The sequence below is a fragment of the Kogia breviceps genome, chromosome 17 (genome assembly GCF_026419965.1).
Source record: "Kogia breviceps isolate mKogBre1 chromosome 17, mKogBre1 haplotype 1, whole genome shotgun sequence".
Taxonomy (NCBI): Eukaryota; Metazoa; Chordata; class Mammalia; order Artiodactyla; family Physeteridae; genus Kogia; species Kogia breviceps.
Genome location: NC_081326.1, coordinates 38,992,908 through 39,064,996, shown reverse-complemented (window position 1 = coordinate 39,064,996; position 72,089 = coordinate 38,992,908). Strand labels below are relative to the sequence as shown.

The following is a 72,089-nucleotide window of genomic DNA, read 5'->3' as shown; positions in this document are numbered from 1 at the left end:
GCCCGTAGGGCCTGCTGTTATTCTTTCATACCACAGATGTTTATTGAACAGCTACTATGTGCCAGGCACTGTTTTAGGTGATGGAGATAAAACAGTAAAAATAAACAAAATGCCCTGACCTGAAGAAGCTGACTTCCAGCAGGAGAGACAATAAACAAAATGTGTAAACAAAAGAGAGTGTTGGTTGGTAGTTAAGTGCTAAGGAAGGAAAAATAAACCAGGGAAGGGGCAGGAAGGATTGGATTGAGGGCGCCACTCTAGGTGTTAATATTTAACATTTTACAGCCATTTACTGCAATAGTGAAGAACAGAGAAAATACCACAGGAGAGAGCTGAGAGCGATGATGGAGAGACGGCAGGCGCTGTCAGTGGGAAGGTGGAAAGCTCTTCTGAGGGACTGGGTTCTGCTCATGCGGGACTCCTCTCCCCCAACCTTAGGCAGGACACCTGCACAGGATGCTTCCTGTCTCTTCCAGCCAAGCTGGTCTAGTCTGTGCAAATGTGAAATGAGGTTCATTAAAAGAGAGTTTCCCTGAATGTAAGGTCTGGACAAAATGATGAGTTCCCGTAACCTCAGGAAAGTTCAGAAGCCCACATTTAAACCAGGTTTTCGGTCAAAGCTTTCACATTTATAGTTAAATAAGCCAGTTTGATTAGGGGCAGTAACTTAAGCCAAAAGTGGTGGGGATCCCCCTCACCCACCAGCCTGTAAATCAGACGTCCAATTTGCCTAAGTGAAAGCCAGAGGGTGAAGTGTACTCCCCCAGGGTTTTACTCTACCAGCGGAACGCAGACCAACACCAAACCTTCCAGAACACTGTACTTCCCAGTCTATCTTTTGAAACGTCTCCAGAAACCATTCAGCTTACTCTCCAAGAGAATTGCTTACTAACTTCTGATCACTTTTTTTTTTTTTTTTTTGTGGTATGCGGGCCTCTCACTGTTGTGGCCTCTCCCGTTGCGGAGCACAGGCTCCGGACGCGCAGGCTCAGCGGCCGTGGCTCACGGGCTTAGTTGCTCCGCGGCATGTGGGATCTTCCCGGACCAGGGCACGAACCCGTGTCTCCTGCATCGGCAGGCGGATTCTCAACCACTGCGCCACCAGGGAAGCCCCTGATCACTTTTTTAAAATGAATTTATAATGCATTTCTTGACAACTATAGTATTCGACAATAGACGTTAAGATGGAAAGGTTTGGAAAAAAATGAAGACTTTCTCTTTATCCCTTGCTTGTATGATATTTGTCTCCCTCTTTTAGTAAATCAATAGAAAAAGATTATCAGGAGGCTCTAGGGACCTTTTTCTTGAGTCATTTCCATATCCCAGCTTCAAATTCCACTTCTATTAATTTTTAAGACGTCCACTGGTTTGGGAAGAAGAAATTATATCATCACTTCTGCAACTAGACCGTGGTGACCTTGCAAAGAAGAAATCAGCATCAAATATTCTAGCCATCCAGACACAGGGCCACGTGTCCCCTCTTTAATTTGGACGGAGCTTAATCTGAAAGTTAACGTTTAGCCAGATCTTCCCGCTTGGTTCTCCAAGTGTGTCACCACGGGTTGGCAAGAGTAGTGGGACGGGGTAGCCTGGATGAGGAGACAGTAACTGGAGGCTGGGGTGCTTGCCACCCCAGCCCGGCTTCTTCTGTGCTCTCACGCAGAGCAAAGAGGGCTGGTGGGGATGCCTGTTCCCCATTCACCTCTCCCACTCGGAACTCGGTATGAATGGACTCTGGTGTTGTTATTTGTTGGAGGATTCTGTCCACATCTCTTCAGCGTTAAACACTGGCATCTCTGAAGCTGGCTTTGTCTCCCACCCATTGTTGGGTCTGGGCATTCTGAGGCCTTTAAAGAACGTCACAAAGTAGAAGAGAAAAGAAAAGGGGCAGTCAGACAGGATACACTGGTTGTACTATTCTTACCAGTCCATCCAATTCCAAGGAGCTCCTACATCTTGAATAGTTAATAAAAGGTTAATGTGCAGCTGGGCCCCATGGACCCACTACCTTTCCCTTAAATGCCTGGTAAAGGGAGTCTTTAGGATGGCTCACAGACCCAGAAATGACCGCCTTAAGAAACAATTTCTACTTGCAAGTACTGTAGTTAAAAAAATAAAAGGTAAATGTGGGTTCATCAACTGTAACAAAGGTACCACTTTGGAGCCAAATGTTGATGGTGAGAGAGGATGTGTAAGGTGGGGAGAATGCGGCACATAGGAACTCACCATACTTTCCCTCAGTGTCTCTGTGAACCCCAAACATTCCAAAGAATAAAGTCCATTAAAAACTAAAAAAATAAAAAGCTATGAGGAGATCTCCCTATTCAAAATAGTTTTCACAGCCCACCTTATTCACATATACTGGGGGAGTGAAACAAAGTGAAATTTAAATGAACAATAAAAATATTCTTTATCCTTAGGCAGCAGGTATTTGCATGCTATTTAAAATACAAGTATTAAATTAAAAAACTGATAATCTTAGTGCTTACTATTAATTAAACATTTGCTGTACCCTGAACGAAGCACTTTATCTCATGAACTTAAAATAACTCTGTCCGGAAAGTGCTATTATTATACTTACTTCTCAGAAGAGGAGACAGGCTTAAGCAGGTTAAGAAAATTGTGTCCAGTCACACAGCCAATAAGTGACCAGCTAGGAAATTAGAATTAACTGAAGAGTAGAAAATAAAGGAGAGGGAAGTCATCCAATATTTTTTTGCCTAAAAAGGAACAAATTAAACACATAAAAGAATTTTAATTTAAAAAAACCTTACCCTTACATCTAAAAGATAAACAAGCTGTAATTAACAAGTTTGGAGGAGAGAAGAGATAAGAGAGGAAAAAGAGGGACATAGAAAGTGGGTACCATTTTGGAGGTAGAGAGGAGTAAAAGAATTCTGCCTGGGGGTTAAGCTTGGAGAAAAAAAGTGAAGTGGGGGGGGGGGAAGGGAGAACATAAGAAAAGAGAGGAAGAAATAAATTAAAGAGTGGGACAATTTAATTTACATGACTTTCATTTTGGAATGAATTGGTTTCAACAAAATGATAGTCTATGGTGGCATCAAATGTGCAAATATACTTTTAAATTACTTAAATTCAATTGTATGGTTAAGTAAAAAACCTTTAGTTTTTCGTCTTTGTTCAGTGTAGATGCTGCTGTGTGGCCTCCCTCCCTAGGACCTGAAGCTGCTGTACCTTATCCCTCAAGCTCGGACCCCCGGGCCTCTTGTGTGGGAGCATCTCACTGCTCAACATCTAAAGATATGTGTTTGGGGTACACCATGGCCCCAAGTGCAAGCCAGTGGCTTCATCTGGTGCTTAAATGAAGAAACAGCCAATGCTGGAGGAAACTCGAACTATGTCTGTCTTACTGAGAGCCTGTGTACCAGTCTCTTCCTTCAGGATTTTCAGAAGCCTTAACTTTGCTGGATGTTTACTTCATGTGCTAGTGTAGAAAGTAACCCCCATGGACGGACACACTTGATGTGCCACTGTCCTTCTACTCCCCACCCAACCGCATCCAAACCCTAGAACCATCCAGAACTGTGAGATGAGCCATTAAGAGACGCCACCCCCAATATCAACAAAGGGCTCTCCTGCTCTCTGTTCTCTTCATTAAAACATCAGTTTAGAGGCTTCCCTGGTGGCGCAGTGGATGAGAGTCCGCCTGCCGATGCAGGGGACACGGGTTCGTGCCCCGGTCCGGGAGGATCCCACATGCCGCGGAGCAGCTGGGCCCGTGAGCCATAGCTGCTGAGCCTGCGCGCCGCAATGAGAGAGGCCACAGCGGTGAGGGGCCCAAAACACATCATTTTAAATGAATGACACATCTTCATTTCAGCATTTTTGAAATCAAAATTACACTGGTGCCTCAATCATCCCAACCAGCAAATGGCCACCACGGAACTAGGAAATTGGGTTCTCCACAGGCCTCCGTCTCACTGCTCTACATGACCTCGGGCAAGCCACCACCCTGGGGCCCAGATTCCTCAGCTGGACAGATGGAGTGAGTCAGATGAGCTGAACCCCTCCAGCTACAAACTTCCATCATCCTGCTCACCTACCACTTCACAGCAGGTAGAAACTGGAGTTAAAAAGAATAAATCTCAAATTCTGACCAACGTATGAACCCACCCAAGACTGACCAGTTCACTCTCACGCATAGGAACACACACTTGCCCACACATGTACACAGCCTCTATCCCATACACCATATGCAGGCTGAGGAAGTCATATCTCACAAGAGAGAGCAAGAAAAACACTCTCTATCACTGCATGGGACTCCCAGGGAACATCTTAGGACAAGCTGATGATAAGGAAGTCAGACAACAATCTGTCCTTTTCCTAAAATATGACTGAACTTCCCAATCTCTGTAGACTCTCTGTTGTTATTATTTCAAAAGAGCAAAAAGAATAAAGTAGTGATGAGTTAATGTTTAATTGTTGAGCAGTCACAAAGAAACCCAGAGGAAATTCAGAGTGTTTAAACATCCAAATGGTGGGCAACTCTGAGACTCTCATCTAATAATCACCACATAATGCATCAATCTCTGTAGCACTTCAGAGCCCCAAATCCTGCCTTGGGTCCCTACTTAGATTTTTGTTTCAGTTACCTTTTATTTCTCTACTCTGTCCTTGTGTTTCTGAACTCCTTATCACCAGGATTTTTTTAATATATATAAATGTATTTGTATTTATTTATTTATTTGGGGCTGCGTTGGGTCTTTTTTGCTGCGCGCGGGCTTTCTTTAGCTGCGGTAAGCAGGGGCTACTCCTCGTCGCGGTGAACAGTCTTCTCATTGCAGGGGCTTCTCTTGTTGCGCAGCACGGGCTCTAGGCACGCGGGCTTCAGTAGCTGTGGCTCGCGGGCTCTAGGCGCGCGGGCTTCAGTAGCTGTGGTGCACGGGCTTCAGTAGTTGTGGTGCACGGGTTTAGTTATCCGGCGGCACGTGGGATCTTCCTGGACCAGGGCCCGAACCCGTATCCCCTGCACTGGCAGGCAGATTCTAAACCTCTATGCCACCAGGGAAGGCCATCACCAGGATTTTTAATTAAAGAAGTCCAGGCATGAATACGTTTATTAATCAAAAACAACAGGGCTTCCCTGGTGGCGCAGTGGTTGAGAATCCGCCTGCCGATGCAGGAGACACAGGTTCGTGCCCTGGCCCGGGAAGATCCCACATGCTGCGGAGCAACTAAGCCCGTGAGCCATGGCCGCTAGGCCTGTGCGTCCGGAGCCTGTGCCCCGCAACGGGAGAGGCCACAACAGTGAGAGGCCCGCATACCGCAAAAAAAAAAAAAAAAAAAAAAAAAAAAAAAAAAAAAAAATGTCTCATTTGAGGACTGTCAGGTGGTGAGGTCACGGGAACACCAATGATGTGCATATTTTGGGTGTCTAAGTGAGTTCGGGGTCATAGATTCAATCACAAGAGGTTTATCAAAGTTGATGATCACCATTTATAAGAAGGAAGGATAACAAACAGCGACTACCTCTAATGTTCACATTAGTTCCTAAAAAAGCAAAACGTACAAAAAGAAGACCTGTTCCTCTGTGTTTACGTTAATATTTACATGTTCCTGTTGGGGGTGGGAATCAGTGCAGCAAGGGTCAGAACCTCGATGTTCTGAAAGTCTCAGCTCTCTCCCCCTCCCTCTGCGTTCGGCCCACTCTCCTCTCTGCTCACTGGCACCACGTACCAGATTGTGGAACAGCCCTGCTTACAAACGCTTGAGCTGGTGCTGCAAGGCTCCTCGCAGTCTGACACCACCAGATACTCAGTCACTCTTCACCAAATACTGTGTCCCAGCCCCTCCCAACTACTTAACCACAGTCCCTGGTAGCATGAAACTCCCTCTTCTCTGGACCTCTGACCATGCCCTTCCCTCTGTGGGAAAGTCTTCCTTCCCCCGGCCAAGGAAGGCTGTGTCCTTCCAGAAAGACCTAAGCCCTCATGCCCCTCCCATCTACTAGACGACTTCTGGATTCATTCTTTGGAACACTTGCAGCCAGCCAAGCACCAGGTTTTTCTTATCTTTGGCCAGTGGCCAAAATGGGAGCCCCTTGTCATCTTCTTGCTACACTCTAACCCCCAAAGAGCTCTGAGCTTCGCTGCCTTTCACCACCTCCTACCCCTGCTCCCCTCTCTCTGTAACCTTTCCCTGAGCTCTCTAGAGCTTCATTCCATGATAAAGTTGCTGTCACCCACAGTCATGTCGCAATGGTTCTTCCCCTCCACCTCTTCGGGTTAAATGGATCCCAGCTCATTCCTGCAAGGACACCACTCCTCCCCTGTAACCTTCCCAAGGAGATGCCATTCATCCAGACTGGATCCAAGAGGTGGGAGGAGAACACCAATGTCAGCTCCAAACGACAATTCCCCTCCCCATGCAGACTGATGCGAAACTAGCCTTATACTCCCCTCTGTCAATGTCAAATGCCAACCCCCAGTCATTCTTCTTCCTCATTCAAGGAGCCTTTGGCACCTTGCTCAATCTTCCTTTCCACCCCTAGTCCTACCATTATCCTGGGTAGCTTCAATATCTTAGTTTTTTGATTTCAAAAGAGCATCCACTCAATGCCACTAAAGCCACCCTTCCCTTGGCCATCCGCTGGACCTTGTCATCACCCCGAATTGCTCTACCTATGAAACCTTAAATCCGATAGCTTACTCTGATCACAAGATACCATTTTCATTCCAGTTACCATCACCACATCTGTATTTTATTTCAGCAAGACCTTCAGTTTCTTGATTCCTCTTTTTCCTTCTCTATCAACCCCCTCCTGTTTTTACTTCCTTCCCTAGCAAACCCAGACTCCATGACACATCATATCTGTTACCGTCTTAGAAATATCCTCACTCTCTCCTCCATAGGGTACTCTCCTCCCTTGGCTTCAGGAACACTCTATTTTCCTTCCCCTAAATCTCTTTTCCAGAATGTCTTTCACCTTTCCCTTAAGCATCAGTGTTTTGAGTGCCTGCTGGATTCTTCCCACCCTCCCTTGATAATCTCATGTACACTGCTTGGCTATTTCTGGCAATTAATTTCTTTTTCTACCTAAGATGCCAAGTCATTTGCTTTGCAATTTCTATTTACAAGGAGACTATACAAAATTAAATCTAATATTTAATTTTTGGAACTAGATAATTCTCTTGACACAAATATAAGTATAAAATCTAGTCCAAAGACCAAAACAAAATTTGCTCCTGATGCATATTAACAGCATTTTTATAAATGAGATGTTTCTAAAATCATGATAGCCACAATATTTCAAACAGTTATTGTGTGTCAAGCACAGGTGGAAAATCTGTGGACTCTCATTGAACCTACCCAACAATTCGGCAAGGTATTATTGTCTCCAACTCTCAAAAGAAGACTAGAGAGATTATATAACCTACATAACCCACAAGGTCCTATGAGGCAATGGGCTGGAATGTAATCCTGGCTCTGATGGAAACTAAAGCCCATCTCCTTTCCACCCACATTGCCTCTCCAATATGGGAATTTTTGTACCCATCCAGCTCAGTAATGGGCTAATGCTAAGAGAAAATATTTGTAATTTATGGCAACATTTTTTGTAATTTAGGCAACATTAATCAATAGCTAAAGCACCTGAGATTTCCCTAGAATTGACTTAACAGATGACATCCCTTACAGAGATTATTCCATGCATGTGCCATACATTTTTAAATATCATATAATTCTCTTTATTGAAATGTACTATATCCTGATTTTGTCTATGAAGTTTCTTTTAAGGAATCCTATTAAAAAGTCAGTTCTCAACTTTCTTAAATGAGAGTGACACCAAGTTTTAAAGCTCCTATTTTTCAAACTCTGATCACCTCAACGTTTTGTGAAAAATGTCTAATCTTGAATTTTTCTTCAGCCATAGAGCCTACAAATGGAACACTCACTAAAATTTTAGTTGCCCCTGGAAGAAGATGGCATTTCTCACCATACATCCCTATAATGTGCCATATTTTTTAAAGTTATCCATTGATCACCATCTTGGCCTCTGCTGACCTAAATCCAGCCATAGGCTTCAATAAGGAGGGAGATTTGGGCCTCTCATTTCCCAGGAAAATATAGCAGTGAATCCTCTAAATTTCAATAAACAGATTCAAATTGTTCCCAAAGAAAAGTGACTAGAAAGGCTTTTCCTCCCGAGAGGCAGTGGAAGTCCATTGGAAGTCTGCCTGAAGCTTAGTATTTATTCTTAGACTGGTCTGAGAAAGGATTTGAGTAACCTAAATAAGAGATTAGGAAAGAGGTGATGATGAGAAGAAACATTCTTCACCTTTGCTACAGCAGATTCCATTTCCGAGGCTCACTTGCAAAAGGAAAAACCTATGGAACCTTCTTTGGCAGAAATGTGAAAATCAGGAAGAGGCCCTTGCTCAGCAGAGGCGGAGCACCGACTGTGAAGCGACGCAGACGCCTTTCCAAGGGCAGTACCACGTGTGCCCGCCCTTCCGGCACTGGGAACACGCGCTGGGCCAGCCACCTCCGCCGTCATGCCCGCAGAGCCAGCCTGTTGGGCAGGAACAGCCTCGTGTTCCCTGGCACACTCAGGAGACATCTACCTTTCTCCTAAGAGAGGACCCTCCAGGGGACACTGGATGAATTAAACGGTCAACAGGCAGCAGTGCTTCTTAAGCTTCTACCACTTGCTTAAAGAAAACGATGTCTGTGTGCAGCCTCAGGAGACATTTACTTTCTCTTTAGAGAGGATGCTCCGGGGTAGACTTGTATCGCATTGAATTCAACAAGCAATTATTGCGCACTTACTGTATTTCAGGTATGGTGTGAGACACTGGGGACAAAAGGATGAACAAGGTGCCCTCCTGCCCCAAACGGTCCCCAAACAAGCCCAAGAAACAGGCACAAATAAAGCAACTTCAAGACAACAGGAGCAGAATAGACTGGCGGATGAAAACAGTTTCGGATGGGAGGTGTGGAGAAGGCGGAGGGTGAAGAGGACAGAGAAGTGGTCACACTTGAGCTGGGTTTCCTCCACTTCCAGCACCAGGAAGCAAATCCCAATCTTTCTTTCCAAAGCTCGGTGTTCTAAGAACTGGCAAAGGCTTGGAAAGAGCTACATTCTTTAAATACATAACGTCCTAATTAGTGGCTATCCTCCAAAGCCAAACAAAGCAGCCGGAGAGCAGACTTCAAAGCCACTCATCTGATGACAGACTAGGACACAGAATGGCTTGAAATAAGCCCTGACTGCGCTACATTTTGCTAGCATTCCAATTATCACCGCTGCTGGCATGCCTAATTTATTCACTCAAAAGAGCCTTTTTCTCCTTGTCATCCCACAGCAAGAGAAATCTTTCTCCGGTAGTCCCCAAAGGGAAATATTAACAAATTCAATAATTAAAAGATGCTTGTAAACTTGGCCCTGAAAACTGTCATTCTGTTCTAAATTCAGTAAGAGGGCAAGTTCTTGCATCTAAGTGAAATATTTCCTAGCAGGGCCTAGCTTCCTCTAGGTCTAGAGGCCAACTTTATTTTTAAGCATGAGTTACTTAAACAAACATTCATCCCTCAGAATGGAGTTGTAACCTAATAGTTGATTCTAGTCTAGGACAGTAAACTAAATTTCTATCCTGAGCTTTAATTTTCATTCATTCCAGCACTTAGGAAGCATCCATTATGTACACAGTAGAGATTCAAAAAGCTCCTTCCACCACTTTCAAGCCCTCTCATCTAACCCCATTTTCATCACAGCACTTACCCTACCTGCCACTGTATTATACACTAGAACATAAGCTTCATGAGGACAGGAGCTTCAGACTGCTTTGATCACTGCTATAATCCCAGAGCCTAAAACTGCCTGGTGGAAAGTGTATTTGCTCAGTGAGACACTCGCTAGTTGACTCGGGCGAATGAATGAGCCAGGCATTGTGCAGTGCAGGGCAGTCAACTAAACTTACAGAATGTAGTGCTAGCTCCATCATTTCTGTATGGAAGGAGTTGATAGGGCTCAGTCTAGGGTTGGAAGGAATGGTTGTGCCTTAAAGCTGGTCTACACAGCAAGCACACTGTCTCTACTTAGATCATGTTGACTCGGAGTGATTTGGTGTGGAAAATAATGGAGATTTTGGAGGAGTAGCTAAATTCCTGCCACTAAATGGATAAATGAATAAAAGAATAAATGTGTCTGACTGAATGAATATCACAGTTTCTAAGATAACAATATGAGATCCTTTCCCTCAGAAAGTCACATTTAGTAGGGTAAACATGGTGGATGCAAAAGGGTTACAGAAGCCCCAGAAAATCAACAATGAAAGGAGGAAGACAGATGAGGATGTCTGAACCGAGGCTTATATAAGAGTGGGAATTTGCCAGTGTTGCCCATGTGCAAAATTCACCAGTCGTTCCCTCAGATGCACACAGAGACCACCTCAACTTTGGGTAGCCTCTTTAGGTGAGACACAGGAACATGAACTCCGGGCCAGGCCACCTGGGTTCACATCCTGGGCCTGCCACTTATTAAATGTGTGACCCACCTCTCTACCCCTCTAGATTAAGGCTAATAATACTCTTCCTACTTCAGAGGATTGACGTGAGAATTAACTGACTTAATAGGTGTACTTAGAACAGGGCCTGTCATAGAGTAAATCAAATGATAGTTGTTTATTATTATTAATGGGATAACTATCATTATTGTTGGTGTTATGAATAGAATAGTACGCCTAAGGATGAAATAAATTACCAGTTATGATTTAAAGGCAGTTCTAGTTTCCACCCTAGGCAATGAGGTCAACGGGGCCTCCAAATGAGGGCCCACAACCAGAGAGGGCCAATTTTAACAGTCCAGGTAAACCTTGCCTAAAACACACATAGCACAGCTTTTTATTTTTATTTTTTAATTTTTTAAATTTTTATTCTATTCTTTTCAATTGAGATACAGTTGATTTAACATAGCTGTTAATGTAAAGGGAAATCAAATTGAATTATTCATACATATACCTCATGAGCTTAGAAAAAAAGAGACATTACATAGAAGGGAGGCTCCCAAAGAAAATAAGGAATTTTATTAATTTATACCTTTCAGGCAAGACTCTACAACATGCTTTGGTTGGAATTAAGATAATTTGGCACCTAAGCAACTGGCCAAGCAAAAGCTACTTTTAACGTTTTGTCATTCTTTCTGCATTTAAGACCTTAAACGCTACTGTGAACTATTTGAAAATCACAGAAACTGTCAAACTATCACTGTAAGCTTAACAGTGTTACCATTAACCACTTCCCTTTATGGAAAATAAATTTTAGGAAAGCAGTAAAACTTTATAAGGCATTTATTTGTGTTTATACATCAAACATGCTTTTCACTCTTTTATTCACATAAAGCAACAAGTAAAAACTTGACCTTCATTAGTGCAGGTTTCAGTTTCTATGCTCAGAGATTTAGTTAAAATATCCCCAAGAAACGCTTTTAAAAGATAGAAGCCTATGAAATTGAGAGTCATTACAAACCAAAATATGCTTTACTATACCAAGTTAAGAGTAAACTGGTTTCAAAAAAGCCAGGTATTCAAAAAATATAATCTCTTTTAAACTCAATAACCTTGCTCTGGCAGTTTGCTCTGCTTTTTCTATTTCTCAATGATATATTACTCTGTATAATTATTTTCATTTAATTAGTAACATTACGTTTGTTCGTGTGAATCTTACATATTTTTCTGAAATATATCATGGTTTACCATACTGGCTCACATATAAATGTAGAATTGTATATAATAGTGGCCACTTATTTTTTATATCACAGAAATACATTTTCAAATAATTTCTGGAGAATTGTGCACTTCAAACCCATTCCTCTCGTTCCTTTCACTAAAACTCTCTTAAAATTCAATAAATTCGGGACTTCCCTGGTGGTGCAGTGGTTAAGAATCTGCCTGCCAATGCAAGGGACATGGATTCGAGCCCTGGTCCGGGAAGATCTCACATGCTGCAGGGCAGCTAAGCCCATGCGCCACACTACTGAGCCTGCGCTCTAGAGCCCGTGAGCCACAACTGCAGAGCCCGTGAGCCACAACTACTGAAGCCCATGCACCTAGAGACTGTGCCCTGCAACAAGAGAAGCCACCACAATGAGAGGCCCGTGCACCGCAACGAAGAGTAGCCCCCGCTCGCCACAACTAGAGAGCCCGTGCACAGCAATGAAGACACAATGCAGCCAAAAGTAAATAAATAAATTTATATTTTTTTAAAATTCAATAAATTCCATTCATGGATTTCTCATTGAAATTGAGTTCCTAGGTCTCCTCCCTCAAGCATACTCTGTGTTAGGGTCACACCACTGTTAAAACAGGTTGATTTGTGATTTATTTATAAGTTAAACTAAAGCCCTGAAAATAACTTTACACCTTTACTTTTCAATCATCATTAAATAAAAACAACTGGAAACCACTTGGGTTATCTTGGGCAACCTGCATATGTCAGCTGACTTGGTTTAAAGCTGTGGTTTTCAAATCCCCTGGGGTCTTAGGAAGGTGGAGAGAGGACAAGCCAAGGTCTGTCCTGCTTCTTGGCTCTCCAAACCTTCCTTCAGCCAGAGCAGCTCACAGCTCCAGTTTTCTCTCTCTTATTTGTACATGCCATCAGGTGAGTTTGTTTTAAAGATATTCCCCTGCTCGCTTGCTTGCTTTCTTTCTCTTTCTTTTTGTTTCTCCACCACCCCACCTTTCTTCTTTTTCTAGGAGTTATATCATGCGAATAAGCCTGTGCCTTCTCCTTCTGAGCTACTCAGTCCTAAGTCATCAGGTGCACCAGAGCAAGGGAGGGGTCTGTGCAGAGGAGCAGCCTGGTGGAGGGTGGAGGGGTCCGAGCCGGAGAGGAGAGTGTGTTGGGGAGGGTGGTGATGGGGTGAGGAGGGTAGGCAGCCTGGTGCAGTGAGTCAAGAGCCCGAAGAGGGCAAGGTGTCCACATGAGGGGAGCAGCTTGGCATGGGTGGTCTGTCAGAGCCCAAGCGGAGAAGAAAGGTTCATAGTCCATATACCAAGCACAGGGAGGAGGGAGGACATTGACACAGGGGTGAGGCTTGGGGCCTGGTGTCAAAGCAGGATAGGAAGAGCGCTCAGGTCAGAAATGGGAATGACCCAGTGAGGAGAGTCAGAGACCACACAGGGTAAAGTGTCCTTGTCTGTGGGTGGCTCAGAGTGGGATGTCAGCACTAGGCAGGGTGAGGAGGGCAGCCCCGCAGAGAAGTGGTCCACTGTTGAATGCTGGAGCCCAGGTGTGGAGGGTATCCATATGTGAGGGCAGCCCAGAACGAGTTGTGAGAGACAAAACAGGGTGGGAAGGATGTCCACACTTGGGGTAAGGCTCAGCACTGGCTGTTGGAGTGGGATAAGGGGGCCATCGATGATACAAGCAGCCTGGTATGAAGTATCAGAGCCTGAGTGGGGTTACAGGGTATCCAGGTGGGAGAGAGGCAGCTGTGATGATGAGACAGGTGACATACTGGGAGACTGATCAAATAATTTAAATATATTAAAGTTAATGAGACCCAGTCTTTCACTGTCCGAGAAGAGAGGATACTCAGTGTTAGAATTGGAGGTATCAGTTCAGTATGAAGTCAGGGATTTCCACATAGAGACAGATGTGGAAGTTTAGATATAAGAGTGTGTGTGTATACACACACTAGATTTGTCCACTGAAAGGGCCTGGAACTGGTATATTCCCCAAAGCAACAAGTACAACTCATGCCCAAATCTTGGCTTCTAAGTATCACTCTCCACTAAAAGGGCTCTTTGGAGAAATGGCCAATTCCTGGGTTGGGGAAGGGAAAGTTCAAGATGAGCCTAGAACATCCTGTAGCAAAAAAGTAAAAAGGGCTCAAATAGTGAAGATATGTCAATAGGCCACAGAAGCCAGCTTGCCACTGGACAAATTAGGGACTATCTTAGCATCAGAATAACTTATGATAATAATGTTTAATAAAGTATGGTCCCTGGGCCAGTAACAACAGCATCGCCTGGAAACTTGTTAGAAATGCAAATTCTTGAGTCCGACTCCAGACCTACAGAATCAGGAACTCTGGAGACAGGGCCCAGCAGTCTATGTTTTAATAAGCCCTCCATAGGATTCTCATGCACACTCAAGTTTGAGAACCGCTTAAGTAGGAAACCATGAGTCCATAAAAGAAATAAATGAAAGTTTGATGAGGAATACAGTATCTATATGATAGATCTTCAAGTACCCTGATGTGACATATTGAAATTGAGCACCACCTGATAAGATGTGATGTTTATGGAGTAAAAAGTTTGCCAAAGTAACTCTGCAATTTTCGTTTCTTCAAGTCATTAGGATATTCCTGTAAGAAAACATGATCTAGGGACTTCCCTGTTCATCCAATGGGTAGGATGCCGCACTCCCAATGCACGGGGCCCGGGTTCGATCCCTGGTCGGGGAACTAGATCCCGCATGCATGCCACAACTAAAAAGGATCCCACATCCTGCTATGGTCCCGCGTGCCACAACTAAGACCCGGCACAGCCTAAATAAATAAATAAATAAAGCATGATCTATATACAAAAATCTAGACTTTACAATTTTACCCTATTACTTTTGTAACAGTTTATCTTAAGTCAGAATAGTTTTGAGTCATTCTTTCTGATAGTAACTTGGACTTCAAAGCAAAATTATATGAAGTCAGCTGCCAGCAACAATAAACCATGTCTTCAGCATATGAAAGAATGTTTGTTTTCTGAGCCTGCCTGCAGTATATCCAATAGTTTTATTACCCTACTGAGTTGAAAGAAAAGGCTAATGCAAACATATTTGCTGTTTTACTTGACTGGAAATTCGCTAAAGAATTCTAATGGGGCTTCCCTGGTGGCGCAGTGGTTGAGAATCCGCCTGCCGATGCAGGGGTCACGGGTTCGTGCCCCGGTCCGGGAAGATCCCACATGCTGTGGAGCGGCTGGGCCCGTGAGCCATGGCCGCTGAGCCTGCGCGTCCGGAGCCTGTGCTCCGCAACGGGAAAGGCCACAACAGTGAGAGGCCCGTGTACCACCAAAAAAAAAAAAAAATAAAAGAATTCTAATGAATTATCTAATTCATTAGGAAATAGCTCCCAACTCTAATTCTGGAGGAAATATTAAGGATATGTTCTGTGTATCAATAACCAAGAGTCCTCATCACACTCAAGAGTTAGAAGGAAACATAGGAGTAAATCTTCATGATTTTGAGTTGGGCATTATCTAGTGTCTTAGATATGACACTAAAAGCACCATCAACAAAAGAAAAACTTGATAAATTGGACTTCGTCAAAATTAAACTTTTGTGCTTCAAACAATACCATCAAGATAATGAAGAAGACTCACAGAATGAGGGAAAGTATTTGCAAATCAATTATCTGATAAAGTCTTATATCCAGATTATATAAAGAACTCTTCCAACTCAATGACAAAAAACCTAATTTAAAAGTCAGCAAAGGATCATTAACAGACACATCGGCAAAAAAGACATGCAAATGACCAATAAGCACATGAAAAGGTCATCAACATCATTAGCCATTAGGAGAATACAAATCAAAACCATGGGATACTTCACAAGCTATAATCAAAGACAATTAAGTGTTGGGAAGATGTGGAGAAATTGGCTACATTGATGGTGGAAAGTAAAATGGTACAGCCACTTCGGAAAACAGTTTGGCATTTCCTCAAAAGGTTAAACATTGAGGTAACATATAAGCCACTGCTCCATTTCTAAGTATGTACTCAAAAGAAATAAGAACATGTCTACACAAAAACCTGTACACAAATGTTTGTCACAAGATTCACAATAGCCCCAAAGTGGAAACAACCCAAATGTCAACTGATAAATCAATAAAATGTAGGTCATCCATACAATATTAATTGGCAACAAAAAGGAGTTAAGTACTCATGCCTGATACAACATGAATCTTAATAACATACTAAGTGAAAAAAAGTAGGTCACCAAAGACCACCAAATGACTTCATTTGTCCAATGTCCAGATAAGGCAAATCTATAGACAGAAAGTACATTAGTGGTTGCCTAGGGCTAGGGGATTGGGGAGTGACTGCTAATGAGTGCAGTTAGGGCTACTTCTGAAGTGATGAAAATGTTTTGGAAACAGTGGTGATGGTTTCAAGAATATACCAAAGCCACTGTATAACTTTATCTTATTTTCTTAATTGTACATCTTAAATGGGTGAACTGTATGATAAGTGAATTATATCTCAATAAAGCTAAAAATAAAGAAGAGTAAAGCATGTTATTTCCTCTAAACATTAAGCTGACAGGAGCAAAATCTGTACTGACTACTCCTTTTTTCTTGATAAACTGTTAGATAATACCATCAAAGCTTTACAGCAATCATTTTAACTAACGTAATTAAATATAACAATGGTTTGGATGGTGAAGATAATGTTAGCAATATTATCAACCAACTTCCTCAACCTTTTCTATTACTGATCAATTAAAAAGATAGGATTATCAAGCCAAGCAATTCTACCTCTGCCAATTTCTGTTTTTGCCAAATACTACATTTAGAGTGGATACAGAGAGCAATACCGTTGGTTAAACGGCTTAAAATTCTACTTTCTAGAGTTGAAATTTGGTATACTAAGTGTACTGTTACAAAAAAATTTTTCAATTGCTTCAGATGCCAAATACAAAGTAATTTTTAAGAAATTTACTTTAAGAGAATGCCATTAATAATAACCTTTATAGAAATGACCCTTAAAAAGTTTAAAACAACCAACACCAATATTATGGAGCCTAACATAACAGATACTTAATAAATGCTGAATAAACTGAAAATAATTTAGCTTTTGAATTAAAACTTTAAAGTTACTATCAATAAAGTTTCATGTATTTTCATCCTAGACTTTACTATTCAATTTTATTTATCTTCTAAAATGTATAGCAATCATGTGGATTTGTAGATAATTGCTACTATACTGTATAAAGCTACAACATGTATTTGACAAGTTAGCACATCCAAGAGAAAGATTACAGCTCAAGTACATTTTTGAATATTTAAAAAATCATAGGTATACAATTCAATACTACCCATCTGTAAGAATTTCAGGGACTTCCCAGTACAGTGGTTAAGACTCTGTGCTTCCACTGCAGGGGGCACAGGTTTGATCACTGGTTGTGGAACTAAGATTTCACATGCTGCATGCACTGCGGCCAAAAAAAGAAAAAACTTTCAGCATAAAAGTGACAAAGATATATAAACAAATGACTTTATATAAAACTGGCCATTGTATGCACTTGACCCAAAGGCATGAATTCCTGTGTTAAGGTGTATGTATTCAATTTAATATTTTCCCTGGCATCTACAAATTTTTGCTTCCTTTATGCCAATAGTTATCAATCTGATTAATGTACTGGGGATCCAGTACAGTCCAAGTAAATTTCATTCAAGAGAACAGCATGAGAAATTGGCACCAAAATCATTTCAGGTTTATATATAAGTAAGATTTATAAAACCTTTAAAAATTACAGAAAAAATTCTGGAAGAAAACACAGCTTGGACTCTATTTGCAGGTAAACTCCAGGAAAAGGAGGCAATTTCTGTTCACTGCTCTACTCCTAGTGTAGGAACACTGCCTTGGCACATAGAAGGCACTCACAACTGTTGAAATGAGGTAAAATATGCATAACATCTCCATTAACCTTAGCAAGGGGTAAAAAATCTTCAAGTCACAATATGCACAGAAGGTAAGTTGTAAAATATTTTTTATTGTAAAAACAGAGTCAATAGAGGTTGACAACATAAATGTTATCTCAGAACATTTCCCCTTGGTTCCTGAATTTGCTAGGTTCCTATGTACGAGCAAGTCTCCATTAGCACTTCTCAGATTTCATGGTCCTTTTTGGATATGTTTATTGATTATATGTAAATATTGCTTAGAAACAAAAGTCCATATGATATTAAAACAAAACAAAACAAAAAACCTGTTGTGCCTTTCTTTCACATTTCCTACGGGGAGATCTATATATCTCAGGTGCTTTCACAATTTAAAAGTAAAGTTAGTGCCTTAACCAAACCAAAGAATCCTCCATCACAAGTTATTAAATCAAACTTCTCATGACATTTGCAATATATCCAGATTTAAAGATTTTAAAAGAATTTAGAATTTAAAACAAACTTCAGACTGATTTTTCATATTTGAAAGACTACAGTTATTTGCAGCATACAAATGGAGAGAGTAGTGCAAAATGCATCAAGTTTTATATGATAAATATACTTTCAACCTAATGGCTGCCTCAAAAGCAAAGAGTGAAAAATTACCTCTTCTTAAAAGCAATCTAGACTGACTCAATAAAGTTCACAATTCAGAAAGATCAATTGCTACTCTACTTCCATAGATTGCAAAATGATTTCAGAAACAGATTAAACATACAACTTTTACAAAAATAGAAATATTGTTTGGGATTTTACAAAACTTTATAAAATATAACACTATATTTGTAAATTCAAGATAGTTTCACACTGAAATAGAAAATACTTCCACAGATAAGAAGTCTAGTCAAACTTAACTGGTCTCTCTTGACCATTCTCATACATTATTTCTTCCAAATCTTCAACCTAAGTAGATCTGTGCTCTAGCATGAGATTTTTTTTAAAAGAGATTGTTTCATTTCAAGAAGTTGTATAAGATTTTTCATTCTAGAAACAATGTTAAAGCAGATGAATTTATACCTAAAAATATGTCTTACTAAAAGTAGCAATAATGCAATGACGATTTGTATTTGATAAATTTCAAATCAAATTCCCCAGGATGACAATTATAATTTGGTACCTACAAAAAGTAAAAATATACAGTAATCACAACTATTTTATGGAAAAATATTATTCATACAGAATAAAGAAACTCTAAATTTAGTTATTTGTAGCTGTCAAATGAGAAGTATTTTCTAATTACACCCATTTATAACATTCATTTTACACCTCAAAGAGCACCAGTGTATTTTTAAAACAAACTAAAACGTGAGAAGGTGGGGCTTATTACACGCAACAGTGCTATTATGATAAGGCACCACCTGGTATATGAAAAAGCTAAACCAAGTATTTCTAAAGCACGTATTTCTGTTACTGGTGTCTTAGCCTTTAGATAGGATGGTTAGAAAAAAGCTAATAACATTATTAACTGACCACATCACACTCCTTTTTCCATCATTCTTTGCTTTTAGTTTTTCCATATAACAGAACATATAATAAACAACAGTACATATGTTAAATAAACATCTTTTCCCAACCATTCAAGAAAATAGTCTAGAATTAAAACAAGAATAAGAAACCAAAACTTTATCCGATATGTTCGCAACAGTCTATCCCTGTAGAAGAATAGGGAGCTGGGGGAGGTGAGGAGAGAGTGGCGGCGGCAGCTGGGGCTGGGTGTGGTGACGGGACCTATTTTCTATAGAATATATTGAGGCACATAGGTTATAAGTTTCTCAGGCAAATTCATGGCTAGAGCAAAATGGACAGAAAGCTCAGGATTTTACATTCCCCCCAGAGCTGATTTCTCAGACAGTCACATCCGATTAAATATTTCAAAATATGCCTTTAGTCACTGCTATCATCATCGTCATCGTCGTCAGATACATCATTTAAAGGAGACTTCAATGACCGACTATAAGAGTCCGATCTAGTAGGCTGGCACGTGGCCATGTCCCCAGTAGAAAGCAGGTCATAGCAGAAGTCACAAATCCTCACAGGCTTAGAGGACTGGCTGGGAAGAAGAAATCTCTTTTCAGAGCAGGGCCCACAGACAACAAAACCACATTTGCGGCAGTGGTGACGACGATTAACAGGTGTGAATTTTGCTTTCTGACAACGCATACATACAGTCGCCTCAGAGTCAGGAACCCAGACAGCAGCATGTTCATTACTGGGTGTCTTCCCACTTTTGGAGAGCAAATCAGTAACACATTTATTTATGTGATTCATCCATTCCGATTTCTCAGTGGCAGTGGCAGCATAAACTGCAAACGATTTAGTTGGTGTCTTGATCAGCCATCCATTCCTCAAGTCTCCCTCATCTTTAATAGAATCAATTGTGACATTCTCCAGGGGAATAATATGTTGTTTGTTATATTTTTTCTTCTGGATGACAATATTGCCATATACAAGAATATCATTAAATAAGAAAAACTGCCTTGCTTTAGGCTTTTTTCTGCACAACTTAGTCAATACTCCTTCTCCAATAAGAACCCGTCCAGGTATAGTTAAGGGTTGGCCAGCTGCCCCAAAACAGTTTTCTACTATATTTATACGTCTAGTATTTGCTTCACTGTTTGCCAAGCGATCCACCATCTTTTGCTAATAGCCTTAAAAAAGAGAGAGAGAGAAATTAGCACACAGAAATTATAAATTCATAAGTTAAAAAAATTATACAATCTAAACTTAATCTAACAAATCATTACTTCTACCCAAAGGCAAAATTCCCCAATTGTTTCTAAGATAATCACTAAGTATACCAAAAGAGCTAACGTCTCCCAATTTTTATAATCATCAAAAACACTTATTAACCATCTCCATATAGTATCATTAGCAGGTATTTATAAAAGTATAAACTTCTTACAGACATAAAACAACAAATAATTAGAAAATGAATATAAGCCATCAGCTTCATGAAATTTAATCTCAGAGGGATTCTGAACAAGAGGGCCAAATATTATCTAAAAGAAACAACTATGATTTTTCCAGTAGCCTCTATTACCATTGCGCTAAAAGCCTCAACCCTCTCACCTGGATTACCACAATGGTTTACCAACACATCTCACCACCTTAAGTCTTGCCCCTTAAATCAATCCTCAGGCAGTGACCTCTCAAATGCAAATCTGACCATACCATTACTAAAAATTATTCCCCTTAACCTATAAAATACAGAATCTTTAACATGGCATTTAAGGCCCTTCATTATCTGGTTCTTGCTTATCTTCCCAGACTCATCGTAAGTCACTCTTTACCTCAAATGTTATGTTCTAAGAAAACCCTACCACTTGTAGTCCATTTCAACCATACATATCTTCTCTCATGCTCTTGTATCCTTTACTATTTACTATCCTCAGCTAACTCTTATCATCCTTCAAGACTCAGTTGAGTTTATCATACCTACTCCAAGAAGTCTTCCTTAACCTCTGTTAGACTAAACACCTTCCTCTGTGTTCTTCACATTCCCTGTACCTTCTGGACTCACTCTTACCAAAGGATTGAAATCTGTCTTCTCCATAGGCTGCGATGGAACCTAAAAGGCAGAGACCATCTGATATCTATCTTTGAAACGCACATTGTCTGGCATAGTAAAAGTGCTCAAAAATGCTGACAAGAACATCTTGGCAATGTGCAAAAACCCCACATTAATCTAGTCTTAAATGATCGAAGATTTAATCTCTAGATCCAATACTGACTTCACTCAAGTCCCAGAGTTGTGCCTATTTCAGACCACTAACCTAACAATACCATACTATAACCAAATCATATTAGAAAGGAGAGGAGCATTTGAAGAGTAAGAGCATAGGTTAAGTTCCAGTATTCAGCTCACAAACTGATGATACTGGCCTCCATTATAGAAAGGATACAACAATTCTGATTATTCCTGAATTCTGTCTCTCCCCTAATCCTGGGTCCTTATAAAGTCCTCTTGCCTTCCACAAGGGTGGACTCTGCCCTGAAAGTTGTTCCCAAAAATTAATATGATAACACATGGCTCCAAAGTGTGATGGCCTCTCTTTCTAATTAGGTCAAATCTGCCAGCCAATTAAAAAGTCTACTGCCCTGTGCACAACTGCATCACAGAAGAGAAAATTTAAAAAGTAAACATGAAAAGAGGCTCAACCTCATTCATAATTAAATAAATGAATAAAACATTAGGATATGTTTTCACTCATCAGATTAACAAAAATTTTTAAAATTTCTTAAGATGCAGTAATACTGAGGATATAGGGAAACAGGTACCCTCATACACTACAGAAAATATGTGTACCCACTGATCCAGGCACTTGAAAGATATGTACAAGTATATTTAACGCAGCACTGTTTGTAACAGAAAAAAACATTGGAAAAGCTCCATATGTTCATCAACAGGAACTGGTTGAACAATTTATGATACACCCTTAATAATATGCTAGATATCTGTTAAGAATGTGATAGATCTAAATACAGTGATATGGAAAAATGCTCAAAATATTGATATCTAAGTGAGGAGAGTTGAACATAATGATCTCATTTTTGTTTCATATATATACCAAATTTCATCAAATCTAAGATGCTATTGATTTTAAGACACAGGCTCATTTTATGTGCTACTGAGAAAGAAAAATGCTGCCAATTAAATCATGGCAAACTCTTGATTATACGACATCCCAATTTTAGAGACATAAAATATAGTAAAACATGTTCCTCTTTAGACTCAATGAAATATGGTATAAGCGCATAATATTAGATACTAGTAAGTATGTAAAATTAGAAAACTATATACCATAATATCAAGAATGGTTATTTACCTCTGGGAGGTACAATTATGGATAATTTTTCATACTTTACACGATAGTCAAACATTCAACAAGTGTTTGTTAGGCACTGATCTGGGTACAGGAAAAAATAATAAACAACACAGGCAAGGTCCCTGCTCTTCAAGGCTTACATCCTAGTTGGGGAGGAGGCAAAGAGAAAAAAATCGAGACCCAAGTAATAATTAACATTGTAATTTTTTAAAGTGATTTTTAAAAAAATCCACTGGGACTACTCAGTCTACTCAGACTGGATGGTCAGGGTATCTAAAGTGGTATCTTTTCAGCTGTTAGGGCAGAACTAGATATGCATACATGAGGGACGAGGATGAGGGAGAATATTCCAGACAAAAGGAATAACTACAAAGGTCCTAAGGCAAGAAAGAGGTTGGCACCTGTGGAAAACTGAAAGTACCTATTTATTCCCACCTGACTCAATTACTGATTCTACTCATTATGCAGTTATTAATCAGCTCATATGCAATGCAAACAGGTTTCCTATTATTGCTACTACTGGAATTAATACCACCACAAATTTGTGCAGTGCTCTTCACATTTATTATCTTCTGATTTTAACTGTCTCAAACTGCTGTGAAGTTTTTATCTCCCAAAGAATCATCTAGTAATATTAGCTGAAATGTGAGCTGAAGGAGAAACTAAGGCACAAATAGAGAGATTCAGGCAAAACAGCCTGGAATTAACTCTACTCACTGGGAGCCCAAGCAAGAGCTGAGCACTTCACATATATTACTGTATCTCCTACCCAGGGCAACCTTATGATAGATATGCACTATTAGCTCCAGTTTACAGATGAGCAAACTGACATAAAGGAGTTAAGTACCATGCCCAAGGCTGTCACAGAACTGAGGCTCAAAGCTGATTCCTCCGTGCTGTTACCAGCGTATTATGGCACACTGATTATTCCTTAAGGCTCCACTGACTCTATATATAAGAACTAAGAAAGCTATTGCTAACCTCTGGACCTTCACCGCAAACCTTAAAAATACTGAAGATAAAAGAATACTAATTTGAGCAAATAACCTGAAAGAATAGGTCATCATGATTTATGTAGCCAGTCTTCTGATAATGTTTCACTGTCCAAATTTTGCAATATATTAAGCCCGAATCCCTGTTCATAAATCTTTCCCCCTTTTTAAGTATGATGCAACAAAAGTGAAGTTTGGGGCATTAACTGGTATTTGGCTGGAGCAAATAGCTTTCAAAGTTTGACAGTGATGCTGACAAGAAATATATTTCATACTGCAATGTTACAAACAATATACAATTCTACGAATGACGTATTCTAGCATCTTCATTTATTTTAATGATAGTTGCAGCCCACTGGATTGACTTCAGCAAAGGATTGTGACCTATATTTGAACATCAGTGAGCACAAAAAACTTAAGGCCTTTGGCCTTAAGCAATCCTTTCCATTATCCCTGCTGGTCCTAAAATGTTTTCAGTATGTGTCTGACAAGAAAAAGAAAGGAAGCACTGATTTTGAAACCCCAGGAATATACAAATGCCCCCCCCACCACACACACACACACACACACACACACACACACACACGAGAAAGAGATGGAGGGGGCACAACAGGGAGGGGCTGAGAGAAGGGAGATTATCAAAAATGAAATCAAAGTACCACCATTAGCTGGATTACTTCCACATACCCCAAAGCAAGGCTCTTAATAAACTGGATTTAAGGCATTACCCTTTAGCCCAGGGCCTAAAAAGGACCCTTTACCTTCCTCCAAAGCCCAAATCCAAATCTACTCCCTGTACAGTGAGGTGTCCCAAGCAGTAAGAACTCTCAAAGACTTCTGTGAGAGTATTAGAATACAAGAATACCCGGGCTAGCCAAGGGTGAGTCTCTGGCATACCTGCATGAAAAGAAGCAGAAGACAACTATAAAATGAGGCCCAACTGGACTTCTGTCTACTTTTCTTAGGAAGGAATATCAGTGAATAGAGTAAGAGTTAGAAAGAATGCTTCCCCATCTTCTGGCAGAGATGACTTCTTTAGGATAGATTCCAAGAAGTAAAATTACTGAGTCAAAAGGCACTAATGTTTAAAGCTCTTACTACCTTTTACAAAATTTCCATTCTGAAAGGTAACACCAGTTTACCAAGTAGCACAATGACTATATCCATCCCATATTGTTTCACACAGAATATTTTCCTTTAAAAATTTCAGCAAATAGAGTAGATTTTTTTTAAATGGTATCTCATTTTATTCATTTTTTACTTCTCTTTTATTCATTATGTTTATTCATTCAATAACTTTATTGAACACCTTCTAAACACCAGACATTATCCTTTTCCTCTCAGAGCTCAGAGTATAGTGGAGGAGAAAGACAATAAGTAAGTAAACCAATAGGTGATTCCAAAAGGTGAAGTGCAATGAAGGAAATCAGCAGTGTGCCAAGACATAGGGAAAAACACATCTACTGAGAAGTTCAAAAAGACTTCACTGAGGTGGTGCTACACACTGGGTCTTAAAGGATGAGGAGTCAGCCTTGCAAAGGAACTAATTCTATGGACAAAGGTCCTAAAACAGAAAAGAACAGTACTTTCAATTTAACTGAATATTGTATTTCATAGCTACCTCGTGAGACCAGCTACTTTCTAATGTGTTTACTAACTTGTATTTCTACACTCATATATTTAGGTTATTAATCTATAAGAGTATATTACACATAAAGTCTATTAATCCATTTATTTCATTGCTTTTCCTAGATATTAAGCTGTAATTTTGTTTATGGTATTTGACACAAAGGGAGTTTTATTTGTTAAGTAGTTACACTTACAGATATTTTCCTTTGTGATTTTTTTTCGCAATGACTGACTCCAAAGCTTCTCTTATCCAGATATCGGATGCACCTATTTATTATTCTCTATGGTTTATATTTTACATTTAATTCTTTTATCCACCTTAAATTTATTCTATCATAGGTAAAAACCCTTTTTCCTTTTCAAATATTTGCATTCTAAAGGAGCTAACTGCTCCAGAATCACCAAATACTGTGTGACCTCAGATTTCCTCACTTATAAATGGAAATAATAATAGCAGCTATATCAGGGGAGGATTAAATGAGATAATGCATACAAAATGTTCAGCAAGTAGTCAACATGTGGTAGCTATTATTTACTGGTATTAATAATCTAATCTACTGCTTTATGACACTATTATATTAAAGTTTTATATAGTATTATAACACTGCTTCTGGGCTGTCTGGTCTAATCCATTAACCTGTTTTATAATTCTTTTGTCAGTACCATGCACCTGGTAAAACTAGTCTAGACTATTTCCCATTACTTAACCTTCTAAATGTTTTACCTAATCTCTTCTGCTTATTTGTCCAGATAACATCTACTTAGAACAGTGGTTCCCAACCTTAGCTGCCTGGAACCACAGGAGAACTCTTAACCTTTAGTATACTATAAAAAAATAGCCATCCCAATTTACTCTCTGAGTCCAAAATACCCTTTTTATTTACTTTTAATATTTTAAGCCATTTTATAACTAATATACAGAAATAAGAATAAACGAATAGTAAAAAACAATAACTTTAAGAACAATATAAAAATTGAAACGTAGCAAATTTCATATTCTACATTTCTGTTATTGAAGGTATGTAGATACAAAAGTATAGTATCCTTTAAATGTAACTAACTGCTCATAAGTTGTCATGCATGAATCTATAATATTTCCATTTCTATTTTTAGGAATATTGTTTACTAATTAATTCTGAGTTTGAGAAACTCATCTAGAAAATCATCAACTGAAGGCTCATTGTCTGAGATTTCACTTATAATGTTTCACCATCATTATTAGTTTAAGTGTTGCTGTTTCTTTGCACTCACCCTCTGACTTGTCTAATAGTTCTGAAACGTCTAGCTTTGCTCATTTTTTTCTGTCATTAGATGAAAAATGAAAATCTAAATTCTCAAATATGCTAAATGAAAGCTTAAAATAAACAAAAAGACTAAAGATATCTCCAAACTGCTTTCGTATCTTTTTGAAAGATGATGCAATACTTTGGTTAATGTAATAATAAAACTGAAAAATGGTGCAATAGTGGTGATTTATTTTATCACTGCATCATCCTTCCAGGCAATTACATCACTTCTGTTTTCTTCTTTTTGGTTAAATAATTCCTAAGATAATAAAATAGTAAAATGCTTCAAGATATAGGAAAAACAAGATCGCTCACTAAAATCCTATAATATATCTTAGATTTACACATGTCCAATGAACCCATATGGTAATAACAAGCTATGTTTTTAATTTGTAAATTTCTTTTGTTTTGAAAATCTCTAAGAAATAATAAAATTTACAAAATATCAATCACTACAAATAATTAGAACTGCTTAAAATATCAATAGAAACTCAAAATACAAAACTGAGACCAATAGGTTGTGATGATAGATATTAACGGTTAAGAAATACTGATATCTAGATCCCTCCCCCCAGGATGTTCTGATTTTACTGGTCTGGCCTGGATACTGGGACACTTTAAAGTTCCTCAGGTAATTACACTGCGCAGCTAAGGCTTAGAACCATTTCCAATTACAATAAATAAGTGAAAAAAACAGAGACCAAATCCACTGAAATTTTGGTGAATTCATATTACACTTGTAATGTTCCTAGCAGGTTGATACACTATCTCTTCCCAAGGTTTTAAATCTTGTTTAATGGCCCAGTAATTTTGTACATTTCTTCTCACAAGTTTGTTACATTACTTAGATTCTCAAGTATCTCATACGTTTTGCTGCTATTTTGAATCTAGTCTCTTTTCCACATTATATTTTCTAATTCATTACTACTACTAAGAAAACTTCTAATATATCTGTTAGTTTCATACCACATCCAGACACTTCAGAGAACTCTACACATGCAACAGTTTTCCAACTGATTTCCTGTCTTCTTTTCCAACAAATGGTGTCTGGCAGCCTTAATTCATAGTTTAAAATGTAAGAACCACAGGAAAAGCATACCAAAAACAAAACAAAGAAACCCTCTTAACTTTTATAAAGACAGCTTTATATACCAATTTTAAAAAATTAAACCATCCAAGTTTCAAGTTATCTCCTTCACAACTGTAGACAAGAATTACATTTGCATCGTCCAAGTTCCACACTAGTCTTTTGGTAACATCTTGTTTCTAAAGTTAGTATGTTTTTCAATGGAGTGTCTACCACCTGTTAAAAATGTAATACTAGAAGAGGCAAAAACTCTTTTTTAAAAAAAGAGTCAGAATGCTATTTACAATTGAGAAGAGAGCCCAACTGTCACAGAATACTATGGCCCAGTTCTTCTTACTGAAAACCAATACTTCTATCTCATCCCTGCAGGTGAGTTTAAAACAAAAAAATCACCTAATTAATTTCTTACACGTACCCAAGACATCTGATATCAGTGAGCTTCAGTATTCAACTGTGCATTATAACGGAAAAAACAATAAACTATGAACCAAAAGACCTGGATTCTAATCTCAGCTCTGGTACTAAATAAGAGATTTCATACAAGCTACCTAACTGCTCTACACACACACAACCACACACACAACCACACACACACACACACACACACACACACACACACACACACACACACCAGCTACCACCTTGAATAAAATAATCTGCAACGTCCTTTCTTGTCTTTAAAATAAGAGATTTCATACAAGCTACCTAACTGCTCTACACACACACACACACACACACACACACACACACACACACACATGCACACCAGCTACCACCTTGAATAAAATACTCTGCAAAGCCCTTTCTTGTCTTTAAAATAATGAACTCCGATAGTAGATGGGCCACACTTCTGGTTTACTAAGACTAAAAATTTATTTTTAATCAAACTTTTGACTATATCTTAATATCAATTGAGATTTTAAAATCTGTGTTACTGCTGAATTAAGACTATAGAAACTGTAAAAGGAAAAGGAGAGACAAAGAGGAAAGTGGGGAAAGAAGAGATTTTTTTAAAAAGCAGCAAGAAACTATCAGAGGTACATCCTCCCAGGGCAAATGTGTAGGTATTAGAACAAACTACCCCTCTCTCTCCTAATGCACCTAAGTCAAATAAACAATTATTCTAGGCACCTACCATATGCGAAGGACAGAGCAGTTTTTACTTTCAAAAGTTCTATAATCTAGTAAGCATAATAATAATCAGGAAATTCTAAAGATTTTCAATAAAATACTAGGATAATAAAGCAAAGAAGAAATACTTGAACATTTAGCAAATTAAATTTGGAATTTTAGTAAATTTTACTGATTCTATCAATAAGAAGAGACAGTTTTTCCCTCCCCTTTCCACTAGCATTTCTGCCGCTATGGCAAACCAATTATACAATATGTATTGCAGAAATTGGTACTGATTAAGGAAACATTCATTTCTTAGATAAGAAAAAAGAAAGGAACAATCTTTTATATTAATTTTAAATTCATAAAGGTGGATTGATAAGAACTGAAACTTCTAAACTTTGAATCACATTTACAGAGAGCCATAGTAATTTGTTTTAAATCTCTTGTAAGCACTAAATTTGCCTATTACTGAAAAGTAGACTCAAATGCACTATACTACAGGCTTAACCAAGAAAGGAAAAAGAAAAAGCATTTACTCAACACCTACACGTGCTAGGCACGTCCACATTTTTCTATTTCATTTAATAATCTCTATTTTGTTAAAATGGATAATCATATCCATTTTACAAAAAAGTAAATTGAGTCATGGACTAGTTAAGGAATTTTCCCAGTCACACAAGCCAGTTTTTGTAAAAAATGCATGTTCTTTCCATTATACTTAGCTACCTTCAGAAATAAATATTCCAGAAATATTTCACTCATGTGGACCTTATTATTTGGAGAAAGCCATTGATGACACAAAAATCTTAAAACACATGGTAATAAGTAGAACGTATGCTGAAAATAATTCTTCAAACACTAAAAGAAAGTGAAAAGTAAAGTATGACTAATTTAGGGTATCAGTAAATGCAGTTTCAAATAGGTTAGGCTTGATAAACTCACCATGGTATACAAAGAATGACTAAGCCACAGTTGAAGATTTTTAAAAATTAATTTAGAAAACCAGAACAGTCACATTGGGAGTTAAAAAAAGGTCTTTAGAAAGGGAAATACGAACCTCAAACTTGAAACAAGTCCTCTAGTCTTTAGCATTTAAACCATACCACACAAGGCAAGATTAATATTCTTTAAGTACAGCTATGCTCAGGTAACTCTCTATTCAACAACCAAAGGTTCCCTGGCCAACTGGATTAATTCCAAAATCCTTAACCTGGTATTCAAAGCCCTACAGTCAAGCCCCAGCCTGCCCAGTCTATCTTTTCAGTTTTACCTCTTTCTGTATGTTCTCTTTGTTATAGTCAAACCAGGCTACTAGCTATTCCCAGGTTATGCTCTGAGCTTCCTCTCCTCTACCTGAGCTCAATATGTCCTTCCCCACTTGCTGTTCTGAAATCTTACCAGTCAGTTCAGTAACCTCATAGGCACATATTGTTTACCTTTAAATCCTCATACCATTTTACCTGTACCATTTATGGCACTTATATTCTATTACGTTGTTTTTTTGTTTGTTTGTTTTTTGGCTGCGTTGGGTCTTCGTTGCTACACACGGGCTTTTTCTAGTTGGAGGCTACCCTTCGTTGTGGTACACAGGCTTCTCATTGCGGTGGCTTCTCTTGTTGTGGAGCACAGGCTCTAGGCGCGTGGGCTTCAGTAGTTGTGGCACGCAGGCTTCAGTAGTTGTGGCTCATGGGCTCTAGAGCGCAGGCTCAGTAGCTGTGGCACATGGGCTTAGTTGCTCTGCAGCACGTGGGATCTTCCTGGACCAGGGCTCAAACCTGTGTCCCCTGCATTGGCAGGCGGATTCTTAACCACTGTGCCACCAGGGAAGCCCTCTATTATGTTCTATAAAGACTTGTATACCTGCTTATTTCCAACAGATTTGGAGGTTCCTGAAAAAAAGATCATTTCCTACAACTTCGTATTCCCAATAGCACCTACAAAATTGCTTGCATATACATGCCATCACTGTGCACTGAGCAGTTAAATGCAGCAGCAGCTTCCTGACCTAGAGTTTTATGAAAATCAAAGACTTCATTTTTGACATCCATAGTACTAATTTTCACACAAAACAGGAACCACACCCTTCACTAGGCCCACAGAGTTTTAATTTACAAGCAAATGTTCTCGTCTATTTAACTACAGTATCTAACTGTGAATTCTAAGTATTGAGCATAGCAGATCCTGTTTTTAAAATCTCAATCTCAAGATAATATATAAAAATGATTTCTTCTCTTGCCGAAAAGCACAGCTGTTTAGTTAGCAAATAAAAAATGATGGTGTATGCGTATTTTCATCATCAACAATATTCAGATAAAAAACTTCATCATTTCAAAAAGTATTTGTACAGGGGCAGCTGTACAGTGCTGACAGCTGTTAAATCATTGTATAATATTTGAAAAATAAAGCTGGTACCCATCACATCCCTAACAAATTTTCTTTAGTATTTTTCAAAGCAGTTACAATCTACTCACTACATTCAAGACTTTATGCTTTGTGTTAAAGGGAAAACAAGAATGAACCAGACACTGGGAATTAAGACATGTTCCCACAAGGTTTTAATAAAAAGCATAATGAAATAAATACTATAATAAAAACGTTAAAGCGGTAAGGAAGAATGCAGCAGTTGAACACTTGAAACAGGTTCTGAAAAATACACTGAAAAAAACACTGAAAACAGGTTGTGAACTTCAAGAGGCAAAAACATGATACGTAAAGGCATAAAGCTCTGCAAGTAAAAATGTGTTTTTAAAAAGTTACATGTACAGCTGCAGAAGAGGCTGGAGAAGAGATATTTAGTAGAAAACCGGGAGAAAAAAATAAGACAAGAGATCTTCTTGGTTCCTGAGAGTTCTTTTTGAAGCTCTGGGAAGGAGTGGCCTGATTTGATCTGGATTCTTCTAAGATAACTGTGGAAACAGTGAAAGATTTCAGGAGGGAGAGACTGAAAGGACCCAGTTGAAACATTATTGCAAAAGTAAAAGGGAAAGTTGATGAGAGTCTGAAGTTTGCAACAGGAAAAGAAAGAATCGGTAATGTTCAGGATTGCCATAACTAAACTAGACGTGGAAGAGTAAAATTGAAATTAAATCCCTGGGTTTTTAGTCTAAGCAATATTGAAGCTAGTAAAATCAATAATTTTCAATGAATTTCAAGTAGCAAACATTTACTGACTACTTACTCTGTACAAAGATACAAGTACTCAAATCAACAATCTTTGTGAAGGAGGACAGCCATATACCCAAGTTTATATACACAAGTAAATATAATTCATGTATTATACATTAGGGTTTGTTTCTATAGGAAAGAGGATAATGGAAGTAACTGATAAGGAAGGAAACACAAAACAAAACAAGAAAGTGTTTGGTACTCATATAGTATGCTATGAACTGAGGAATATGATTACCTCAATCTGTGCACTCAAAATCTAAAGGAGCAGAGGAGAAACAAACCAAAAACATAATTTTTTTTTTAACTAAAAGAAATAAAAAGGACTTCCCTGGTGGCGCAGTGGTTGGGAGTCCGTCTGCCGATGCAGGGGACACGGGTTCGTGCCCCGGTCCGGGAGGATCCCACATGCCGTGGAGCGGCTGGGCCCATGAGCCATGGCTGCTGAGCCTGCGCATCCGGAGCCTGTGCTCCGCAACGGGAGAGGCCACAACAGTGAGAGGCCCACGTACCGCAAAAACAAACAAAAAAAATAATAAGTAAAAATAAAAATAAAAACAGTGATGAAAGCTTAGACCAAAGAGTGTAGTTGGGAGGTTAATTTTGACCAGGGGGAATATTTAGGAACAACTCTTAAATGACTAGAAATTCAAGCTGGGCCTTAGAGCAAAAGTAGCAGGTCAAATTATTTAGGGGAGAGGGAGAGAGATAGGGGATGATGGTGTACAAATACAATATATTCCCCAGAGAGGAAATAATTGAGTCCAGGCTGAAGGAGGTAGGGCCTGGAGAATGTATAGTGGTAAACTAGAAACCTGGCAAGATAGGGAAGAGCCAAAATGCAGAGGAAAGTAAGCATCACACTGAACAGTTTAGACTTTATTGTATAGGCAATAGGAAGACCAAGGAAAATAGGAAATAGGAAACTATTAATAAGTACACAGAAGGAGAACACAGGATGAACTGGAGAGACTACCAAAGAAGCAAAACTGAAGGCAAAAAAAGCAGGAGCGTATTACAGTAGTCTCTAGTGAGAGGTAACAAAAGCCCAAGCCACAAATTTGACAGCAGAAATAAAAAGGGGAAGATGGAAGTAAGAGAGATTACTGAGGTAAGGCAGAAAGGATTTAGGAACCAACTGAATGGGTTTGAAAGTGACTATAAGACTTCAAAGGTTTAAGCATAATCCATTGGGGAGATCAGATGCTAGTTTTGTTTCAGGAGGGAAGAAATAAGTCTGGGACATACTTATCTTGAAGTACCTTCAAGGTATCCACAAGACAAACATCTGTCAGACAAACAGAAACCCCAAGAAGAGCAGGGAGCTCCAGGACAGAAAGAGATTTCGGAGTTATCTGTGAAGAGATGATCACTGATGCTGTGGAAGAGAGCAGAGGGCAGAGGACTAAAGTTTGGGGAATGCCTAGTTTAGAAAGCAGGAGAAGAGAAAACGGGAGACAAGAAAGCACAAAGCACCTTTTCAACATGCTTTCACATGTCTCACAAGTCTCAGAGACTAAATGACCTCATTGTGCCAAAAGGTCACAATAAGCAGTGAAACGTGGGGAAAATATCGAGGACTGAAGGTAATGTACAGTAATATTTCAGAAAGCACTGCCCTTTGACCCTGGAATTTTTAATCACAGAAATTTATCCTGAGAAACAAACTCTTGGGGTTGTGTGGAAGGGAGGCTGTACTGTAAAGTTTTCCTTCTGGCATCAACTCTAATAGTGACAAACAGAACTTAAATTTCTAGCCCTAGAGAGGAATGGCTAAATATAACATTAAAAAAAGCCAAATACCATAAAAGAAAACATTTTACCACGTAAAAATTTTAAACTTCAACACTAAGAGAAAAAAGTCTTAAAGTTAAAGAAAATTAGTTGCACAATATGACAAAGGGTCAACATTTTTAACATATAAAGGGCTCCTGTAAATCAATGAGATAAAAGGAAAATATCCCAAAAGAAAAATGGGTAAGATACAAATGGCAATTTCCAAAGGGACAAATGAAAATGACCAGTAAATGGAAAAATGTTGGCTCTCAGTGCTAATCAAAGAAATAAAAGTTAAATTAATCAAAGAAATAAAATTTAAATTAAGTATTAATCACCTCTGTAAGATGTGGAAAAAATAAGCACTCATATTCTTGAAACTATACACTGGAATAACTTTTCTAAATGCCATTTTTGGCAATATAATCACTTTAAAAAGTTTACACAACAATTCTACTTCCAAGAATATACGCAAAAAATAATTAGACCAGTGTACAGAGTTGTTCACATGAAGACGTTCACTGTAGCTTTGTCTATAATGTTGGAAAGTCAGAATCAATCTAAATGTTCAACAACAGGACATTAGGGAAGCAAATTAGGGCATATCCATATAATGAATTTTTAGATAGCTTTTTGGAGAACGCAGATTAATATTTAATGTGGAAAACTGTTAAATAAGGCAATTTATTAAATAAAAGCTTCTAAACAGCACATGCAATATAAAAAAAATTTTTTTTTCAAGTCTGGAAAAACACCCACCAAAAATTTAGTACTGGTTATCTCTAAGTACTAGGATGAAATAATTTGATATTGCCTAATTATTTTATATTGAACACATTCTCTCATAGACAAAGAAAAAAGTTTTTAAATTAACAAAATGCAAAGAATGTTTAGAAAAATATAATAAACACAAAGTTACAGATATAATTAATAAAAATATAACCAAAGAATACAAAAATCTTTTTTATTTTTTTCCCCAACCACTGTTTAAATGAAACAAGTATAAAGAATTAAGGATAGTTCCGCTTATGGAAATGGAAAGGAAAAAGGGATTTTAAAAGTTGATGCAAAGAAGAAAACAGAAGATTCACATCATAAAATCCATAGAAGGAAGCAAGGTCATCTGTTAAGAGTCAAGCATTTCAAGACTGGGGTTAGCAACCTAAGAGTGAAAAGGCAATAGAGAAAATGAGTCAACTTTGGGATGAGAAAAGATTAGAAAGGAACTAGTACACAGGCAGCTGGAAAACAAATATTTAACAGTCACCGTAGATGTGACTTTTTTCAGGAGTGCTAGGCAGGGACCAAAGTAGAAAAAGTAAAAGGTGATATTTACAAGTTGAGAACTGACCAACTGGTCAGAACTATAGAGTTCAGGACTGGAAAAAAAAAAAAACGAGAAAACTAACCGCGTGGGAGGGACTGCAGGTGACGATGAGAACAAAAAGCTGGTTCATCAGGTATGATGGAAAACAGGCCCTTGAATCACTCTGGTCACAGATTAAGACCTGAGGTCTAAATGATGATAAGGTTAAATAACACAGGCATCCATGTAGGTTGTTAATGTACAGTGGAGACGGTCGCCACCGGACTTAGTGAACTGTAGTTCCAAATGTGGCCTTTCTGGTCTGAAATGAAGGTAACTGTTACTTTAACTTCTGTGCACGTCACTTTCCTCTAATGTAAATTCATTCTTTCTAACCTGACAGGAATTTGGCTGGCACTTAACCTCTCTAAAACTGGCAAAGCTACCTATGCTTTGACTGCAGACGCAGTAACTGTGACTGATTTGTGCAAGGGTGGGGTTCAGAAGCTCCTCAAGGAATTCTAATGTGCACCAAAGTTGAGAACTGAAGTACGAATTTCTAGAGGGTGCTTCCCTTTTAAAATTCTCTAATTCACTGCCACTCTGTTCACTTGCTAGTTAACTTATTAAATAACCTGCACCAGGCACTTCCACAAACATCCTAGTAAATCTTCACAACTCTGTTAGGCAAATACTTCTGTGTCCATTTCACAAGTGAGCCCAGTGAAGCTTAAAGAAGTGAAGTGACTTGTTCAAGAGTCACAAGCTAGAATGGAGCAGACCTAGAATTCAGGTTTGGTTTGCTTTGGTTCCAATCCACCCTACATACAACTTACTTTCTCTAGCACTCACAGCAACTACTTGAATGCCTTCTATATTCTCTTCCCAGGACCTCCCAAACTGAGCACAGTTTGTGGTTTATGGAGTGATTGGAGAGAAAGTTATGGGGGCAGGTAATTAACCCTAAATTCTACAGTAATTTCATTACAGAATTACAGAACGCCACCTAGTTTAAGTTTTGCAACTTAAAACAGCACTGTGAGAGTATATCTACAAAGTCTATTTTATTAAGCCAGCATACACCTTGCTATTAAGCATGCAGCTGGTGGTACAAAGCTGGTTCTCAAAGATAAACTTATCAACAGGAAAGCAATTGTTATATGTTTTCCAATAAGCAAGACATTCTAAAACAAAATTCTAAGACAATTCTAGCAAAACAATAATTGGTAGAGAAATGAGAGTTGCTCTATCAAAGAGCTTATAAATGTATAAATATGACCTTCAATATTTTCAGGCATTAACTCTATTTCCATTCAGTGCAAATACTAAATATAGTTGCACTTTAAAAGTATGATTATTATCCTTTTGTTGACCCACAGCTGCTGCTTTTTTGTTGATTATACTTCAGTCCATTATCTACTTGGAAATTTCATAACATTCAAGTTCTGTATCCCCAGTCCAAAACTAACTGAGTTACCAAGGTAAATCCCCCCCCCTCGCAAAAACAATTAGAGGAGATTTAACTACTTATGCCCATGGAAAGTGCAATTTAACAAGAAATTCATTAAGTCCATTTACAAGAAACATGTGTATTCACCCATTCAAAGCTTTCCTGAACATCTGCTATATTCTTGGGACAGTGGGGATGAAGAGGCAAGTTAGACCTCATGTAATGCCTGCTGTCAAGGAGGTGCCATGACAGATAAATGTTATATTTACTGAGATGCAATGAGATAATAAGTGAATTATTCTTGGGGAAAAGGGGGAGGTGGGATAAGGAGAACAGGGCAAAAAAGCTTCAAAGAGTATATGCTCAAGTGAATATTTTTAAGATGAAAAATTTCCTTGTAAATCAGGAAATTTCCTAGGAAATACTCTAGGAAATATATATGCTGAGGAACTAAATTAAAATCAGAAAGAGCAGCTAAGACAGAGGAACCAAGGTAGACACAGACTGCACCACAGGAATGAGTTATGTATCCTGCAAAGTTATGCTATTAAAAAAAATGAGAAGGCGTCAGTCATAAGACCTCAGTTAAATACCAGCTTGGCTGCTAGATTTGTGAAGTTAGTTAAATCACCTCATTCTCGGTAACTCTTACATCCAGAAAAATAAATATGTATAATGGCAATTACCTGACAATGAAGCAAAAAAAAAAAAAAAAAAACCCTAAGAAAATTAGCAATCTGAGAAGAAGCTATATTTTTACCTATAGTTCAAGAATAGAAATTCTCCAAGACATGTTGAATGGTTTATCTTATTTGTGGTTAAGAGTGCTTTCAGTACAATTAACAGAATTTGGAAGCTCAGATGCCTTTATTAAAACTAGTAATTTACATTCATTTACTAGAGTGATTCAAGCTGAATCTTTTTTGATGCCTTCCTTGGTCAGTACACCAGTTTTATTTTTTGAGGCGATTACATGTGCTTTCCAAATAAGTAACTTAATACCATTCGCCTCCAACGCTGTGAGGACCCGAAACGATTTAAAATAGAAGCCTTCGTTAATACTGAATTAACCTCAGGACCCCATGAGCTACCAGAGTACAGAAAAATGTAAATGCTCCAAACCAGGCAGGCATGCACCTTTAAGGAACTAAAGTGAAGGAAAAAACTTCGCAATGTCAAGATCACTTCACCTTATTCCTAAGAGAACACATGCCTTTAAGTCTCTCAGTGAACGTTCGTGTCTGCCTTACTGAATTTTTTTCAGTAATGTACTAAAACACAACAAAGAAGGTATTTATCAGCTTACATACTTTGTGAGTCTATGAATTACAGAGAAGGGCTTGGTTATCTGTAACCTTAATACCACCCATTATTCCCACCGCACACTCACAACTTATTGCTACAACGTACTAAGAGCGCGCAGGGGTATTCAAGACACATGAAGAGCAAGCTCTCGGCCTTCAATAAAAATTTTAAAGGAAAATTAAATTCGTCAAAAGACCATACGACTTTAAAAGACTCCAAATAAGTAAGGCGTTAGAGCCAGCGCTTCTATCACAGCAAATTCTGCGGTGCCATTTTTTGCCCGAAATCACATAAAAATATGTTGTTCAAGTTACAACATCCCTGATGCCCAGACCCTGAAAACTTTTTGGATAGAAAGATGCTGGCACCCTAAGACGCCGGTGGCCACGACTGGACCCCAGTCCTCACGCCTCACTTCTCGCCCGACCTCGGGGCCCCCTTCGCGCGTCTGCCCGGCCCCCTCCCCGCGGCCCCGCGGACTGGACGAGCACCGGCGCGGCCCTGCTGGCTGCCCTCAAGCTCGGCGGGCGGGCGCGGCTCCCCCACCGCGAGGGGAGCGGCCCGGGAGCGCCCCGTTTCTCACAGACCCCAACATGGCGTCGGTCGCCGCCGCCCGAGACGACGACACCTCCCCGCGCCGCCGACGGCCCGGGGACCGCGGTGGGAAGCGCCCAGAAAGTTTCGCTTCTCCTCTCCCGGCCCGCCAGGGACCGCCGGACAACCAACCCGGGCTTCACCTACCCGGCCGGGCGCAGAAGGCGGCTGCAGAGAAGGTCCAACTCCTCCTTGTCCCGGGCGCCGGGCGCAGACTCTGCTCGCTCCCCGTCCCAGCCTCCCAGGGTGTGCAGCCAGCGGCCCCGCGCAGCCGGCGTGATCCGGACTCAGGTGACCCTCCCGCCCCTCCAGTCGAAACCCACAACGGCCGCCAGAGCTGGCCTCTCCCCTGCGCGCGCACGGGCGCGCCGCCACCCACACGCCAGGCGCGAGCGCGGGCACGAGCACTCCCACACCGCTCGCTCTCCGCCCTTTCTTGCCTGTTCCCTCGCCCCGCCCGGGCGGCCCCGCGCGACGTGCTCGAGGGGGCGGGGCCACCGTGGAGGCCACACCCACCTGGGCAGCCGGGGCGTGGGGTTGGTTCCTCCGCGCCGAGTGGGGTCGTGGGTCCTAGAGCTGACTGGGTGCACGTGGGACCTCTTACCTGGGTTACCTCGCGCGGGCAAGCCCTATAGAAAGGATTGTTCATCTCACCAAGAAGGTCCTAGCGAAGCTGGAAGAATGGAAGGAAAGCTGGGCCCCCTCTCCCCCCCACCACCGAACGGGCCTCCGCGGGGAATTCAAGAACTTCCCGCAGCCGGGAAATAAAACCTTTGGATTTAAAGCGTCGGGGCAGACATTTGTTTGCTACTCCCACTGAGCACGGCGTTCCTTCCCCGTCACATCTTCCACTTGCTTTCCCTAAAAACCCTACCACTTGAAACGGAGCTGCGGCTGCAACACATGCCCCACGTACTCTGCACAGCCTTTTAAGTGATGCCTTTATTCCCGGACTTAGAACCCCGGTCTTTCCAAAACTTTTCTCTGACTCCGCAAGCCTCATCTACCTACTTCACACACCTGGAAACAGTAATGATAGTATATAAGGTTAAACCTGCTCTTCATTTATACCACAGCTAAGCGCGCTGGTGGGTACGTGGAGAGATATTAAAGACGCCTAAAGTAGACAAGGAATGGTGGGGGGAGGGGACAGCATATTCATTTCAAGCAAAAAGTGTATAGGCGGAAATTAGATTTGGGTAAATTTTCTTTCCCATTGATCTATTATTTCAAGATTTTGAAATAATACTTTTTTTTTTTTTTTTTTTTTTTTAACCTTTGATTGTTCTTGAATTAGAGCCTCCAGCACCCACCTAGGGAACATAAGCAGGTCTCGGTTCCAAGCAACTTTCTTTTGGTCTGGTATTCTACCCCCACCAGGTCTGCAGCCTCCCGTCTTCCCCTGGTCAGTATCTCAGAAACAAACAAATGTTTTTTTTAAAAATTAGTAACTGGAACAAAACTGGCAAGGATGATATTTTTTTAAATAGGAAAACAACATCTCCGTCACAGAAATCTTTACGTGTGTTAGCTATAGTTGTCTCTGTAGACAAGTACAAATGTCCCCAGGACTCTCATCTCAATCGTCTCCCAACTTCATTTAGCCTCATCCACCTCTGCGTACGGAACAGCAACTGTCAGTGGAAAAAAGGATGGACTTGATCATCTCCAAAATCCCTTTAAAGTGTGAGATTAGGAATTGCTATGTCTGACTGGTTGTCAAAGGTCTAGTCTGGAGCAATAGTCACCAAACATTTTTCATCACTCACCTATCAGTAAAAATGTTTGGCCTCTCCCACCTCCCAGTATACGTATTTAGCTTATCCTAAAAGGCCTGGACTTAGAAGCCAAAATGACTACTCAAATTTTGGCTTTGCTGCCAGCTACCTGTGTCCTTGGCCACATCCAAATTTTGCCTTAGTTTCTTCATTTGTAAAATGAGGATAATTAAAGTATCTACCCCACAATGTCATTATGAAGATTAAGTGAGTTAATATTTGTAAAGCATAGTGCCTGGTAGATGGTAAGGGCTATATAAGTGTTAAATAAATATATAATTAATTATGTATAAAATAATATATATAACATATGTGTGCATATATGTATATACACACGTCTATTATAATGTTGATGTAAAACAAATAGATTGCCAGTTATTTCGCCAGTAAAAATAATTGCAGTTCAGGGTATGCTATCATGGCAAGGCACCTGCAAGTCTCCCCCCCCCCGCCCCCCCCCCCCCCCCCCCCCGCCCACACACACACACCCAGTAAGGAGAGGAGAACTCTTTTAATGAGGGGAAGAGGACCTTCGGAAGGCTAGAGTAAACAAAGAGTCCATTGGAGGAATTGAGAGTTCCAAGGACAGTGGCTTTTCATTGGTAGAGTTGTGACAGCCTCTCATTGGCTGAGCTCTTGCCAGGCAAGAAGAGGAAATCTTTCTTCCTTTTGGTCTCTGCTCCTGTCATAGGGCTTAAGAGCTCCCCCTTCTGGTCTCCTGACTCTATATTAATTGAGGTTTCTGTTTATTAATTTTTAAGGTATGCCTAAGATGTTAGGTGCATTAAAAACATATTCACAAAATATCAGAAATAATGATTTAAAACATACACGTGTATGTGCGTGTCTGTATGTTTTCCTTCTGTACTCTGCATATTCTGTACCCTCCTTGGTCTGTGTGCACCCCGATTTGGAGCCTATGGACAAATACAGTAGCCACTAGCCACATGTAGTTACATAAATTAAAATTTTAGTTCCTCAGTCATACCAACCACATTTCAAGTTCTTAAAGGTCACATGACTAATGAGCAGTTCAGGTATAAAATATTTCCATCACTGCAGAAAGTTCTACTGCATAACGCTGACAAAGCTGAAAAAAACCAGGGACTCGGGCAGTAGGATCAACTCCTGACTCAAACCTGTAACTGTGGCACCATGTTCAAATCAAGTGATAAGATCTCTCTCTGAGCCTCACCTCTCTACAAAGTGAAAATAAAAATAGGAACTACCTCATGGATTGCTGAACAGAGGAAACGAGATAAGGTGTGTAAAGTCTTTGGCAGAGTGCCTAAAACATAGAGGAACTTGAAAATGTTAGTAAAATTTGAGTTTAACCCAATTCTATCCATATAAGCCTGAAAGGCAAAGATCTTGTTATCGTCCTTGACTCTAGTGAGTAAGTTTTTCAAGGATATGTGTTTTAGAAAAGACAAGAGTTTGGTTAACTTTTAGTTGAAAACAGAGCATTCAGAGAAAGATGGCAAATACCTGGATTTCAGTGACTGCTGGATTTCTTTGTCTTCCTCACCCACAACCCACGGACAGACCCTGGTCTCTCCCAGTTGAGCCCATCTCAGTGAAATGGCACTGTCATCCACAAACCTGATGAGTCATCACTACCTCATCCTCTTTCCCATCTTCTTTATCCAATCCCTTTGCCTCCAAAATATTGTAGGATCTACCTCCAGAACACTTCATCTGATCACTTCTCCCGTGTCCGCTCCACCCAGGGACAATAAAGGCTTGTGTCACTCCCCACTGAGGCTGCCATATACAGTGGTACAGGTTGTAGTAGAACAACCTTATGGAAGAGTGCCTCTCACAGTGAAGCATTGTAAACTTTACACTTATCACAGATATTCTTTGGCAGGCGTCAGTGAAGTGCCTTGTTGTAATTAAAGTATTTTACAACAATTTTCCAACAAGATGGAAAATGCCTTGAGGAGCGGATACCTTTTTCTAATTTGCCCAAAGGTGCCGTATGGGGTAGTAACATTTCTACTTCACTTAGAACAAAATGCCAGCTCATCACCAGGTCCTTGAAGGCCTAGCAGAACCCAGCTTCTGTCATTCTCTCCACCTTAAGATGATGCCACACTCCACCAAATTCCAGTGATGTTGACCTTCTGTCATTCTGAAAATATATCATGCTCTTTTCCACTGTGGAGGCCCACTGCCCAGGCTGCTTCTCTATCTAGACAGCCCCAAGCCCAGCCCGCCCTGCCCTTCGCGTAGCTGTGGCTCCTTGATATCTGTCAGGCCTCTGTGCCCTGAGAGAGTGCCCGTTATCCTCCATCACGGCCCTGCGTGTTTCCCTCTCAGTACTCAGAGGTCTGTCTGGACACTGTCAACTCCATGAAGGCAAGGAGCTCATTGTCTCGTTCTCCTTTCTATTCCCCGATCCTAAGAGGACGGGAGGTTGCCCCAGCTTGACATTGGTCAGTCAGCTCAGCATTATTGCCACCCCTTTCTACATTCGCCTCTGCAGATGGGGAGAAAGCCTAGAACTCTGTTTCCCAGCGAACTTTTCCCTTAACGGTCCCAGGTTAAATTCTGCCAATGGAAGCACATATGTGAGATCTGAAAGGCAGAAGAAAAGGAGAAATCATTTCTCTCCAGCACGCCTTCAGGCAGTTCAGACAACAGGGAGCTGTTTTCCTAGACTGCTAGGAAAATATCAGACAAACCTGAAAGAAATGACATTCTATTTTTAAAAGGTGTGTGTGGGGTGGGGGGGGCTGGATTCTGAACAAGGGCAGTGGAAATGTTCCAGATTAAAAGAGGCAAACGAGACATAACAACTAAATGCAATACAGCCCGCCCTCTAGATCCGCAGGTGCAGAATCTGAGGATACAGGGGGTCTGACAGTACTATGCCATTTTATACAAGGGACTTGAGCACCTGCGGATTTTGGTATCCATGGGCAGAAAGGTGGGGGAGGAGGACGTGGGGGAGGGAGGGCTTTCTGAAACCAATCCCCCCTGCGGATACCGAAGGATGACGGTAACTGACCCTATACTGGGTCCTGTACTAAAAGGGGAAAGTGCTGCAAAGGATATTACTGGGTCAATTGACAAAAATGGAGTGTGAACAGAAAGTTAGATGAAAGTGTTGTATCAAAGTTAAATTTATCGTTCTGGTTATATAAGAGAATATCCCCATTTCTAGGATATACATACTGAAGTACTTAGGGGTAAAGGGCCATGATGTATATAATTTATCCTCAGATGATTCAGAAACATTTTTAATATACAACATATAATGTAAATTTTAAATATGAAAGAGAGAAACCACCTATATAAACGATAAAGCAAACGGGGTGAAACGTTAGTAGGCGAATTTGTATAAAGAGTATATGAATATATAGGTACTATTTCTAGTCTTGCAAAATGTACGTTTGAAGTTATTTCCCCCCCAAAAAAACAGTTAATATATATATAATAAAGCATTAAATAAACTATAGTGAATAATGCAAGACAAACTAGGATAGTTGTCTTAAATATCCAGTCTCAAAATAGGCCCAGCCTGACAGCTACAATTAAAAAACAATACATTTGATGTTTTTTTCTAATTCTCCTGTGAACAAAAAGTGAATTTACTCTTCTTGCAGAAGACAAATGCTCCCTGGCTATGGGAAAATAACCTATCATACACAGAGTGCCATTCTAAACATTTAAATATGGGACATTTGTGGCTTTGCTGGCCACTGTGTCCAATGAACTAGATTGGGACAATATATTTGCTGCAGATACTGGACAAAATGGGAACAGATATTATATTCCTTATAAAAATTCATCATGTAAAGAGAATAATCCAAATTATAACCACATCCCCAAATTGCAGCATTGCACACTTTTTGCTTTGAAGAAGGAAGTCCCCAATACTCATGGAAATACAATTTTATGTTGTTTTGACAATTCTATGTTGTTTTAACAGAGAGCCTTATAGTCAGCTTCTAGAAGATCATTTAGAAAAGTTTCCAGTGCTTGCTTTGGCAGCACATGTACTAAAATTAGAATGATACAGAGATTAGTATGGCCCCTGCACAAGGATGACACACAAATTCATTAAGTGTTCCATATTTTTAAAAAAAGAAAGAAGATAGTGTACTAGGAGGATGCAGAATTCATGTCTCCTCACAACTAGGGCAACTACCAGGCACTGGTGGGGGACCACAGACACCTAAGGGGACGGGAGGAACCCCCAGCAACCGGGTAAGACGTGGGGCGAGGGGGGAGTGAAGGGGGAGGAGAAGTGGAGGCAGGACGGAACTGGTGCCCCTGAGGGGCGGCTTGGGGAGGGGAAGGGATCCCACGCCGGAAGGAGGAAATTGGGGAACCACTGGGAGGGCAGAAGATCAAAAGGGAGCGTGGCCAGGTTTCCCCCACCCACTTGGACCCCCAGGAACCTGCTGAGATCCTGGGCCTGATCCTCTGCCCACTGAGGAGGTCCAGCCACAAGGGTCCTGAAGGAGTGGGAGGGAGGGAAAGGGGGAGCAAAAGTAAAGGCTGGACCTCCTGGACTGGCACCTCTGAGGGGCGGCTGGGGGAGGGGAGGAGTTCCTACACCCAGCGGGACCCACCCACGGTTAGGGTTCCAGCTGCGATGGGGGAGACCCTGGGGGAGATGATGGGGGAGATGCGTGAAGGAACGTAAGGGAAGAGGCCAGTGCCTTCCCTGTCTACTTAGGCACCGGGGATGCTGTTGGGCTTCCAGGACTAATCCTCTGCCCTCAGAGCCTCCCTCCTGCCCTGCAGAGCTCAAGCCCCACCCCTACACCCCCACCTAGGACCCCACCTCTACACTCTGAGACCCTCTCCAATGAGCTGAGCCTAAACCGAACCCAAACACCCTCACTCAGGGCCCTACCTCCTAACTCGGAAACTCCACACTCCAGAGGCCCTCCTTTCCACATGCTGCTGCTCCCCTTCCATGCAGGTCCTAAGCAGAGGCCCCACCCCACGCTTGAACGTCGCCCCCCACCCACCTAGGTCCCTCCCCACCCTAAACCCCGCCTCTGCCTGCCCCCCACCCTGACTAAACTCTGCCCCCATACCCAAGGCCTTTTTTTTCTTTTTTCCTCTTTTAGATTGGGATTCTGTTTTATCTTGTGGATTCATTGTTGTTGATTCTTTTACATTTTTATTTTTCCTAATAAATCTTTTATTTTTCTAATTTTATTTTATTCTTTATACTTTGTTAGTGATCTCTCCTTTTGGCTTGTTACCCCCCCGCCCTTTTTTTCTCTTTTCTGTTGTGGTTTTATTTTACCTTGTTGCAGTTGTTTCAATTATAGTTTTATTTTTACTAATATATTTTTTATCTTTCTAATTTTATTTTACTTTTGATTTTGTACTGCTCTTTTTTCTTTCTTTCTTCCTTTTTTTTTAACTGCACCACGAAGATTGTGGTATCTTGGTTCCCAAGCCAGAAGTCGGGCCCAAGCTCCTGTCGTGGGAGCTCCAAGTCCAAACCGCTGGACTAACAGAGAACCTCAGACACCAGGGACTATCAATCGGAGTGAGGCCTCCTGGAGGTCCTGATAACAGCACCAAGACCCAGCTCTATCCAACTGCCTGCAAACTCCAGTGCTGGATGTCTCAGGCCAAACAACCAGTAAGACAAGAATACACCACCACCCATCAACAAAAAAGGAAACGAAAAAAAAAAAGTTACAGACGAAGGAGCAAGGTAAAAACCAACAGGACCAAATAAATGAAGACAAAATAGGCAACCTACCTGAAAAAGAATTCAGAGTAATGATAATAAAGATGATCCAAAATCTCAGAAACATAATGGAGAAAATAGAAGAAACATTTAACAAGGATCTACAAGAACTAAAGAGCAAACAAACAGTGATGAACAACACAATTACTGAAATTAAAAATACTCTACGAGGAATCAATAACAGAATAACTGAGGCAGAAGAATGGATAAGTGAGCTGGAAGATAAAATGGTGGAAATAACTGTCAGGGAGCAGAATAAAGAAAAAAGAATGAAAAGAATTGAGGACAGTCTCAGAGACATCTGGGACAACATTAAAGGCACCAACATTCGAATTATAGGGGTCCCAGAAGAAGAAGAGAAAAAGAAAGGGTCTGAGAAAATATTTGAAGAGATTATAGTAAAATTTCCCTAACATGGGAAAGGAAATAATCAAGTCCAGGAAGCACAGAGAGTACCACACAGGATAAACCCAAAGAGAAACATGCCGAGACACATATTAATCAAACTATCAAAAATTAAATACAAACAAAAAATATTAAAAGTGGCAAGGGAAAAGCAACAAATAACATATACGGGAATCCCCATAAGGTTAACAACTGATTTTTCAACAGAAATGCTGCAAGCCGGAAGGGAGTGGCAGGACATATTTAAAGTGATGAAAGGGAAAAACCTACAACCAAGATTATTCTACCAAGCAAGGATCTCATTCAGATTTGATGGAAGAAATTAAAACCTTTACAGATAAGCAAAAGTTAAGAGAATTCAGCACCACCAAACCAGCTTTACAACAAATGCTAAAGGAACTTCTCTAGGCAGGAAACACAGAGAAGGAAAAGACCTACAATAACAAACCCAAAACAATTAAGAAAATGGTAACAGGAACATACATATCAATAATTACCTTAAATGTAAATGGATTAAATGCTCCAACCAAAAGACATAGACTGTCTGAATGGATACGGAAACAAGACCTATACATATGCTGTGTACAAGAGACCCACTTCACACCTAGGGACACATACAGAGTGAAAGTGTAGGGATGGAAAAAGATACTCCATGCAAATGGTAATCAAAAGAAAGCTGGAGTAGCAATTCTCATATCAGACAAAATAGACTTTAAAATAAAGACTATTATAAGAGACAAAGAAGGATAATACATAATGATCAAGGGATCAAGCCAAGAAGAAGATATAACAATTGTAAATATTTATACACCCAACATAGGAGCACCTCAATACATAAGGCAAATGCTAAAAGCCACAAAAGGGGAAATCAACAGGAACACAATCAGAGTAGGGGACTTTAACACCCCACTTTCACCAATGGACAGATCATCCAAATTGAAAATAAATAAGGAAACACAAGCTTTAAATGACACATTAAACAGATGGACTTAATTGATATTTATAGGACATTCCATCGAAAAACAGCAGAATACACTTTCTTCTCAAGTGCTCATGGAACATTCTCCAGGATAGATCATATCTTGGGTCACAAATCAAGCCCTGGTAAGTTTAAAAAAATTGAAATCATATCAAGTATCTTTTCTGACCACAACGCTATGAGACTAGATATCAATTACAGGAAAAAAAATCTGTGAAAAATACAAACACAAGGAGGTTGAACAATACACTACTAAATAACCAAAAGATCACTGAAGAAATCAAAGAGGAAATAAAAAAAATACCTAGAAACAAATGACAATGAAAACACAACGACCAAAACTTATGGGATGCAGCAAAAGCAGTTCTAAGAGAGAAGTTCATAGCAATACAATCCTACCTCAAGAAACAACAAAAATCTCAAATAAACAACCTAACCTTACATGTAAAACAACTAGAGAAAGAACCTCAAAAAACCCCCAAAGTTAGCAGAAGGAAAGAAATCATAAAGATCAGATAAGAAATAAATGAAAAAGAAATTAAGGAAACAATAGCAAAGATCAATAAAACTAAAAGCTGGTTCTTTGAGAAGATAAACAAAATTGATAAAACATTAGCCAGACTCATCAAGAAAAAAAGGGAGAAGTCTCAAATCAATAGAATTAGAAATGAAAAAGAAGTAACACTTGACACTGCAGAATTACAAAGGATCATGAGAGATTACTATAAGCAACTATATGCCAATAAAATGGACAACCTGGAAAAAATGGACAAATAGTTAAAAAAGCACAACCTTCCGAGACTGAACCAGGAAGAAATAGAAAATATATAAACAGACCAATCACAAGCACTGAAATTGAAACTGTGATTAAAAATCTTCCAACAATGGGCTTCCATGGTGGTGCAGTGGTTGAGAGTCTGCCTGCCGATGCAGGGGAAATGGGTTCGTGCCCCAGTCCAGGAGGATCCCACATGCTGCAGAGCGGCTGGGCCCATGAGCCATGGCCACTGAGCCTGCGCGTCAGGAGACTGTGCTCTGCAATGGGAGAGGCCACAACAGTGAGAGGCCTGCATACTGCAAAAAAAAAAAAATCTTCCAACAAACAAAAGCCAAGAAACAGATGGCTTCACAGGCAAATACTATCAAACATTTAGAGAAGAGCTAACACCTATCCTTCTCAAACTCTTCCAAAATATAGCAGAAGGAGGAATACTCCCAAACTCATTCTGTGAGGCCACCATCACCCTGATACCCAAACCAGAAAAAGATGTCACGAAAAAAGAAAACTACAGACCAATATCTCTGATGAACATAGATGCAAAAATCCTCAACAAAATACTAGCAAACAGAATCTGACAGAACGTTAAAAGGATCATACACCATGATCAAGTGGTGTTTATCCCAGGAATGCAAGGATTCTACAATATACGCAAATCAATAAATGTGATAAACCATATTAACAAATTGAAGGATAAAAACCATATGATAATCTCAATAGATGCAGAAAAAGCTTTTGACAAAATTCAACACCCATTTATGATAAAAAAAAACTCTCCAGAAAGTAGGCAAAGAGGGAACCTACCTTAACATAATAAAGGCCATATATACAAATCCACAGCCAACATCATTCTCAATGGTGAAAAACTGAAACCATTTCCTCTAAGATCAGGAACAAGACAAGGTTGCCCACTCTCACCACTATAATTCAACATAGTTTTGGAAGTTTTAGCAACAGCAATCAGAGAGGAAAAAGAAATAAAAGGAAAAAATAATAAATAAATCCAAATCAGAAAAGAAGTAAAACTGTCACTGTTTGCAGATGACATGATACTATACATAGAGAACCCTAAAGATGTTACCAGAAAACTACTAGAGCTAATCAATGAATTTGGTAGAGTAACAGGAGACAAAATTAATGCACAGAACTCTCTTGCATTCCTATACACTAATGATGAAAAATCTGAAAGAGAAATTAAGGAAACACTCCCATGTACCATTGCAACAAAAAGAATAAAATACCTAGGAATAAACCTACCTAAGGAGACAAAAGACCTGTATTCAGAAAACTATAAGACACTGATGAAAGAAATTAAAGATGATACAAACAGATGGACAGATATACTATGTTCTTGGATAGGAAGAATCAACATTGTGAAAATGACTCTACTACCCAAAGCAATCTACAGATTCAATGCAATCCCTATCAAACTACCAATGGCATTTTTCACAGAAGTAGAACAAAAGATTGCACAATCTGTATGGAAACATAAAAGACCCTGAATAGCCAAAACAATCTTGAGAAAGAACAACGGAGCTGGAGGAATCAGCCTCCTGGACTTCAGACGATACTACAAAGCTACAGTAATCAAGACAGTATGGTATTGGTACAAAAACAGAAATATAGATCAATGGAACATGATAGAAAGCCCAGAGATAAACCCCAAGCACCTATGATCACCTTATCTTTGATAAAGGAGGCAAGAATACACAATGGAGAAAAGACAGCCTCTTCAATAAGTGGTGCTGGGAAAACTGGACAGCTACATGTAAAAGAATGAAATTAGAACACTCCCTAACACCACACACAAAAATAAACTCAAAATGGATTAAAGGCCTAACTGTAAGGCCAGACTCTGTCAAACACTTAGAAGAAAACATAGGCAGAACACTCTATGACATAAATCACAGCAAGATCTTTTTTGATCCACCTCCTAGAGAAATGGAAATAAAAACAAAAATAAACAAATGGGACCTGGAGATCAGCTAGGTGGTTTGTGACCACCTAGGGTGGTGGGATAGTGAGGGTGTGAGGGAGGGAGATGCAAGAGGGAAGAGATATGGGAACATATATATATGTATAACTGATTCACTTTGTTGTAAAGCAGAAACTAACACACTATTGTAAAGAAATTATACTCCAATAAAGATGTAAAAAAAAAAGTCAATAGTTATAATTTCAGAGCACTAGATTTAAGAGTTTTCTTTTTATAATAATAATAATAGCAATAATTAACATTATAGAGTGTTACTTTGTAGTAATTAATATGCAAATAACATTATACACATTTTCTCCATCCTGACAATAGCCATTAATTTTATTTGAATTTCAAAGAAATTAAACAACTTTCTCAATTCAATCAACTAAAATAAAATAAAATAAAAATAAAAGTCAAGAGTTATCATTTGAAAAAAAAAAACAAAAACAAAAAACAAATGGGACCTAATGAAACTGAGAAGATTTTGCACAGCAAAGGAAACCATAAATAAGATGAAAAGACAACCCTCAGAATGGGAGAAAATATTTGCAAACAAAGCAACAGACAAAGGATTAATCTCCAAAATATACAAGCAGTTCATGCAGCTCAATATCAAAAAAACAACCCAATCCAAAAATGGGCAGAAGACCTAAATAGATATCTCTCCAAAGAAGATATACAGATTTCCAACAAACACATGAAAATATGCTCAACATCACTAATCATTAGAGAAATGCAAGTCAAAACTACAATGAGGTAACATCTCACACCTGTCAGAATGGTCATCATCAAAAAATCTACAAACAATAAATGCTGGTGAGGGTGTGGAGAATAGGGAGTTCTCTTGCACTGTTGGTAGGAATGTAAACTGATACAGCCACTATGGAGAACAGTATGGAGGTTCCTTAAAAAACTACAGGGCTTCCCTGGTGGCGCAGTGGTTGAGAATCCGCCTGCGGATGCAGGGGACACGGGTTCGTGCCCCGGTCCGGGAAGATCCCACATGCCGCGGAGCAGCTGGGCCCGTGAGCCATGGCCGCTGAGCCTGCGCGTCCGGAGCCTGTGCTCCACAAAGGGAGAGGCCACGACAGTGAGAGGCCCTCATACCACCATAAAAAAAAAAAAAAAAAACTACAAATAGAACTACCCTACGACCCCGCAATCCCACTACTGGGCATATACCCTGAGAAAACCACAATTCAAAAAGAGTCATGTACCACAATGTTCACTGCAGCACTATTTACAATAGCCAGGACATAGAAGCAACCTAAGTGTCCATCGACAGATGAATGGATAAAGAAGATGTGGCACATATATACAATGGAATGTTACTCAGCCATAAAAAGAAATGAAATTGAGTTATTTGTAGTGAGGTGGATGGACCTAGAGTCTGTCATACAGAATGAATTAAGTCAGAAAGAGAAAAACAAATACCGTATGCTAACATATATATATGGAATCTAAAAAAAAAAAAAAAAAGGTTCTAACGAACCTAGGGGCAGGACAGGAGTAAAGACACAGACATAGAGAATGGATTGAGGACACAGAGAGGGGGAAGTGTAAGCTGGGATGAAGTGAGAGAGAAGCATTGACATATATACACTACCAAATGTAAAATAGATAGCTAGTGGGAAGCCGCCGCATAGCACAGGGAGATCAGCTCAGGGCTTTGTGACCACCTAGAGGGGTGGGATTGGGAGGGCAGGAGGGAGATGCAAGAGGGATGGGATATGGGCATATATGTATATGTATAGCGGATTCACTTTGTTATACAGCAGAAACTAACACAACACTGTAAAGCAATTATGCTCCAATAAAGATGTTTAAAAAAAAAAAGAGCAATAATACCAATTGCTGGTGAGGATGGAGAGAACCTGGATCTCTCATACATTGCTGGTGTGAATGTAAAATGGTATAGTCACTCTGGAAAAGTATTTGTCAGTTACTTACAAAACAAAATATGTGCCTATCATACAGCCCAGCAACTATACTCCAGGGCATTAATCCCAGAAAATTGAAAATTTATGTTCACAGAAAAATCTGTACATAAATGCCCATAGAAGCCTCAGTTGTAAAAGCAAGAGAGAAAAAAAAAAAGAGACAACCTACATGTCCTTCAAGGGATGAAACTCTGGAATATTCATGCAATGGAATAGTACTCAGCAATAAAAACGAGTAAACTATTGGTGAGACAAAAAACTGGATCTCAAATGCATTCATTATGCTTAGTGAAAAATGTAAACCACAAAAAAGGTTACGTACTGGATGATTCTACCTAACATTCTTGAAATGACAAAACTACAGATTCAGAAAGAGATTGGTGATTACCATGGGACAGAGAAAGGGTGGAAGGGTTTTATAGATAAAGGGGTAGTAGGAGGGAGTTCCTTTGCAGTGTTGAAAGACTTCTATGCCTTGATTGTTGTGGTGGCAACATGAATCTATAGAAGGGATAAAATTGCATAGAACTACACACACCACACACACACACACACACACACAAACAAATGCATGTAAAAAATGGTGAAGATTGAGTAAGACCTCTTGTAACCTATAAGCTACTTAACGGTGTTAGACAATGTCAGTTTCTTGGTTTTGATATTGTACTGCAGTTAGTTATGTGACATGTCACCATTGTAGGAAGCTGTGTGAAGGATACATGGAAATCTACGTACTATTTTTGCAACTTCTTCTGAGTCTATAATTATTTTACAATAAAAAGGGTTTTTTTTGTTTTTGTTTTTGTTTTTTTTTGTAGTACGCGGGCCTCTCACTGCTGTGGCCTCTCCCGTTGCGGAGCACAGGCTCCAGACGCGCAGGCCCAGCAACCGTGGCTCACAGGCCCAGCCGCTCCGCGGCATGTGGGGTCTTCCCGGACCAGGGCACGAACCCGTGTCCCCTGCATCGGCAGGCGGACCCTCAACCACAGCGCCACCAGGGAAGCCCCAAAAGTTTTTTTAAAAGTTTAAAATTAAAAGAAAGAAAGAAAAGTTTCCTAATTAAATGACATAGAAGTATCCCTTAAAAATACTGCAAGACAGTAAAATGATCAGTGGTTGCTGGGTGTTGGCAAAAGGGAGGGCTGAGCACAGAGAATTTTTAGCACAGTGAAACTATTCTGCGTGATAGAATGATGGTGGGTTACATTTCATTATACATTTGGCAAAATATATACTGTACAACACCATGAATGAACCCTGATGTAAACTATAGACTTTAGGTAATATTGACATGCCAATGTAGGTTCATCAATTGTAACAATCTGTAGAAGATGTTGATAGTAGGTGATGTTGTGCATATTGAGGGGGAAGGAGGTATATGGGAACTCTGTACTTTCCCCTCAGTTTTGCTGTGAACCTAAAACTGCTCTAAAAAATAAAATCTATCCAAATAGAAAAAAAAGTTACTGCATATATTCCTTGGAGAGATTGGAATTTAAGCTTGGGGACTTATTTGAGAAGCTTTTTGGCAGGCATTTAAATTTATTTCTTGAAAGATTTATTGTAAATTGTATTTCTCAGACTACTGCTCTTTTAACCATCTGTTAAGTTATCTTATCTTACAATCAAAAATGACATTTAAGTCTGAACGGAGAAGTTTATCCATATTTTTAAAAATTAAGTTTTCTTGGCAGAAATTTGATCTTGATCTTGGAAACTTTATCATATAAACCTAGTACACTTCAAGAATCCTGTGACTTTTCCCAACAATGGATAAAAATTGATCAGGGATTTGCCTCAATTCAAGCTAAGTTTACATATTTCTAACAGGGACATCATTTATTTATCATATTGAAAACTAAGGAAATAGTTTTATGCTCATCTATGTCTTATTAGAAACATGAGGCTTGGGCTTCCCTGGTGGCTCAGTGGTTGAGAATCCGTCTGCCGATGCAGGGGACACGGGTTCGTGCCCCGGTCTGGGAAGATCCCACATGCCGCGGAGCGGCTGGGCCTGTGAGCCATGGCCACTGAGCCTGCGCCTCCGGAGCCTGTGCTCCGCAATGGGAGAGGCCACAACAGTGAGAGGCCCGCGTACCACAAAAAAAAAAAAAAAAAAAGAAAAAGAAACATAAGGCTTAACACCCTGTACTAAAATAAATTCCAGGTATATGAGTGAATTACAATGTAAAATTTTTAAATTTTTGTATAAAAAAGCCATGTAAAATACGTGTCTATCTTTGGTAGGATTATGCATGATTATTTTTTCTTCTCTGTAATTTACCAATCTTCTATAATAGTACATATTGTTTTATTTTTGTAAAAAACATTCAAGACATAGTCATGGGTAAGTTTTTCAATGAAGCATGAATCATATTCAAATACTCATACACAAAAAGACACATGGCTGATTTCTTTGGTAGAAAATTCCTAAATGATTTGCATATTACCTTCTTTGCCAGTGGTAGGAAATTATACAACAAATGTCTTATTTCTCAACATTAACTTCTGTAAATGACAAAACATTAACCTCAACAAGCAATTATTGAGTAAGCTTACCATCTATAAAACTAGCTCAAAATAAGTATACTACCTGCAAAGTTAGAACACTGTATTAAGGGTTTCAAAGTTGGTACCAGATTAAATGAAATTGAACAGAAACTTTAAATCCACATATTATCAGGGAATTTTTTAAAATTTATTTATTTATTTTTGGCTGTACTGGGTCTTCGTTGCTGTGCACACAGGCTTTCTCTAGTTGCGGCAAGTGGGGGCTACTCTTCGTTGCGGTGTGAGGGCTTCTCATTGAGCTAGCTTCTCTTGTTGTGGAGCATGGGCTCTAGGCCTGCGGCCTTGCTCAGTAGTTGTGGCTCGCAGGCTCTAGAGCGCAGGTTCAGTAGTTATGGCTCACGGACTTAGTTGCTCTGAGGCATGTGGGATCTTCCCAGAACAGGGATCGAACTCGTGACCCCTGCATTGGCAGGTAGATTCTTAACCACTGCACCACGAGGGAAGTCCCAAAGGAATTTATTTTTTAAAGCAATATAGCTGTTGAACGCGGCGGCAGCTCTGTAGGTTGCTGTTTTCTTCTCCAGTGGACCCAGGCCTGCACTCCAGCAACCATGTCTAAGGGACCTGCAGTTGGCATTGATCTTGGCACCACCTATTCTTGTGTGGGTGTCTTCCAGCACAGAAAGGTGGAAATAATTGCCAATGATCAGGGGAACCGAACTACACCTAGCTATGCTGCCTTTACTAATACCGAACGATTGATTGATCGGTGATGCTGCAAAGAACCAAGTTGCAATGAATCCCACCAACACGGTGTTTGATGCCAAACCCCTCATTGGACGAAGATTTGATGATGCTGTTGTCCAGTCTGATCTGAAGCACTGGCCCTTCATGGTGGTGAATGATGCAGCCAGGCCTAAGGTTCCAGTAGAATACAAGGGAGAGACAAAAAGGTTTTATCCAGAGGAGGTGTCATCCGTGGTTTAGACAAAGATGAAGGAAATAGCAGAAGCCTACCTTGGGAAGACTGTTACCAATGCTGTTGTCACAGTACCCGCGTACTTTAATGATTCTCAGCATCAGGCTATCAAAGATGCTGGAACTATTGCTGGGCTCAATGTACTTAGAATTATCAATGAGCCAACTGCTGCTGCTATTGCCTATGGCTTAGACAAAAAGGTTGGGCAGAAAGAAATGTGCTGATCTTTGGTTTAGGTGGTGGCACTTTTGATGTGTCAATCCTCACTATTGAGGATGGAATATTTGAGGTCAAATCTACAGCTAGAGAGGCCCACTTAGGTGGAGAAGACTTCGACAACCGGATGGTCAACCATTTTATTGCAGAGTTCAAGCGCAAGCACGAGAAGGACATCAGTGAGAACAAGAGGGCCGTCCGTTGCCTTCGTACCGCTTGGGAGCATGCTAAGCGCACTCTCTCTTCCAGCAGCCAGGCCAGTGTTGAGATTGACTCCGTCTATGGAGGAATCGACTTCTATACGTCAATTACCCGTGCCCGATTTGAAGAACTGAATGCTGACCTGTCCCGTGGCACACTGGACCCTGTGGAGAAAGCCCTTCGGGACGCAGAGCTAGACAAGCCTCAGATCCATGACATCGTCCTGGTGGGCGCTTCAACCCGCATCCCCAAGATCCAGAAACTTCTACACGACCTCTTCAACGGGAAAGAACTGAACAAGAGCATCAACCCTGATGAGTCTGTTGCTTATGGTGCAGCTGTCCAGGCAGCCATTCTATCTGGAGACAGATCTCAAAGTGTTCAAGACTTGCTGCTGTTGGATGTCACTCCTCTTTCCCTTGGAATTGAAACTGCTGGTGGAGTCAAGTGCAGCACCCCCGTTCCCACCAAGCAGACGCAGACCTTCACAACCTACTCGGACAACCAGCCCGGTGTACACATTCAGGTTTATGAAGGTGAGCGCGCCATGACCAGGGGTAACAACCTGCTTGGCGAGTTTGAACTCACAGGCGTACCTCCTGCCCCCTCGTGGCGTTCCTCAGATTGAAGCCACTTTTGATATTGATGCCAACGGCATCCTCAGTGTCTCTGCTGTGGATAAGAGCACAGGAAAAGAGAACAGGATCACCATCACTAATGACAAGGACCGTCTGAGCAAGGAAGACGTTGCACGCACGGTTCAGGAAGCAGAGGAGTACAAAGCTGAAGATGAGAAGCGGCGGGATAAGGTGTCTTCGAAGAAGTCTCTTGAATCCTATGCTTTCAGCGTGAAAGCTACTGCTGAGGATGAGAAACTTCAAGGCCAGATGAATGATGAGGACAAACAGAAGAGTCTTGATGAGTGTCATGAAATAATCAACCGGCTGGATGAGAACCAGACTGCAGAGAAGGAAGAATCTGAACATCAGCAGGAGGAGCTGGAAAAAGTCTGCAGCCCCATCATTACCAAGCTGTGCCAGAGCGCGGGAGGCGTGCCCGGAGGCGCGCCCGGGGGCTTCCCTGCTGGTGGAGCTCCTTGGTCTGGTGGGGCCTCCTCTGGGCCCACCATTGAAGAGGTTGATTAAGCCAGCCTAGCATAGCTTTAGCATTGTCCCACACAACATTGAAGGACCCAAAGTTGTAGCAAATTCCACGGCAGTTTTAAAGTTGAGCTGCTGTAGTAAACTGGACATTCTTGATACTTGAATATGGAATGTGTGCACAGGGAAAGGAAATAACATTGCACTTTACAAGCACTGTATTGTAAGTGGAAAATGCAATGTCTTAAATAAAACTATTTAAAATTGGCAAAAACAGGGCTTCCCTGGTGGCACAGTGGTTGAGAGTCTGCCTGCTGATGCAGGTGACGCGGGTTCGTGCCCCGGTCTGGGAAGATCCCACATGCCGCGGAGCAGCTGGGCCCGTGAGCCATGGCCGCTGAGCCTGCGCGTCTGGAGCCTGTGCTCCGCAACGGGAGAGGCCACAACAGTGATAGGCCCGCGTAGCGCAAAAAAAAAAAAAAAAAAAAAAAAAAAAATTGGCAAAAACAAAAAAAAAGCAATATATTTTTCTAGAATACTGGTATAAATAGGTTGTCCATACTTTTATGTAAAGAGAAGAAATTTAAGCATGATTTCATTAAAAATTCATTTTCAAATAAAAATAAAAACTTTTACAGTTTGGAGCCAGATAGACCTGAGTTCAAAATCTGATTCTGCAAATTATTAGCTGTATAACCTTGTGTAAATAGTTTAACTGTTCTGCACCTCAATTTTCTTATTAGTAAAATTTGTAAAATAGGAAAAATAATCCCTGCTCCCTAGAACTATAAAGATTACGGGTAACATAAGTAAAGCACATAGCAAATAGCACGTGCTCAGTAAACAGCGGATGTGGTGGTAAATGTTGTTGCTATTGAAGTTTTTAATAAAATACAAACTTTTACCACTTATGTGAAAAGGCAGGAAATAGTCTATTAAACTTTGACATGCCTGACTCACAGATCCCTGGCCAGTTCTTGCAGAGAGACTTCCTCCCTATTTGTGCCTCTCTGTACGCTTGAGATTGAGAACCAACAAGGAATGTTCATAAGCAGCACAAATCCTATGTAATGAGTGGTCATTCAGCTGCAACCACCAAACTGCACTCCTCACCTGGTCTCCCTCTGACTCTGTATGAAGCCACCCCCCAACACTCATCTCCAGACCTTACTTCTCCTCACACCTACCCACAGGTTTCTTTACTTCTTAGCTCAAGCTCAGCCACCAGGCCTGGTGGGCACTGGCACAGGCAGCTCAGATGGAACAGGGCACCTGGTTCTAGAAGAGAGGCAAGGTGGCTGGACCAAGAGAAAAGGTCCAAACTTCCTACTTCACTGCCACTGGGCCTCAGCACATACAATCATTGCTTACTGCATTATGACTCATGCATAAGGAAGTCCACATTTGGAAGTGAAACTGAGTGGCAAGGTGGCCAAAGCAGCTAAGAAACAAGGAACAGAGGTAAGAGATATAGGCTCACAGCCAGGGACCATAGGACTTGGTGCAGAGGACTGTTTCTAAGCTGGAGTCAAAACTCCTAAGGGTTGGAAAGGATGTTTTGATCTGGAAAATACTGAATATCTTTTCTTTTCTCTTTTTTTGGCTGCTCGGGGTCTTAGTTGCGGCACTCAGGATCTTTGTTGCAGCACGCAGGATCTTTCGTTACAGTGCGCTGGCTCTACTTGCACAGCGCAGGCTTCTCTCTAGTTGTGGCGATCGGGCTCTAGAGTGCTTGGGCTCAGTAGTAGTTGCTGCACACGGGCTTAGCTGCCCCGGGGCATGTGGGATCTTAGTTCCCCAACCAGGGCCCGAACCCATATCTCCTGCATTGGAAGGTGGATTCTTAACCACTGGACCACCAGGGAAGTCCCAGAAAAGCTTTATTTTTAAAAAGATAATTGGACATTAAATACCCCTGAAGAGCTTTCGGTAGATGTTGGATAACAATTACTGATTACAACCCTTTAAAAGATGTCAAGTTCAGACTCCTTAACAGAGCCCCTCACTATCACTCTTCAGCCTCCCTTTCTGGAGAGCTTACAGTTTTCCTCCCAACACACTCAATAGAGGATACTAGTTATTTTCCCTCCCTGCATCCATGTTCTCTTCTTTTGGTAAAACAACATCCCAGTTTTGTTTTGCATAACCATTTCTACCACACTCTCAACAAAATGTTGTGGATGGGATTAACCCTCCCTCAGCTCCAAGGAGGACCTGGTTTTTACCAAGCAAGCTATCCCCTACTCCTAAATACAGTAATTGGTCCCATCAGAATGAAGCCCAGCATCATCAGAAAATCTACAAACAATAAATGCTGGAGAGGGTGTGGAGAAAGGGAACCCTCTTGCACTGTTGGTGGGAATGTGAATTGATACAGCCACTATGGAGAACAGTATGGAGGTTCCTTAAGAAACTAAAAATAGAACTACCATACGACCCAGCAATCCCACTACTGGGCATATACTCTGAGAAAACCATAATTCAAAAAGAGTCATGTATCAGAATGTTCATTGCAGCTCTATTTACAATAGCCAGGACATGGAAGCAACCTAAGTGTCCATCGACAGACAAATGGATAAAGAAGCTGTGGTACGTATATAAAAGGGAATATTGCTCAGCCATAAAAAGGAACAAAACTGGGTCATTTGTAAATGGATCTAGAGACCCATACAGAGAGAAGTAAGTCAGAAAGAGAAAAACAGATATCGTGTATTAATGCATATGTGTGGAATCTAGAAAAATGGTACAGATGAACCGGCTTGCAAGGCAGAAATAGAGACACAGATGTAGAGAACAAACATATGGACACCAAGGAGGGAAAGTGGCCGTGGGGGTGGTGATGGTGGGATGAATTGGGAGATTGGGATTGACATATATACACTAATATGTATAAAATAGATAACTAATAAAAAACTGCTGTATAAAAAAAATAAGTAAAATTCAAAAAATAAAAATTCAAAAAAATTTTTTAAAAGAATGAGGCCCAGGAATTTTATTTGACAATTGAAAAAAGAGATGTTCTTTCTCCTGTGGACATGAACAAGGAATCATATAACCTTAGGACTTTTGGTATCCATCTTGGGACCATAAAGGAAGTCTGCCATAGGATGCAGCTCACATAGTGGAAGTCAGAACAGAGAGAGGAAAAGGAATGAGACCTTGACACCAACAAGCCTTACCTACAGCCTGAACCACCTCTGGCCTTTTTAGCTGGGTTGAGTTCCCTTCATCGTTTAAGTCAGTGGAAGCTGGGTTTTCTGTTGCTTTCAACCAAAAGACTCCTAATTAATAGTACCAACACTATGACCCAGCCACCTTGAGTCACTAAAATACATGTATTTTTACTTCAAATTATGGTTAAACTGAGCTCAAAATGTATTAAGCATAATCATCATAAAAAGCACACCCTGGCTAGCTGACAAACAAAATCACCATCTGCAGCATCTAGAAAACATTTTTAAAACTGAGAACATTCCAGATTTCCAGCTGTGGAGAAGTGCCGTTCCTTAAGTGTTGACTGGCTGGCATCTGCAATTTTAGGGCACTTGGCTCGACAAATGGCCACGGGCAGCTCTCTGAGCTCCCAGCTTTTCTCAAAAATATCTGCTGAGCAATCAGGTTGGACGCCGCTGAGAAGAAACCTTGGGGTCTTGTGAAGACCTCATCCGAGGCCTGATGACTCCTCCGTATGGAGAGCATGCGAATAGAAAAATTCCATTGGAGTCAAAGGTGTGCTTCTAACTTCCTGAGGTGGTCATCTGAATGGGTAAGTCTGAGTACGTGCAATGCAGCTCCAACCAATGTGGCAGAGTCAACTGGAGAGGCTTCAAGGTAACATAAAAAGGGGAAGTGGAGGAACACCTTCTAATTCAGGCAGCCATATTCTCCCTTCCCTTCGTATTTATAATTCTGTTCTCTTACTACATTTGAGCCTCCAAGGGACTTCCCTAGTGGTCCAGCAGTTAAGACTCCGTGCTCCCAATGCAGGGGGCCGAGGTTCAATCCCTAGTCAGGGAACCAGATCCCGCATGCCGCAACTAAGAGCCTGCATGCAGCAACTAAAAGATCCCGCAAGCCACAACTAAAGATCAGGCATGCCACAGCTAAGACCCAGTGCAGCCAAATAAATAAATAAATATTTTTTTAAAAAGAGAGAGAGAGAGAAGCCTCCAAGATACAATGAAGTAACAAAATAAAAGTTGCCAAGGGAGACCTTCCAGAGATAATGGAGTGAATGAAACACATGGTTTGTGGTCTTCTCTGTCATACAAATCCATCTTTTATTGGGTCACATTTTTTTCCTCTCTCCTTCTTGGTGTTGAAAAATATTAAGGTGTTCAAGGAGAACTTTTTAGATTTCTGTGGTAATGATGGATGAAGCAGATCCATTAAACGAAAAAATGAATTTTTGAAACAGCAACTTGGCAAGTTGGGTACACAACTTGATAAGGTCCATCAAATGCAAGACTCTTTTTTTAAAATTTATTTACTTTTGGCTGCTTTGGGTCTCTGTTGCTGAGCACAGGCTTTCTCTAGTTGCGGCGAGCGGGGGCTACTCTTCGTTGCGGTGCGCGGGCTTCTCATTGTGGTGGCTTCTCTTGTTGCAGAGCACAGGCTCTAGGCTCGCGGGCTTCGGTAGTTGTGGCGCTCAGGCTAGTTGCTCTGCAGCCTGTGGGATCTTCCCAGACCAGGGCTCGAACCTGTGTCCCCTGCATTGGCGGGCAGATTCTCAACCACTGCGCCACCAGGGAAGTCCAAGACTGTCTTGATATACACTTTTGATTATTACAAATCTCAGAAGAGCATTTGCATTAAATTACTTGTAATTTCAGATCTAAGTTGAAGCCCTAGTGTCAAGGTTAGTTTTGACTAACCTATAAATCTCCATAAAATATCAAAGAAAACCATACCTGCCTTTTTTTGTTGTTGCTGTTTTGATCTCACGGAAGAAAGTAGGAGAGGCAAGAACATAATCCTCACCTGTATACACTGAACGAAAGAATGTGATTACAGAACAGTGGTAGAAAGTATACACAGAAAGTCAGCAAGATGACTCATAAGTACCAGCAATGAAATAGCTCGGCATTTGTATATGGTGTGACTGATCTACCAACAGCTAACTAATGTAATAGAATAATGAATCACTCGGGACTAGATTTATTTAAAAGTTCTTGTGAAGTACACCTACATATGTAGTACCAGAAATGCCGCTGACTTTCAGCAAACATCAATATGAGGGGGTGGGAGGGGCGGGGAGAGGCAAAGAGGTCCCCTGATGGTAAATTCCACTGCCCCAGCTGCCCTTGCTTTAATGAAGTCGCCCTCACTTTCCCTTCCACCTGTCTGTCTGGGGAGCAGTGGGTGTTCAGAGGTTAAGCCCCAGGGGCCCTGCCTCTGGCTGAGGCTCAGGGAGACCTCCCTGGCTCTCCTTTCTTCTCCTCAGCAGCCTGACGCCTGCAGAGGACCCTTCCCTCTTTCAAGCCAACACCACCCATTTCATCTCTGGCTTCATTTTCTCCTCCAAGGCTGGAGATCCAGGTTTGCTTGTTTCACCCAGCCTCTGATTCTCTCTCACAGAAGCACACGTGTTCTTTCCATGCCACGGCTTCACCGAGGATCCGCCAAGGAAGAAGGCAGGGAAAGAACAGTAAGTGTGGAGATGCCTCAGGGCTCAAAAACTCTTAGCAGGGTCTCACCTTTAGGGACCTGACTCCCCTGGGCGTCCCTTGGCCTCTGCACGCTCTGAGTTCTCTGCACTGGATAGTTTCACAAGGACAGAGCTCACCTCTCCCTGGGGTGGGGGTGGGGATGGGTGAGCACCCTACACTCCTGCCCGCTCTCCCTCAGGGTTGATGGGCTCTTGGGCTTGCAGTTCCAATCAGGACCGAATGACAGAATCAACTAGTATCGCCTCTGACGCCATTTTTCTGAAATAAATATTTGACATTTCCGAGGGCCCCAGACCCAAGAGCACTTCTTTCTGTGTATTCGCTACTCCATAGAGAAACGACCTGCTCTAGGCCTTTCTTCACACAGCCCACAACAGAGCAGAGTCAGACTGCCTGCATCTCAGCCCTTACTCTGTCACTTGCCTGCTACCTAAATGACCTTGGGCACGACACTGAACCCCTTTAAGCCTCAGTTTTTTCCTCACCCATTGAATTGTGGTGAGGTCTCAAAGACATAGTAGCACGGTTCCTGGTACACAGTAAAAATGACCACCGGGGCTCTTGGCAACATCTGGTAGCCACAGTCCCCGCACCTAAAGGGGTAACACCTGGCGCGGCAGGGGCCTCCTGGACTTTGCTCCATCACTGCAGGCAGCAACCATTCCGATCGGTCAGCACCTGTGCCGTCCTGGTTGCCAAGCATTTTTAGTCTTTTTTTTTTTTAACATCTTTATTGGAGTATAACTGTTTTACAATAATGTGCTAGTTTTTCCTTTACAACAAAGTGAATCAGTTATACATATACATATGTTCCCATATCTCTTCCCTCTTGTGTCACCCTTCCTCCCACCCTCCCTATCTCACCCATTTAGGTGGTCACAAAGCACCGAGCTGATCTCCCTGTGCTATGTGGCTGCTTCCCACTAGCTATCTAATTTACATTTGGTAGTGTGTATATGTCCCTGCCACTCTCTCACTTCCTCACTGCGTCACAGCTTACCCTTCCCCCCTCCCCATATCCTCAAGTCCATGCTCTAGTAGGTCTGTGTTTTATTCCCGTCCTACCACTAATCTCTTCATGACATTTTTTTTTTTCTTAGAGTTCATATATATGTGTTAGCATACGGTATTTGTTTTTCTCCTTCTGACTTACTTCACTCTGTGTGACAGACTCCAGGTCTATCCACCTCATTACAAATAACTCAGTTTCATTTCTTTTTATGGCTGAGTAATATTCCATTGTATATATGTGCCACATCTTCTTTATCCATTCACCTGCTGATGGACACTTAGGTTGCTTCCATGTCCTGGCTATTGTAAATAGAACTGCAATGAACATTTTGGTACATGACTCTTTCTTTTTTTTTTTTTTTTGCGGTATGCCGGTCTCTCACTGTTGTGGCCTCTCCTGTTGCAGAGCACAGGCTCCGGACGCGCAGGCTCAGCGGTCACGGCTCACGGGCCCAGCCGCTCCGCAGCATGTGGGATCTTCCCGGACCGGGGCCTGAACCTGTGTCCCTTGCATCGGCAGGCGGACTCCCAACCACTGCGCCACCAGGGAAGCCCTTGGTACATGACTCTTTTTGAATTATGGTTTTCTCAGGGTATATGCCCAGCAGTTGGATGGCTGGGTCATATGGTAGTTCTATTTTTAGTTTTTTAAGGAACGTCCATACTGTTCTCCATAGTGGCTGTATCAATTTACATTCCCACCAGCAGAGCAAGAGGGTTCCCTTTTCTCCACACCCTCTCCAGCATTTATTGTTTCTAGAGTTTTTGATGATGGCCAATCTGACCAGTGTGAGATGATATCTCACTGTAGTTTTGATTTGCATTTCTCTAATGATTAGTGATGTTGAGCATTCTTTCATGTGTTTGTTGGCACAGCAAGATCCTTTTTGACCCACCTCCTAGAGAAATGGAAATAAAAACAAAAATAAACAAAAGGGACCTAATGAAACTTAAAAGCTTTTGCACAGCAAAGGTTACCATAAACAAGACCAAAAGACAACCCTCAGAATGGGAGAAAATAGTTGCAAATGAAGCAACTGACAAAGGATTAATATCCAAAATTTATAAGCAACTCATGCAGCTCAATAACAAAAAAACAAACAACCCAATCCAAAAATGGGCATTTTTAGTCTTTATGCTGGTTGTGCTATGTGTACTGAAAGCAAAGTCACACAGAGGAGTGTGTGCTAATGGGTCTTTAAAGTGTAGGAGAGGTGAGAAAAGGAATCACAAGCAGAAGCACAGCAGGGAGGGGGGTGGTTATGGGAGGGAACAGAGGTGGCTTTTGTCTGCACTGTGATAGGCAAACAGGATCTTAATGGCTCACGGCCTAGTCTTCCCTAGCACAGGGAAGACTGCTGTATTATTTCCTGTGCTACCATAACGAATGACCACAAACTGGGCTTAAAAACAAAACAAATTTATTCTCTGACAATGTGGGAGGTCAGAAGTCCAAACTGCCTCTGAAAGTGTTGGCAGGGCCATGCTCCCTCTGAAGACTCTAGGAGAGAATCCTCCCTTGCCTTTTCCAACTTCCGGTGGCTCAGGTGTTCACTGGCTTGTGGCAGCATCACTCCAATCTCTGCCTTCCTCTTTACGTGGCCTTGCCCAGTGAGTCTCTGTGCCTCAGATCTCCCTCCACCTTTCTCTTGTAAGGACATGTGTCATTGGACTTAAGTCCAGGGTGATCTCATCTTGAGAGCCTTAATGTCATTACATCTGCAAAGATGTTTTTTTCAAGATAAAGTCACATTCACATGGGGGTTAAGACTTGAACATGTCTTTTGGGGATCCACTATGCTGTACTATCACCCCACTACCATTATACACAAAAGCAGAGGCCTTTGTACACAGATGGCACTTAATAAATACTGTGGCTGATACATAGCTTTATTGCACTTGATGACTTTCAGAAGACTGTAATTCTATGACATTGAAGAGTGTGATGTGGGAGCCTTGGTGCTTTTATCCAGAAATGTTCCTCAGCAGTGTTCTGCTGCTCTGGCTTTAGCAGAGAATCTGTTTCATCGTCTTTTCTAGCTTCTAGAGGCCATTTGCAGTTCCTTGACCCCACGTCACTCCCGCCACTTCCTTCTCTGACTCTGGCCCTCCTGCCTCCCTTTTTAAAAATAATTAATTAATTAATTTTATTATTTATTTATTTATTTGTGGCTGCACTGGGTCTTTGTTGCTGCACATGGGCTTTCTCTAGTTGCGGCGAAGGGGGGCTGCTCTTCGTTGCAGTACATGGGCTCCTCATTGCGGTGGCTTCTCTTGTTGCGGAGCACGGGCTCTAGGAGCACGGGCTTCATTCAGTAGCTGTAGCATGCAGGCTCAGTAGTTGCAGCTCGCAGGCTCGGTAGTTGCAGCACATGGGCCCTAGAGCATGAGGACTTCAGTAGTTACGGCATACAGGCTTCAGTAGTTACAGAGCACAGGCTCAGTAGTTGTGGCCCCCGGGCTTAGTTGCTCCGCAGCATGTGGGATCTTCCCAGACCAGAGCTTGAACCCATGTTCCCTGCATTGGCAGGTGGATTCTTAACCAATGCACCACCAAGGAAGCCCCTGCCTTCATTTTATAAGGACCTCATAAGGACCCTTATGATTAGGCTGGGCCCACCCAGATAATTCAGTATAAGCTTCTCATCTCAAGATCCTTAAATTAATCACATCTGTAAAGTGTTTTGCCATGTAAGACAACATAATCAGGTTCCAGGGATTAGAATGTAGATATCTTTGGGGGCCATTATTCTACTGACCATATCTGGGAACTCAGGTTTCATTCTAAAAGCAGCAGAGGGCTTCCTTGGTGGCGCAGTGGTTGACAGTCCGCCTGCCGATGCAGGGGACGCGGGTTCGTGCCCCGGTCCGGGAAGATCCCACATGTCGCGGAGCGGCTGGGCCCGTGAGCCCCGGCCGCTGAGCCTGCGCGTCCGGAGCCTGTGCTCCACAACGGGAGAGGCCACAACAGTGAGAGGCCCGTGAACCCCCCCCAAAAAAAAAAAAAAAAAGCAGTAGAACTCAATGGGTTTCAAGCAGGGAAGTGAAACCAGCAGAATCAGCAGATGATAAAAGCAGAAGAATCATGCTGGATAGCAGAGACAAAGAGACTAGCTATGGCCAGAGGATTTTAAAGTAAGCTAGAAGCACCCTATACAATATTTTTAAACCTGTGGAATATCTGGTCATGTGTAGGATAACTGGTTTTGGTCTTTCTCAATTAATCCTTTGAAATTTTTATGAAGCCCTGAGTCCCAGGAGGTCTTTGGTTATTATTATAGGTGGACAGCTGGACAAGGTGGACCTGCATGACTATTTGGGCCAAGATTCTATGCCCACCATGAGTAAGCCAGGTGTGTGTGTGTGCCTGGGGTAATGCTGTTTTAATAGGCAGAGTTCCTTGTCAAAACATTGCCCAGTAGAGAAAGGTACTGGAACCAATGCAAGGATAAGGAAGTGGCCAAACAGCAATAGGAAGGAATGCCATAAAACTTTCAGAAATCCAAGAATGTGGATTATGTTGATTCCTGGAAATGCTTTATTCCCACTAAGTAAAAAGGGTGAGCAGAATTGTTCATACTGACTACATGTGTGTTTAAGGGATATGTAAATTAATAAAGATTTTCATAGAGTTTTAACTTTTCTCTGAAGTTGGTGAAGTTTACTCAAACATGTCTGGGCTTCTGGCAACAGCTTCCTGGCTCTGATCTTGCACAGAGTTGCTCAGAATTGCCCAGAATGCCTTCCAGAGACTCCTTTTGGCTCGCTTCTTTCTGCTCCTCTCCTCACTGGGTTTCTGATCCCATTCCTCCCGCCTTCAAGTCTCTTTACCTACCTCAGCGCTACCTTGTTTAGATGACCTGCTAGAATAAAATTCCTGTGTTCACTGGCTGCCCCTGCTGGCCCAGGAGTCCTGGCTCCCCCTTCACAGCTACGGGTGAGAACGTCAGGCTCCCTGCTCAGGCCACTTAGGGTCAAACAAGTCAGGCTGGCCCAGCAGGTTTCATCTCCAACTAGGGGATCAGAGAGATGGGATTAAAAATTCCTTTCCAGAAACACATGGCCTGGAAAAGTTACAAGTTATTTATCAACCAGTGTAAGAAAAACTGCATTCAGTCATAAATTTTTCATAGCAACACAAATCTTAGAGCTGACACTGAATATTGGGATCCAGAAAGGGTATTATCCAATGACACCTTGATGGGGAAAAGCAAACAAACATGAAAAAGCCCAAAATGTCCTTCAGGAGACTGGAAGACAGCACGGTTCTGATGTGTAATTGTCCATTACATCAAACCATACAGCCCGGGATTGAGGAGCAGGGGAGTATAGCATAAAGATTTAAAAACACAGATTCTGGACCCAGATTTTCTGAGCTCAAACTCCAACTCTATCACTGCTGCTTTTGGACAAGTGATTTAACCACTTTTTATCTTAGTTTCTATAACTGCTCAGTCAGGATAATAATAGTACCTCACTTTATTGGGTTGTTTTGAAGATTAAATGCGAAAATATATAAAAAGCACTTAGAACAGTGCCTGGAATGTAGCAAGCACTAAATGTGTGTTAGCTACTATTATTTTTACTGAAATCGGTCCAATGCTGTACATCACTGATTTTGGAAACTGCTTAGATAACCTATCTGGTTTCTTAAATAAGTGGCACCCATGAACCAAAACTCACAGAGGAATGAAATTTTACCTGTTGATATAAACTCTCCAAAGGCATCTTGATGGTAGCTGGATAGGAGGCTGAAGCATGTTCTGTCTGGGGCATGGTTTATTGGTGAAGCAAGATGCTAATAAGATCACAGGGCAGAATTGTGAAGTCTTTGCTCCTCCAACCATCTCTCAAGCATAAGCCACTGGCCCAAAGTACACCTGGTCACCATTACTGGCCATTATTGGACTGCGGGCACCATTATTGGAGAAATTACCACAGCTCTATAGGCAACATATGATAGGTCATTAGGATCCCCTAGCTGAATAAATAATGCATTTTACCACCACCCAGGGGATTGGATAAGGATAATTCAAAGAAGATAGAATGAGGGACTTCCCTGGTGACGTAGTGGTTAAGAATCCACCTGCCAGGGCTTCCCTGGTGGCGCAATGGTTGAGAGTCCGTCTGCCGATGCAGGGGACACAGGTTCGTCCCCGGGTCCGGGAGGATCCCACGTGCCACGGAGCGGCTGGGCCCATGAGCCATGGCCGCTGAACCTGCACATCCGGAGCCTGTGCTCCGCAACGCGAGAGGCCACAGCGGTGAAAGATACATTAAAAAATAAAATAAAATAAAATTTAAAAAAAGAATCCACCTGCCAATGCAGGGGACGCGGGTTCCATCCCTGGTCTAGGAAGATCCCACATGCTGCAGAGCAACTGAGCCAGAGCGTCACGACTACAGAAGCCCGCGCACCTAGAGCCCATGCTCTGCAACAAGAGAAACCATCGCAGTGAGAAGCCCGTGCACCGCAACAAAGAGTAGCCCCTGCTCACCGTGACTAGAGAAAGCCCACACACAGCAATGAAGACCCAACGCAGCCAAAAATAAACAAATAATTTTTTTTTTAATGAAGAAGATAGAGAGGAAAAGAATCCATATAAGAATATACTGATACACAATTTTGAATTGCTTGGAAGTGTGACAAAATATTCCATAAAAAGAGGCAGAGACAGACCCACATGTATAATCTTGGATAAGTAACTTGCACTTTACCAATCACAGTTTCAGCTTCCTTATTAACAAAGGGATGAGGGTGCAGACGGTGACCTAGATTAGTCTTCCTGGAAGACCAAATCCTTTCTTATGTGAAACATCCAGAATCTCACATGACACATTATTAGAAACACTATCTTAGAGGATCTGTAATGAGGAGTATCCCATTTACTATGCCCCCAGGGCATCAGCAACAGCTCACCTGCTCAGACGATGGTCTCCTCCCCAGATCCCCATAACAATGCCTCCCCTTAGCACTTCTCTGTGCCCTTGGGTCTAGGTGTCATGTCCATTGATGTTATTCCAGTTTTCAGACTCCAAATACATATGTGAATATGAATATTTATGCATAAGCTTGAAGACAGAGAGAAAAGTGAGCCCTTAAAAGTTTCATATTGGTCTGAAACTCAAGACTCCATTTAATTCTTCTGGGTCCTCTATTTTAATAGAACCTGGTTGATGGTCTCTGGTGTCATTTAATGTCCTCTCTGGGTTAATCTCATGGCATTCCCCGTTCCCCACCCCCCACCTCCACTTCCACACTCACCACTCAGGAGAATTGCCTCAGTGATGCTGAATTTGTTTTTCTATGGAAAACAGTATAGTGATTCCCCTACAGTAGCTGCACCATTTTACATTCCCACCAGCAGTGCACAGGATTCAAATGTCTCCATACCCACACCAACATTTGTTATTTTCTTTTTTATATATATAATAGCCATCCTAACAGATGCAAAATGCCAGCAAATGTTTTTAAGATCATTTGGGTAGGAGGGCTTGCCAACACAACTTAACCAGACTCCTGCCACCCAGATTATTTAATAGCTCAATTAGGGGACATCCTGGTCCCCACCAGCCAAGTATCCACCGTCTACTTCTGGTACTGCCCAAGTTCCTATTATAAATCCAAATGGCCCAAGGATGTTTGGTTATACCCTCCCAAGCTCAATCTGTCCCATGCATTAATCGTTAATGACTTCCCTGATACCTTGAAAAAACTCTATAGTCTGTATTTACATTAATTAAAAAAAAAAAAACTTTTTAAATAACAGCTTTATTGAAGTATAATTCACATACCATAAAATTCCCCTTTTTAAAGTAACATATTTTTTAAAGGCTACTTTCTGGTTACTATCAGTGATTAAGATGGTTGCCTCTAAATTCACAGTCACTTTTGGGAAGAAAAGTAGTTTGTGATAGAGCAATAGTGTACTGTCACTCAACTAGACATCTGTTTACAGGCATGGTTAGCTGTCTTGGTCAAGCTCTTTTGGTTGCTTAAAACAAAGACTCACTCAGGTCCTTAGAAAAAGAGCAGTTTTGATAAAGATCTTTGTGACAAGAAACTAGGAAGCCATCAGGAACTAAGGCTACTTTTTCTCTCTTTCTCATGGTCTACACTACCTTGTTCTCTCTGTTTCTCACAGCACCATTGCTTCTCTGTGTGCATTTGTTCCACTCAAGATTTGAATTGCTTTTACTGTTCATGGCCCCAATTCTAACTCACCTTCCCTCTTTCTAGGCATGCTTTCCTTTCCTGATCCCATTACTAACACCTTCATTCTTTCAGAAGGACATGCTGATTGGCCCAGCTTATCTTTTCCAGCAGGACCACATGACAAGTGCTGACCTGCCAATGTTATATTGTTATATTATATTAGTTTTAGGTATACAACATAGTGATTCAATATTTTTATATATTACACTTCATTTAAAGTTATTACAAAATAATGGCTATACTTCCCTGTGCTGTGCAATATATCTTTGTTTCTTACAGATATTTTTCAAAGTATTAAAGAATTTTATTTTATTTTATTGAGGTATAGTTGATTTAAAGACACATTGTAATTAAAATGACAAAAATTAAAGGTAAAGAGAGACTCTTTGAAGCAGCAAGGGAAAAGCAACTAGTTAATACAAGGAAACTTCCATAAGACTATCAGCTGACTTTTCAGCAGAAACTTGCAGGCCAGAAAGAAGTAGCAAGATATATTTAAAGTGATGAAAGAAAACACCAAAACTACAACCAAGAATACTCTATCCAGCAAGGCCATCTTTCAGATTTGAAGGAGAGACAGTTTGACAGACAAGCAAAATCTAGAAGAGTTAAGCACCACTAAACCAGCTTTACAAGAAATGTTAAAGGGACTTCTCTAAATGAAAAAGAAAAGAGCAAAACTAAAAATATGAAAATTATGAAAAGAAAATTATTAAAGGAAAAAATCTCATTGGTAAAGGCAAATATACAGTAAAGGTAACAGATCAGCCACTTATAAGGTTGGTAGGAATGTTAAAAACAAAAATAGTAAAATCATCTATATCCATGATAACGAGTAAAAGGATACACACAAAGAAAAGATGTAAAAAATGAAGTCAAAAACAGTAAATGTGGTGAGGGTGAATAAAAATGCATTTGAACTTAAGAGATCAACTTAAAATAATCATGTATATATTTAGGTTGTTATATATAAACCTCAGGATAATAACAAACCAAAAATTTACAATAGATACACACACACAAAAAGAAAGGAATCCAGGGCTTCCCTGGTGGCAGAGTGGTTAAGAATCCACCTGCCAATGCAGGGGACACGGGTTCAAGCTCTGGTCCGGGAAGATCCCACATGCCCAGAGAGAGAAAAACTAGTTGTGGTGCACGGGAGCAACTAAGCCCATGCACCACAACTACTGAGCCTATGCTCTAGAGCACATGAGCCACAACTACTGAAGCCCACATGTCGAAAGCCCATGCTTCACAACAAGAGAAGCCACCTCCATGAGAAGCCTGCACACCACAACAAAGAGTAGCCCCTGCTCAATACAAGTAGAGAAAGGCTGCGCACAGCAACGAAGACCCAACGTAGCCAGAAATAAATAAATAAATACATTTAT

The 72,089-nt window shown here is 40.8% G+C and overlaps 2 protein-coding genes and 1 non-coding gene across 5 annotated transcripts; 2 read left to right on the top strand and 1 right to left on the bottom strand.

Annotated features, from left to right (window-relative positions):
- Positions 1–17,710: 17,710 nt before the first annotated feature.
- On the bottom strand, positions 17,711–38,659 carry PLEKHF2 (pleckstrin homology and FYVE domain containing 2). 3 transcript variants are annotated; one of them, XR_010837457.1, is made up of 3 exons: positions 38,357–38,659; positions 21,113–21,245; positions 17,711–20,325 (listed from the first exon to the last, which is right to left on the bottom strand). XR_010837457.1 is itself a non-coding variant. In XM_059042910.2 (2 exons), the coding sequence occupies exon 2, from the start codon at positions 20,309–20,311 to the stop codon at positions 19,562–19,564; it is 750 nt and encodes a 249-aa protein (XP_058898893.1). In that variant the 5' UTR covers positions 20,312–20,325; positions 38,357–38,446; the 3' UTR covers positions 17,711–19,561. The 3 variants fall into 3 exon arrangements, 2 of the variants coding, with proteins under 2 accessions (XP_058898893.1, XP_066873403.1); XM_059042910.2 differs by lacking the exon at positions 21,113–21,245 and having other exon boundaries at positions 38,357–38,446; XM_067017302.1 differs by lacking the exon at positions 38,357–38,659 and having other exon boundaries at positions 21,113–21,200.
- A 5,311-nt stretch (positions 38,660–43,970) lies between these two features.
- Positions 43,971–44,074, top strand: LOC131744287 (U6 spliceosomal RNA). Its single transcript, XR_009332076.1, has one exon. It is a non-coding gene; the product is annotated as a U6 spliceosomal RNA (small nuclear RNA).
- A 10,819-nt stretch (positions 44,075–54,893) lies between these two features.
- LOC131743899 (heat shock cognate 71 kDa protein-like) lies at positions 54,894–56,847 on the top strand. The gene is given in 4 exon segments (XM_059042895.2): positions 54,894–55,067; positions 55,069–55,489; positions 55,492–56,306; positions 56,308–56,847. Coding segments are annotated over 4 exon segments (1,926 nt in total). The 5' UTR covers positions 54,894–54,917.
- The last annotated feature ends 15,242 nt before the right edge of the window (positions 56,848–72,089 follow it).

Bases quoted from the DNA above. Each gene is read 5' to 3' on its own strand.
- PLEKHF2 (XM_059042910.2), bottom strand. From the start codon at position 20,311: ATGGTGGATCGCTTGGCAAACAGTGAAGCAAATACTAGACGTATAAAT.